At 40.9% G+C, this 72,089-nt stretch overlaps 3 protein-coding genes across 5 annotated transcripts; 2 read left to right on the forward strand and 1 right to left on the reverse strand.

Moving 5' to 3' along the window:
* The first annotated feature begins 8,862 nt into the window (after positions 1–8,862).
* On the forward strand, positions 8,863–33,817 carry LOC121649039 (cell wall protein PRY3-like). Its single transcript, XM_041999570.1, has 9 exons — positions 8,863–8,934; positions 9,049–9,075; positions 9,208–9,417; positions 9,839–9,916; positions 10,022–10,171; positions 32,430–32,639; positions 32,867–32,944; positions 33,306–33,455; positions 33,650–33,817. Exons 2-9 carry the CDS (start codon positions 9,069–9,071, stop codon positions 33,652–33,654), a joined length of 888 nt encoding a protein of 295 aa, XP_041855504.1. The 5' UTR covers positions 8,863–8,934; positions 9,049–9,068; the 3' UTR covers positions 33,655–33,817.
* Positions 33,818–50,676: 16,859 nt separating this feature from the next.
* Positions 50,677–53,283, forward strand: LOC121648915 (tubulin beta-1 chain). Its single transcript, XM_041999387.1, has 4 exons — positions 50,677–50,826; positions 51,738–51,846; positions 51,928–52,038; positions 52,116–53,283. The coding sequence occupies exons 1-4, from the start codon at positions 50,770–50,772 to the stop codon at positions 53,174–53,176; spliced, it is 1,338 nt and encodes a 445-aa protein (XP_041855321.1). The 5' UTR covers positions 50,677–50,769; the 3' UTR covers positions 53,177–53,283.
* A 12-nt stretch (positions 53,284–53,295) lies between these two features.
* bcl2l16 (BCL2 like 16) lies at positions 53,296–54,827 on the reverse strand. 3 transcript variants are annotated; one of them, XM_041999388.1, is made up of 3 exons: positions 54,715–54,827; positions 54,048–54,637; positions 53,296–53,825 (listed from the first exon to the last, which is right to left on the reverse strand). In XM_041999388.1, exons 2-3 carry the CDS (start codon positions 54,498–54,500, stop codon positions 53,700–53,702), a joined length of 579 nt encoding a protein of 192 aa, XP_041855322.1. In that variant the 5' UTR covers positions 54,501–54,637; positions 54,715–54,827; the 3' UTR covers positions 53,296–53,699. The 3 variants fall into 3 exon arrangements, 2 of the variants coding, with proteins under 2 accessions (XP_041855322.1, XP_041855323.1); XR_006012048.1 differs by lacking the exon at positions 53,296–53,825 and having other exon boundaries at positions 54,187–54,321; positions 54,474–54,637; XM_041999389.1 differs by having other exon boundaries at positions 54,048–54,827.
* Between the last annotated feature and the right edge of the window lie 17,262 nt (positions 54,828–72,089).

Genomic DNA, 72,089 nt, shown 5'->3' on the forward strand with positions numbered 1-72,089 from the left:
CCACCAGAAGATGATCCGGTTAGTACAGTGTCTCGAAATCACAGGCTTGGTATGTTCTGTGAAATCTTAATCCGAGTCCTCTCGCTGCATGTATACGGCAGGGGGAAGGCACATCTGCAGCTGCAGAATGCACGTCTGCAGATGAGGAGACTGTGTCAGTGGAGTCCAGAAGGCTTGAGGCATGTCAATTTTATGGGATTGGCCTGCTTATTTATTCCATGAAGGATATGAAGTCAGTTATGTGGTGCTAATAGAAAATGTGTAGCAGGACCCGGATGCTGCACAGTCTCCTAAGCGGCCTGGTAACATTGTGAGTATTGGCTAAAGTAAATCTACGTTATGCACAAATCCTGCTGTGCTAACTGACATTTCCTTTACAGACTTCACAAACTGTCAGAACGCTTTATTCAGGGCACCTGGAGAGAGAGAGAGAGCTGGCAGATGTTAAAAGCTGACTCAAAAAGAGCAAGCTCCAAGGAATGGAGCTGGATCTTGAGATTAAACGCCGGACACTCAGAAAACTGGACCTGGAAATCCAGTAACCGAAAATCTGTATCTCTCAATGACATAGTCATCTCCAAAGGCCAGGGGATGTGAGCTGTCCCTCAAGTTCACGTCTGAATGCTCTTCTGAGGATGCGGGCTTCCTCGTCCAGCACATCCTCCGAAAAAGGGTAAGCCATTATGAAGAGGGAACAGGTGAAGGGGAGTTGGACCTGAATATTCTACATTGCCCTCGTCACGGATTTCTTTGAATACACATTTGTAACCTCATCCGCTGTGTTTTGTAATCTCAATTAATGCAATAAAACACATATTTATAAAACCTCTGACAGCAATTTGACGAGCAGTCTTCATTGGCATAGCAGTATAACACTTGGCCTGAGTAATAATACTGCAACTCGAATCCATATAAAAAGGCTGTTGCGATTACGAACAGATTTCGATTAAATGTACAGTGACTGTATATGTAATATTTTAATACTGGATGATTAAAATGACGTGCCATACTTAGGAAGACCATGGACATGCTGTAAAACACATTAATTCCTCACAGAATTGACGTTGGACATGCAGGTGACTCGCTAGGATTAATCTTCCGGCAGTTAGCCTGGTCTGGAGCAGGCTAGCTGCAGCGGATAAATCACCACAGTAACTTGACCGGGATTAGTTTGAGCTGCTTTCATGCAACCGACTTAGGGCTAAATTCAGCCAGGATAACCAACATATCCCGGCTTAATCCCTTATCTTGGTTTCGTGCAGTACCCCTCTGGTTCTTATGTTTTGTTTTTCTTTTTTTGTTTGTTTGTTTTATTTATTTAGCACATGTTAAAAGACATAATACAAAGATTATTTATATAAAAAACAGTACAAGTGCAGGGAGAGGCAGAAAACCCATACAGGGTTATTTTAAAGCCTCCACCTCAAAGTTACTTTACAGAAGAATTACATTTTTGTTAATTTACAATTTATACAATATAAGTTACAGTTCCACAGATCAACGAGATTTAATTAGAACTTTTTTCAAACATTTCTTATAAGATTTTAATAATCTATTACTTTCCGCCAGATGTGAAAATTGTTTCCATAATATGCAGCCTCTGTATCTTAAAGAAAACTGAGCTCTGTGACATATTTAGGTACATGAAAGTGTTGTAATTGACGAGTATTGTACCTGTGAACCTCTGCATTAGTTTTAAAATAAAGTATAAAATGTTCAGGGATAGTACTTGGATGGAATAGCATTTTATACATGAAGAAACAAATTTGCATAATATTGAGATCATAAATGTTAACAATATTAAGTTTGTAAAATAACCCATGGGATGGAGTCAAAGGCTTAGAATGAGTTGCAATTCTGACAAAACGCTTTTGAAGAATCAAGATTTTATTCAAAGCAGATGGATAGGTGCTGCTGGTTCTACTGGTTTCCTTCCTGTAAAAAGGAGCTTTAAACAGAAGAGAAAATTCAATGGCAATGTTTACATTAGAGTTTTAATTCTCTTAATTCAGATTACAAATTAAATCCTCTTAAAAATGACCTTGTAAACACCTAATTCCATAATTAAGCTTAAATCCGAATTAAGTGGCTGGTTTGTTCTGATTTTAAATCCGTATTAAATAACTCCCTAATCAAGTATACGTTCATTCTACTTTAAATTCATTTTGGTTGTTCTGCACATGCTCGTTCCCTTGTCCTGTCGCTATGACGGTACGATACTCTTCCCTTCTCCTCCTCAGCAGTATTCTGCTGTCAAGCTGCTGCTTCTAAACTAAGCGTAAATGGTTCCTTATATGTGGTCTTCCAGGTTGTAGATGGAAAGAAAAGAAGCAGGAACTGGAGTTTGTTTACCTCCGGTAGACGTAAAAATCTGCCCCCTGTCCAATCAGAACCTTCCCCAACCCCCAGATCTTAAGCAGAATTGAATAAATGCGATCAAACTTTTTCTTCATGTAAACCATTGAACTGGATAATGATAATGATAATGAACTGGATTGGATTATGACATTACAGTGAATTGGATTTCATCATTAAAGTACCTTAAAGTTACTTTTTTGTTAACTTGTGCTAAATAATTAACAAAAGCAAGCACTTGTCTCCAGCTTTGGTGGACGGGGCCAAGTGGGGACTGCAGGCTGTCACCCCTCCCCCTTAAGTTTGTGTTCCACGGCGATCAAGGACATAGCTGGGCTTTTCCTCTCCCATCTTCTGAGTGGGTGCATGGTCGTCCTTCTGGTGGACTTCGTAGATTGCATGCTCGTGGTGGCTGCTGGTGACATGGGCCAAGTAAATTCTGATTCTTGGAGGGGGCATGGTTGCATAGCCCTTATGATTAAGCTTATTCCTCCCCTTTCATCCTGTTGGTGCTCCTGATGGTTGTGTACTTCATTCTCTTACAGAGGTTGTAGAATGTTTTCTATTGGAAATATTCCAGTATGGTGGGAAAGATGCTTGGCTGTCAACTAAAGACCTTAGATGAACTTTAGAGCTCTGCAATCGAAAGAAAAGCCCCGTTGATAACTGGAGATAAAACCCAACCCCTCCACAGAGTTTTTACTCCCCTCAAGGTGGCGCTATAGAGCACTTTTGGTAAAGAAAAAGATTTATAAGAGTTCTTTTATTACCAATGCGGATACTGTAGTCAACAAACTACGTTAGTTAATACATTAGAGTGCAGGCTGCATGACGGCTGACTGTGCTTCTGTGTCTGATGTGATTTGGCTTGATTAACATTGGCATTGAAGTGTGTGTTGTATGTACTGACTCCTGTTTTGTTGAGTCCAAAGACAAATTTCTTGCCTTGGTGGGACAATAAAGTACTTTAAATCAAATCAAATTTCTTCTGTGTGTTAATGAAAACAAGAAGAAAATGTCTTTGCTCATCAGCACGAACATGATATGGCTTTTGAGTCTTTTATATTTCAAATAATGTTGGACTGGAATAAAATACATCAGCTGGTTGATTTTTAGAAGTTTAGGGTGTGGAGCACAAGTAGGACTTCAATTTAAGCCTTTGATTGAGGTTCAATTAAAAGAATCCCTGAGAAATGTTGAGGGCAGTTTGAGACAGGTGTGTGACGGATAAAAGGTGTACTATTGTGCGGTGGCATCCATGGAATTCATTCACTGTGTCAAACAAAGCTCTCTGAGACCACACTCTTCAAAACAAGAAGCTTCCTGAGTTGTGTGAAATGTCAGATTTTTTAAGGTACTGTTTAAAGCAACAAGCACCAGCAGGCCATGCCTTACTTTGACTTTAGGACAGCTTTGTGTTAAGCCATGAAGAAAGAAAGACATTTTCATTGCAAAGCACCAGAAAGTGGAAGGTAGCTCCAGCTTCTTCTTCAGGTCTGGTTAGGGGGCCACTGAGTTTGCATGAAAGGTTTGCATTTATTACTATCACTGATATGGTTTTCTTACGCAATCAACTTTACAAGTTTCTCTTTACATCTTTGTCTTTATGGTTATATGGTCTATCCCATAAAATTTTGTTGGAGCAGCTTATAGAATATATAAAAACATACAAAAGTATAAATAAATAATTGAGTTTATACACATATACACACACAAGTATCATCAAATGTCATAAGCAGACATCTACTTAAGCACTAAAAATATTTGCACTAAAAGAATTTCACACTGATAAAAAAAATCCAATGAAAACATAAAAACAGCCGTTTTGGCTCATTATTGAATTAAGATTATGCAGGTCTCGGATATAACCGTCAAATACATCATTTAAGAAGAAAAAAAAAGCATGATAGGAGTACACCCCTCACATTTTTGTACATATTTTAGTGTATCTTTTCATGGGAAAACACTATAGAAATGAAACTTTGATATTTTGTATGTCAAAGCCGTAAAGCAGCCAGGACGCCGTACACTGTAGGCAGCTTTATTCACCCTGTGCTGCCTATTTATTTTTATTTGTGTTTTATATGTTAATACACATGTGAACCAGCAACACACACACACAGACACACACTCACACACACACACACACACAGCGTTCAGGCTGACGGCTTACTGTCGTTCACATGTGTTTTATGTTCCTGCTTCGTGCACAGCAGAAAATCTAAACACCAAAATTAAAGTAGCTGAAACATTTTTCCAGGACAATATTTAAATTCAAGTGTTCAGGGTGTAACCCCTCCCCCTCCCCCACAAAACAATAAAATGTTGTCAAACATTTGTGCTTCTTTTCTGTGATCATAAATAACACAGTACATATAAGTCACTTCTTCAATGGAAGGCTAAGGTATGCAGTGAAACACGGAAACTACTTTGTAATTTGAATAACAAATAACCAACGCCTTGTTTCTCTCCTAAACACAACAATTAGGCAACACACTCTTCTGTGTGTGCTGGTTTAGAGATGCACCACCACCCATCACTTGATGTTAACCTGTTCAGACCTGGCTATATTTACCTCATTTTATGTTTAAGTTTTAAATAAAATTTTCAGAAAATCTCAGAAATAGAATAAAGAACAAGTGATTGGAGTTTGGGGTGATCCAGATTACCACCTGGATCTAGTCATTTTTTTCTCCTCCTATGCAGTCAGATTTACAATTGTAAGAACTGAAGAGAGCGTCTTATTTCAATGTTCATTCAACAGCATGCAACTGGTAATGCTTCATATCCCATCAACATTTCCCTTTCAATTACACTCACACACCCACTGTTACCAACTCCTCAGAGAGAAAAGTAGCTACTTGCTGTCCTAAAAGTTGTTAGAAGTTGCTAAATGACATCCTCTAATGTGCATAATAGCCTGGTACATGTAGTTGTAATGGAGGCTGCTGTGGAGAGGAATGTCGTGGGAAAGGCAAAAATTGATTAAAAGTCAAACTAAAAATGTTTAAAAATGCAAAAATAGTAAAAATTTAAAAAAAATCTGGTTAATATTTTCTTTTTTTTTTGTAGTTTAATCTTATTAAGTGTAGGATGTTTTCTAATTAGGAGCCTGCGACATTTCACGACACTTTTAACTTTCTAAAGTTACACACTCTTCATTAATAGACATTAATATCTGACGGGATCATCCAGCAGCAGCTATGTTTCATTTTCAGCCTGGTCATGAAACACAGATCATCTCCTGCTGCTGCATGAAGCCAGAAACGGGCACGCCTCATGCAACCCAGTTTGCATTGGATCACGCAGCCAAAGTCGAGGCACAGCTCGCCTCTGCCTCCACCGGGGTTTCTGCCCTGGATTTGATCAGGAAATGCTCAAATTCAGCGATTTTAACTTAATAAACTGTCAAAAACGTGTTAGAGTCATACTGAAAATGCATTTTTAACACAGATCAGTGGAAAATATTAATATTTATTTTTTATATGTTAGGCACTGCCTCACCTGCCTCACCTGTCTCACCTGTCTCTCCTGACTGCACATCAATGATGCCCCCAGTCATTGGCAACAACAGAAAAATGACAATGTCTTGACGGAGGTCTGCACACCTAATGTAAATGAAGATTTGTTTCACAGTAAAAAAGGTTTGTGTTCTTGTTGTCTTGGCACATCTAAGGATCATAGATAATGATGAATTCCCACTGTCAAAAACTGTAGTGTATGTTACTGTGCTGCAGCATATTGCAATTTCAACTCAGTTCAAATTATCTTTATTTGTATGACTCCAATGAAACAAACAAGCAATCAAGCCAATAAAACATAGAAGAAATTTCCATTTTTGATTTGTTTTCCATATTTGACAGAGAATAACAACATGCATGCACATGTTGATCACCTTCAACAACATGAACATTTCTGAATTTTATAGTACTTAAGTACTAAGTACTTTTTGTCTTTTTATGAACATTAGAGTCTAAACTTTGAGCAACAGCTGAAAATAAAAATTGCCTCTGATATAAACATGTTGTCCAATTCTGAAGAAATGGGGTTATTGTGTAAAATGTAAATAAAAATAGAGCGCAATGATTTATGGATCTCATATTATGTTCCAATAGAACATAGACAACATATCAGGTGTTCAAACTAAGATATTTTAGTAATTCATGGAAAATTTTACCTCATATTGAATCTGATGGCAGCAACACATCTAAAAAATTACTTCCAGGGTGATGTTCAGCACGGTGTAAAAAGTAGTTCCAGGGTGATGTTCAGCACGGTGTAAAAAGTAGTTCCAGGGTGATGTTCGGCACGGTGTAAAAAATAGTTCCAGGGTGATGTTCGGCACGGTGTAAAAAGTAGTTCCAGGGTGATGTTCGGCACGGTGTAAAAAGTAGTTCCAGGGTGATGTTCGGCACGGTGTAAAAAATAGTTCCAGGGTGATGTTTGGCACGGTCTAAAAAGTAGTTCCAGGTGATGTTCGACATGGTGTAAAAAGTAGTTCCAGGGTGATGTTTGGCACGGTGTAAAAAGTAGTTCCAGGGTGATGTTTGGCACGGTGTAAAAAGTAGTTCCAGGGTGATGTTCAGCACGGTGTAAAAAGTAGTTCCAGGGTGATGTTCAGCACGGTGTAAAAAGTAGTTCCAGGATGATGTTCGGCACGGTGTAAAAAGTAGTTCCAGGGTGATGTTCAGCATGGTGTAAAAAGTAGTTCCATGGTGATGTTCAGCATGGTGTAAGAAGTAGTTCCAGGGTGAAGTTCAACATGGTGTAAAAAGTAGTTCCAGGGTGATGTTCGGCATGGTGTAAAAAGTAGTTCCAGGGTGATGTTCAGCACGGTGTAAAAAGTAGTTCCAGGGTGATGTTTAGCACGGTGTAAAAAGTAGTTCCAGGGTGATGTTCAGCACGGTGTAAAAAGTAGTTCCAGGGTGATGTTCGGCACGGTGTAAAAAGTAGTTCTAGGGTGATGTTCGGCACGGTGTAAAAAGTAGTTCCAGGGTGATGTTCGGCACGGTGTAAAAAGTAGTTCCAGGGTGATGTTCGGCACGGTGAAAAAAATAGTTCCAGGGTGATGTTCGGCACGGTGTAAAAAGCAGTTTCAGGGTGATGTTTGGCACGGTGTAAAAAATAGTTCCAGGGTGATGTTCGGCACGGTGTAAAAAGTAGTTCCAGGGTGGTGTTCGGCACGGTGTAAAAAGTAGTTCCAGGTGATGTTCAGCATGGTGTAGCATCTCCTCTTCTTCTAACATGTCTGGAAACATTTGGAAAGTGAGGAGACCAGGTGCTGGAGTTTTAGGAGAAGAATGTTGTCCCTTTCTGGTCTTATACAGGATTCTAGCTGCTCTACGGTCCTGGACCTTGGTTGCTGGATTTCTGCTTCCGTGATGCTCCAGATTTTGTGTATTGGTGAAAGGTCTGGACTGCAGACAGACCAGTTCAGCAGCTGTTGTGATGGATGCAGGATGTGGTTTAACCTGCCTTTGTGGATTTCAAGGTGAGCAGTGTTCAGTGTTCCTGAGAATCATGTCTGTTTCTACTTTGATCTTCAGCCTTGTCCCATCTAACATGACTTGTGTAGATCGCTGGAGATGGTGGGATTTTCAAAGTCTTCAGAACATTTTGTTGAGAATATTTCTCTGTAATTGTTCCATTATTATTATTGGAAGCACTTTGTCTCAGATTGGTGAAATTCTCTGAAGTGCTGCTTTGATACTATTTATATAATTTTACTAATTAATTATAACTAAATTAGTTTTCACATGCTCCTCCAGTTGGTGTTTATTTGTGCCAGTTAGTTTTCCAGCCTTTTGTTACCCCTGTTCCAGCTTTTTACGGATGTGTTGCTGCCATCAGACTCAAGATGAGATAACGTTTTCCACAAAATGGTCAAATGTCTCATGTTCCACATCTGATGTGTTGTTTATGTTGTATTGGGAATAAAACAGGAGTTGATGAGATTTGCTAATCACTGCATTCTGTTTGTAATTAAGTTTTTAGAAGTGGGATTCTAAACAACTTTGTAGTTTTTCTTCAGTCCTTTGATGCCAATTAGGTTAAATAGTGTCCAAAAATATAACTTTTTAAAGCCAAAGATGGGTTAATATGACCGGTAGACCGCCAAGTGGAGTGAACAGAAGCATGTATTAAAGAGAAGAGGGTTTTATGGTGAGTTAATGAGATCAATGTGCTTTTGAAGTCTTCTGCTCATTTGTGTTAAATTCAGGCCTCACCTTGTTTCACAAGCTCGTACCTGCAGGCTGTCGCAGTATTACTCTGGAACTTATAACTCATAGCATTTGAACCACATCATTTATCTATAATTATGAACAACTTGGAACCCACACTAAACCATCCACCTGGTAATAATATGTCTTATGAACAAAAATAAAACTAAGAAAGAAACATGCAACAAGAAAAACTTGATTCTTAGCTGCTTGGTGAAGAGCTGAGTCTCAGTCTCCTCCTACACGTGAGGAGGGACAAGTCAAGTTTGTAAACATAAATACCAGCTTCAACACAGACAGAGGAGCAGAGACTCAACCAGACCTGAACCAGGTGAGCACCGGAGACGTCTGCAAAAAGGTCTTTATCAATGAAACTACTTTCTCGTGTCTGACAACAAGGATGATGCATGTTTTAGTTTTTATTCCTGGAATGCTGTTGATTATTTTTAACTATGTCCTAATTAAATTTCAGCCTTTGAAACCAAACCAAAGATGGCAGGTAAGGAAGAATTGTTCTGTACAACGTTAAAAACGGATGAGTTATCATTCCTCTGCATCTACAACTTTTTATCTGGTCTGCTTGCTTCCTTTGATAGAGAAAGTAAATCACTTTGTCATGTCGGTTTTTTAGATGGAAGTTTTCAGAAGGAGTTCCTGGACACCCACAATGCCTACAGGGCGATGCACAACGCGCCACCACTCACCTATAACAGTGAGCTGAATGCAGCGGCCCAGAAATGGGCCGATCACCTGCTGAAGAAGAATAGCCTGGGGCACAGCAACACTAAAGACGGAGAGAACGTCTACTATAAGTCCAGCACTGCATCTGTCAGTCCAAAAGGTAGACGGATGCTCTGTATGTTACAGTTTACAGCTTGTTGTCATATTATTGATGCTATGATCCTGTTGTTGTTGTTAAGATTTGAAGCTCTTCAGCTCATAGTACAATGTTTATGTAACCTTAAGTGTTATTATAATAATGAAGGATTTCACAAGACATTAAAATGTGGATGTTTCAAGAAACTTGGATACTCTAAAGTAACAGAAGTTTTACAGTAGCAGTAGTGAGTACTAAAATTGTTTTCTAATTTCTACGATGAAGACCAATGGTAATGAAGAAGCTGGGATGATTGGTGTGGAGAACTCAGTGTGGCTCTTTGAGTTCATGGACTAGCATGAAAAGGCATTTTATATGTCCAATGAATATGTTTCTTCACCCAAAAAAGGGTTAAATCCGTCTATTTTGTTGTTTTGTGTTTCAGGAAAAGAAGCTGTGGATTCATGGTACAGTGAGATCAAGGATTATGACTTTGGTAGACCTGGATTCCGAAGCAACACTGGTAAATTATGCTTTACTTTTAATAAAAGCTATTTCAATGAGACTGTTTCTTTCATTAGATGTTAAACACTTGCCTCACGATGCTGCTGTGTTTTTTTTCCTGCAGGACATTTTACTCAGGTGGTGTGGAAGGACAGCAAAGAACTGGGCGTGGGCATGGCCACTGATGGTAAAAAGGTCTTTGTGGTTGGACAGTACCGCCCTGCTGGTAACTTCACCAATCCAGGCTACTTTGAGAAAAATGTCAGCCCAAAAGGTAAAAGATGAGTATAGTTTGCATATTTTATTCTCAGTAACTCATTAGTTTCAGGTTAAAGACTTTTTCTTTACTCAGTAATTAAGAGATGCTGCAAATAAAGAGCAGGTTTTGTTTTTTTTCATCACAAGGGCAGGCCAGGACAGACGGAGGAGATACGTTTTTTATATGTAGTTTTACTCAGTAATAAAAGAAAAAATGCAGCAATGAATGAGCAGGTTCTGATTTTGTCCACATTGCTGTTTCATTAAGTTTTTAATGTTGTACATATATTACACGTGCAAACATGTAAATATCTAAAAATTACACCAAATTTAGTTTAAGATAAATATTCTTCAATCTATATCTTCTATTTAACATAATCTTGACCTGAAAAAAGGCTAAAGTCACTTCAGTTTTCCTAATTTAAGAATATTTAACAGCTAACATCTAACCTGCTTCAGTAATATTTTTACTGAAACACTTCCTTGTAACTGAGTTTATGGAAAGTGCAGGATGTAGTTAAGCTAATGAAATCTGTGTCCCGTTTTCTCTAAGACCAACACAGAAGGGAAGTTAAATGCTACCGACTCATTGCTACCCTTATAAATTCAGTTTATTTATCCAGGGAGAAGGAAATTCAGGTTTGCCGTGAGCTAGTATTTTCTTGTTACATAACCTGACCAGGATGTTTGGGGAACCTGTGAAATCTATTTTTAATTAAACTCAAAACCACAGCAGCAGGTTGATTCATTTCTGCTGGCTAAGACTGTTTCAGGTGACAGTTTCAGGTTGCCTCACACTTGCATGCCTCGCCTGGTAATGTCACTTTCCAGAGCAAACGGTGTGTGTCACATTTCTGTCAGCTCTCTTTATTTTCACTCATTGCTTTATATGACCTGAAACTTCCTGAGTTGGATTGGACTAAAAAAATAGGCAGATTCTTCTGTCTGGTGCAGCTTTGAAGAGGTTCACTTGTTCCCTGCTGCTTGCCTCACACTTGCATGCTTCGCCTGTTAATGTCACCTTCCAGCGTGAGTGGTGTGCATTTTACAGCCAGCAGAGAGGTGGCTGCAGCGGACGACACGTCGGGTGGAGGGAAGGCAGCTGGCCAAGAGAAGAGGAGGAGAACCTGCACACTGCTATAGACGACAACCATCCCTCCTTAATCATCACATACACATTTAACTATGTATTCTAACACATGAACACATGAATAAATACCAAATAAAGCAGTCTTTGTTAAAGCTGTCAGGTTTACCATTAATAAATATGCAAGAATAATTAACTAATAAAGAATTTTTGACCTCCACAACCTTTTGAGTGGTTTTTAATGTTCAATTGTTCATTAAAGAAAAAAAAGTGTGAATAAAGTGTTTTAGAAAACCTGCAACTATTTGCTACACACACAGAGGTCTTACCATCTGTCAACATCTGGTTGTTCTGCAAGCGTGATGATGGCTTTAGTGCAAGTTTAAATGTGTTTGCAAAGAGAAGTGAGTGATTGAGAACAGGATCTGTTCATGTTTAAACATGTGCTTTTGTTCTCACCAATTTTCCAGACAAAACACTGACATTTAAGTCTCCACTAGTCCAACGTTCCCCTGCCTGGGGGCTGCACCTTCCTCAAATCAACAAAAACAGAAAGCTTTTAAAAGCCAATCAGATACTACAATTAACAGCTGAAAATGGACGAGGTGTCACAAGTTTTCCATTCCATGAGTTTACTCTCCATCATGGCTGCTGTTTGTTTTGATGCATGCTGAAAGTCTGCATAGTAAACACTGATCCTGTCCATACACTGACACCCATTTCTTTAAAAAACAAACACGTCCTCTGGAGCTCTTTCAATCTAAACGTACTGGTTCCTTCAGAAGCAGATCCTGTGTCAAAGGTTTAGATTTAAAAAAAAGGCTCAATCTGTCAGCAAAGTCTTAATCAATAAATACTGATAAGATAAAACTTTGTAGTTAAACATTTTCAAAGGTGAAGCATTGCCATTGAAATGATTTGATCTATTAATCAAGACAAATGATTGACCAATGGGTCAGCCAGAATAAGAATTCATTCATATCGAAGCCCAGTCTAAGGTCCTGTGGCTGGGGCTGGAGGACACTCTGGGACAAGCCAGACTGGGACAAAGTCAGGCCGGGAGTCAGACACTCACCCAGGCTGCTCTTATTCATATACTGCACACATATGCTCACATGCAAGTGCACACATGCACACCAGCGTTGGTTAATAACGCATTACTAGTGACACGTTACTGTGCCACCGTTACTTTTGTCAGTAACTAATACTATAACACATTGCTCTTCAAATAAAGTAACTCTGTTACCATTACCCTGTGGTGCATTACTCCATTACTAGCTAAATTACTACATTTTGGCCAGCAGCTGTGAGCTTCTTCCTGTTTGCAGTGGTGATGCAGCATGACACGGGCAGTGTTGTAAAGTCCTCTTGTTGGGCTTATTATTCTGTGAAGTCGCTTGTAAATATCTCTGCTATCTTTTATGAAGCCCTCCTGATTCTCTAACAGTCGACAAGGCAATAGCCCCTGGATGCAGAACGAAAACATGAACACAACAGTCCTCTTTTTCAGAAACTAGTCTCTACTGCCCTGTTTCAGGAGGAAATTCCATTTGTTATACATATACATATATATATATATATATATATATATATATATATATATATATACACACACATCTCAAAACCACCATCTCAAAAAGTGACTGAACAGTTTTCTGTACTCAGTTTCTTGTCCATCACTGATACAACTGCAGAGTAGTCAGAGTATTTCTGCAGATGACAGTTTTGTATTGGAAGTCTAAGTGGGAAGAGAAGTAATTAGAGTACAGTCCCTTTGAGGGCTGCTGTGGTATCTGTGGTTGATTTCAAACGGAGGATTTCGCGTCAGGATTATGCTGATCGATGTTTTTACCTTTGCATCTGTTTTTACAGTTAATTAAGTTTTTCAGTATTTTAGGTAAAATAAACAACAACACAACGATCTCTGTCTGTTTATCCATGAATGAACAGTAATATAGTAAAAATTTACATTATTTATTTATTTTATTAATTATGAGCAATACTTTTTTATGCAGTTGTTTTTCTTCTTCTGCTTGGGATTCTTTACTTAAACACAAACAAACTGCATATTGTCCACAGCTTCATGTATTAATAGATGTTACAGGATGCTGGACATTTTCCTTCAGAGGTTTTCACAGTTTTTGAATAATTACATCACATCATTTCTGAGCTAAGGAACAACAGAGCTATTTTCCTGATCTACCAAACCCTGACGGTGCTCTGTGGATTAATGCCTAGGAACTGTGGAGGTTGCTGTGTAATGAATCCATCATTATGATCGAGAGTTTGAGATGACTTTGACAGTCTGACATGGTGCATTATCACGCAGGGAGGGATCATCAGATGATAGTAAACTGTGTGATGCATAATCAGGATTCACCTTCTGCCTCAGCAGCCTCAGCAGTGATGGAGATGGACAGGTTAGACATGACCAGGCTACAGTTCTCCAGCCTTCAGCTGTCCAGTTTAGGTGAGTGTGTGTTTTTCTACTGTTTTAGCACCCAGAAACACACAGACACAAACACAGAAACCAGCTTGTTTGCCACCAATATTTGTTCCTTGGACAAATTCACACGCATTGTTCCCTGTTATAATGGTTTACATGAGCGTGAACTAAAACTCCTGACCTGTACCTGCAGGGAGTATCTGAATTGTAACCCTATGATGTGACAGCTGCATTACAAAGCTGGACCACAGAAGTGTTTTCTGTTATCATGTTGGTGTAGCAGCACAATGTATTCTGTATATGAAAAGAAGCACCACTAGGTGGAAGCCTAGCACTGAATAACAGTCTTTTATTAAGTGTAAAAGAGCCACAAAATAACAAATGTAATGTTTTATTACTTTTTCTTGGTTCTCTACTGTTTTATTGATGGTGGTCTTTTTTTTATCCCAAAACAACAGAAACTCATTTTTAATTTCAGACAGCAGAAAAGGAAAGCATGAATGAAGCTAACTTTTCCTTTTCACAAAATAATTTAGTCTTACCTTCTGTTTGTATACCTTTTGTTGTGTTGGCCAGTTCAGCAGCCGGACTCTCCTCCTGTGAAGCCATGCTGCTGTGATGGATGCAGGATGTGGTTCAGCCTTGTCTTGTTGAAATCTGCAAGGCCTTCCTTGAAAGAGACGTTGTCTGGATGGCTGTGGAAGCTGCCCACGCCATAGGCACTAATGCAGCCCCATCCTATCAGAGATGCAGCTTTTCACCTGTCCACTGATAACAAGCTGGATGCTCCCTCTCCTCTTTGGTCTACAGGAGCATTCATGCTTTCCAGAATTAATTTAAAATGTTGATCCATTTGATTTGATCTTCAAAGTCTTCTAAATTTTACATTGAGTAACATTTTATTTTTAAATTACCCCACAATGTTTAAATGCAGCTGTTGCAGATTTGATTTGTATCTCCCCATCTTTCTCTGCCAAGTGTTCCTTTTATACCCACTCATGTTACTAACCTTTTGCCAATTAACCTAATTAGTTGTCAAATGCTCCATTTAGTTTTTACTTTTTCATCCATTTGTATAACCCTATGTTGTTTATGTTGTATGGGAAAAGAATTATGGGTTGGTGTGTTTTGTTAGATGAGATGAGATTTGCATTCTGTATTTATTAACATTTTACACAGTGTAGCTATTTACAATAGAGGTTGTATAATAAATAGTTCTTACAATGAAAATAAAACCCTAAAAGATCCATAAATCCATCCATCCATCCATCCATCCATTCTTTATGACTTAGACATAGTTAGACTTCACCACCCTTGTCAGGTCCAGCATTAATATGTTAATTCAGCAATAGACTGTTTTAAAAATAAAGAATGATATTTAAATTATCTATATCCGCAAGGCTCCTCTTGGCAAAGCAAATTTATTCTTCACAACACAGCAGCCAGACCATCATTCTGCTTGCTATGCTTTTAAAGAAAAGAAGGCGTAGTTAGACTTAGACATTATTTCTTAATCATTTGGTATCTAACATACACACACAAACACACACACACACACTCATATATTTCTACAGATATATTATGTCTGTCTCTATATATAGATAGAGGGGAAAATATATAATTTATTTATATATTTTAATATATTCATAGATTAGTTTACAATACAGTTGCATCATCATGTTTCCGTATCCACAGGTATGTAGTTTACATTATGACAGGAAGACTGCTGGACTTCGAATGACCAGCAGATGTCAGTACTACAAATGAACTTTTGGCTAAGCCGTTGTCTAGAAAGACTCAACACACTCATGGAGCTTCATCACACCATCACTACTTTTTTCTGCATTATTATACTATTTTTTATTGTTTGTGGTGTTGAATGGGAGAAATGGTATTTCAAAGTGTTTTTGTTTTGTTTGTTTTTTTAACACATTACACACTGACAAAAAAGAAATTTTGAATCTTGATTGAAGTATCCCTTTGCCTGGACGCAGGTAACCGGGACCCCCTCTGGAGCCATGCCTGGAGACGGGGCTCAGTGGTGAGCACCTGGTGGACAGGGCTACGACCGTGGGGCCCAGTCGGGCTCAGCCCAAACATGTGACACAAGGAGGGCCGGAGGTTTAGATGTTGGCACTCTGATTTTTGGTTTATATCAGGTTGCAACACAATAACCTTTTTCATGGTTACAGTTGTTTCTTTTAAATTAGACAATGTATCAGATCTCTGTTTACAACTGGTTTTACCAGCTTCTTCAACTTTCTGTTACACATTTTTTGGTTGCTTGTTATCAGCGTTGAATCTGCTGCCCGATGCCAACTGAAACCAAAGCATGCAATCTATTTGATCATTCTTTGCTTTGAACAAACCTAAAGGTCTTATAATGACATCATTCCCTGAAACAGTTTTCATGCACACCTGTAAATCTTTGAGTAACTCTAAAAGAAAAAACAAACATTGAATTAGAAATAAAATTGGACACAGATAATGTGGTAAACGATACAACTGGATAAAGATGTTATGTAGCTCTCCCAAAGCCTGTGTGAGGGCAAATGATCAAACTTCCCCAGGCTTCAGTCGGCAGAGGCACCAGACAGGGTTGTCCACGTTCCCCTTCACTGTTTGCAATTTCTGTTCATCATTCATTAAAGTCATCCAGGGAAAAATACAGCATGAGATAAGTTTTAAGCTGATGACAAATTACTTTTCCCTGTATAAACATTTCCCCCAGACTGTCAGAGCTAACAAACCTAAACCATGTTCTATCGAGGGCGATCTCACACGATGGAACTCCCTACCCATATCACTCATAGGAGGAGTTGCTGCGATTTAAATGATGGTTTTACCAAAAATAAATTACCTCTTCTCCATGACACCCATAAAACCATCCTCTAGGTGGTTTAAGTCATTAGACTCTTTCATCTCTAAATTTCTTTGTAAGAACAAACCACCACGTACTAGATCTACCCAACTTCCATTATTATTTCCTAGTCAGTAGGTTACAGTATCTCTCATAATGGTGCAAATGTCACCCAAAATGAACCATGGTCAGATCTGGAACAAGCACTTTGTGAGAATCTGGAAATTACAAACTTCCAATTTATGAGCCAAAATATCAAACATCATGACTGTTTTAAAAGCATCAATATTACAGCAGCTCCTATCTGACAGCCTGGTGGAAGTTCTTTAAAATAACCAAGTTATGTCATGGTTCATGTCACTTCCAGGCCTCTAGTTATTGCCTTCTTCATCAGGTTCCTTTGTTCCAACTTGGCTTGCTCCCTATCCTCACCTCAGCCCTACCTAAACTCTCTCCAGTCTCTCCTTCCCTGCCAGATTATCGACAGCCAGCATTTGTTTTCTGTGTTTCAGTTTTCTTTTTTTTTTTTTTTTTTAACTTGTCTTGTCCAGCATCGTTGCAAACAGAATGATTGTCTGGCTGCTGTCTGGTGCTGGGCAATTTTACTCTATCAAGCAGGGATTTATACTACATGTATAAAGTCCCTCTTGATGACATGAAAAACTTTATTAAATCAGACTCTTAATGCTGGACTCGACCGGAGGGGACAGAGAGAGAGAGAGATAGAAAAGAAAGTAGAGAGAAGAGGGAGGGGAGAGAGAGGGACAGAAAGGGTGTGGGGAGTGCGGGTGGGGACTTAAAACATTATACAGAAAACCATGTAATCCATACTACTTGCAACATATATAGCTAAGATCATCCTGGCCAGTAGGTCATTACACAACTAGTTGATAATAGTAACAATAATAATAATCACAATAATAGTAATAATAATAATAGTAGTAGTAATAATAATAAGAGTAAGAGTAATAATAATAATAAGAACAGAAATAATAAAAAAAAAGAAAAAAAAATATGATAATAGATATAAGTGAAACTGCTGTATTCAAGAACACGCGCAGAGAAACCTGTGTGGATATGCTGGAGAACTCGGCCACATGGCGACGCAAAGACTGTGTGGAGACGTTCAGGAAGGAGTGACCATGCAGAGTGATCATGCAGATGCCACCTCACTTGAACAGAGGCCAGAGTCAGGCCAGCGGTCCCGAGACCCAGGCCACCAGCCCCCCCGTAGGCTACAGATCCCGACCGGTCCACAGAGACGACCACTCGCCCGCCCAGGAAGGCAGCAGCAGGAGACCCCAGCAGGAGCCGCCCCGCGGACACAGGGCACCGGCCCCGGCAGGCCGAGGCCAGCAGTCCCCGACCCCCCCGGGCACCGGCCGCCCGGGACAGACGGGGCAGAGGGCCCGGGCCCAGGAGCGCAGGGACACCCCCCACCCCCACAGGCCAAGGGCCAGCACGCCACCCGGGGGGACCCGGCCCGCCCAGACGGCCACCGCCAGAGGCCAGCCCCACACCCCAGCGCCCAGCCGCACACCCCGAGAACCAGTCCTGCCCCCCCCCCCAGACCAACACACACAAACACACACACTCTCCTTCCACTCCTCCATTCATCCTCCCACACATACACCATCCAACCCTTACATACTCTGTCCTCCCACACACACACACCATCCTTCCACCATCCATCCTTCCACACACACACCATCCTTCCACCATCCATCCTCCCACACACTCACCATCCTTCCACCATACACTCTCCCACACCTACCCCATCCTCCCACACACACATCATCCCTCCACCACTCATCCTCCCACACATACACCATCCTCCACCTTCACACCTCCCACACACACACACACACACACACCATCCTTCCACTACCCATCCTCCCACACATACATCATTCTCCTACACATACACCGTCCTCCCTCTCCTACACCAAACATCCACCTTCACGTACCCCATCCTCCCACACACACACACACCACCCCTCCATCACCCACTCTCCCAAACATACACCACTCCCCCACACACACACCATCCTCCCTCCCATACACCATCCATCCTCCTGCACACACACCATTCTTCCACCATCCATCCTCCCACACACTCCCCCTCCCTGCACCATACATTCTCCCACACATACCCCATCCTCCCCCACATACATCATCCCTCCACCATTCATCCTCCCACACCCACACCACCCCCCCTCCCACACACCACACATCCACCTCCACACACCCCACCCTCCCACACACACACACCATCCCTCCACCACCCATCCCCCCACACACACACCACTCTTCCCCCCCCCCCCCCCACATACACACACACACACAAACAAACACCATCCCCCCACCACCATCCTCCCGCCACCCCACGCCGCGGGGGGACAGCCCCAGCCAGGAGGCGAGGAGACACGAGCCAGGCCCCCACCCCCCCCACCCCGCCCCAGTCCCCCACTCCCCACCCCCAAAACAGCACCTTCCCCCCAGGGCCAGCAGCCAAACCCCCCGGGACAGCCCGCCCACGCCCCGGGCCAACGCGACAGGCCACCCGGCCCACCCCGCCCCCGGGCCATCCATGGAGACAGGGGCGCTTGAAGACCCCATCGCCCCTCCCTCCCCCACTAGTGAGGGAATATATTATGTGCTGTTTGCAATTAAAAAAAGAGGGTTAAAATTGGGGGGCAGTAACTGCATTGAGGAGGGGGTGGGGCCACCTGAGCAGTCCCACCCACCTGACCTCGCATGTTCCACCCCCCAAAACGTGTTTGTATGTTGCAAATGTTATTTGTGCTCAGTGACTAAGTGGAATTAAAAGCTGGGAGGCATGCTGCCGCTCGGCGAAGCAACGGGGCCACTATGATGACCCCCCCTGCCCCGCCCAGCGCAACAAGCACACCCCCCACGGCCCTACCTGTGTATGTAGTGAAGAGTGGGGAGGGGAGGGGTCAGGAGATGTAGGTCCAGAGGGGGGTAAGCCTCCCCCCTGGAAGACGACCCGCCAGTGGCTTAGGGCGCCCCCGTCCCCCGCCGGCCCCGAAGGGCGTCACAGGCCCAGAGCAGGCACCCCAACCCAGGCACGCCACGAACCCCCCCAGGGGCCAGCCACCAGCCCAAGGGGCCACTTTCCTCTTTCTGAGTGGGAGGGGGGCGAGGCGAAGGAAGGGAACCCCAGGCCCCCGCCCCCAACACCCAGCCAGGGCGCCCCCCAGAGGACACGTCCTAACCCCCTGCAAACGCACACACTCCCTTTTTTTTTTTTTTTTTTTTTCCTCCCCAGCCACTCACACACACTCTCACACACCTCTATATACCAACACCTTAATACGTGCACATACCTCCACACACACACGTCGCGCACATACCTATAAACACACACACCGGTGCCCACATACACACACACTCTCATACCCCTCCATACACATACACCACTACACACACACTCACATACATACCTGCATATACACACAAGCACCTCCATACATACTCACGCCTCCACCCACTCCTTCACTCCTCCACACACACCTCGACCTCCACGTGCACACACTCATATATACATACCTTCACACACACCCACATCCCACATAGACCTCCACACACACACCCGCACACTACTCACACACACACATACACGCACACACCCAGACCTTCATACACACCCACACACACATACGGCACACACGTCCCTCTACACCCACCCACACACCAGCATACCCACAGACACACACACACACACACCCACACACAAACACACCCCCACCCAGGTTCCGGGGCTGCGACCAAGCACCAGGGCACGGACCAACCCCCGGCACGGCACATCCGGACGGGCCCAGCCCCCCCCAGCAGCGGCAGACCCCCCACCCCCAGGAGCGGGGGGAGACCCGACGCCCCAGAGCCCGGGGCCCCCACCCGGCCCACCCCGGGCCCGACCGGCCACCCGGCCAGGGGCCGACGGACACCGACCCAGGCACCCCGGCAGCCACCCCCCACCGCCACGAGGCAGCCCCACCCCGGGGCCCACCCAATGCCGCCCGCCCAGACCGGAACCCCCAGCCGACCCAGCAGCGGAGCAGCCTAGATCCCCACCCAGGAGACAACCGGAGACCTGAAGCCACCAGGGACCCCCCACCCACATCCGCCCCCATCCCAGCGAAGCCGCAATCCTCCACCTACATTAAGTGATGTAGCCAGTCACAGGGGACCAGAGGGAATGAAAGTCATCTGACTGGTTCCTGGAGGAGGCAGACATTGTCTCAATGCTGATGTGATCTAACAGGAGATTTCTAAACTGCTGGATAGACAAATTATTCTTATCTTTCCAGTTCACAAGAATAGTTTTCTTTGCGATGCATAAGACTGCGAGGACCAAGTTTATGGAGTGTATTCCTATGTTGGTGTCACCCAGGTCGCCCAGTAGGCAGAGTGTGGGGTTTGCAGGAAAACTAGTTTTAAACCATTTTGAGAGATCTTCACACACCTTAATCCAGAACCTTTGGACAGGTGTGCAGGACCACAGCGCATGGATGTAGCTATCAGAGGTGTTCTCAGAGCAGTGTGGGCAGATATCTGATGGTGAAAGGCCCATCCTGAACATCCTGTGTCCTGTATAATGAGTTCTATGGAGAATTTTGAATTGTATTAGTTGTATATTTGAATTCTGAGTCATTTTAAACGTGTTTAAACATATTTGCGACCATCTTTTCTGATCAAAGTTATTAGATAAATCATCTTCCCATTTTGAAGTCGGGAGAGATATCCTGTCTTCTAGCTTTGCAAGTAATCTATATATTTTTGATAATAATTTTGGAGTATTATGATTCAGGAATTCTGCTATTCTGACAGGAAGCTGCAAGTCTAACTGTACAGGGGTATACTTCTTACATATAATTGATTTTAGTTGGTGGTACTCTAAGAATTTATTGCTGTTGATTCCATACTGTGAGACAATTGTGTTGAAAGATACAAAGTTTCCATTTTCTATTATCTGTCCTAACTGTTGTATTCCTTTAGTCTTCCATTGAGTGAAGTTTATCATCTTTTTGTTCTGCAGGATGTCAGGGTTGTTCCAGATGGGTGTAAGTCTACATGGAAAGAGGGAAGATCTGGTTATCTTACAGAATTCCCACCAAGCCATTAAGGAAAAACGGATGTTAAGGCTTTTAAAGCACTTATATGGTTTAATGGTTGAGCTGATGAACGGCAGGTCAGAGATGACTAAGTCCTCACACAAAGCCTGCTCCACATCTAGCCACGGCTCATCCAGATAACTGGGTTTGAGCCACTTGGAGATGTACTGCAGCCTGTTAGCTATAAAGTAGTTATTAAAGTTTGGTAGGTCCAGTCCTCCTCTATCTTTAGTCTGCTGTAAGGTTTTAAGACTGATACGTGACGGCTTGTTTTTCCAAAGAAACTTGGATATGAAAGAGTCCAGAGATTTAAACCAACTGGTGGAGGGTTTAGTGGGTATCATTGAAAATAAATAATTAACTTTAGGTAGGATCATCATCTTAATGGTGGCAACTCTCCCCATTATTGAGATGGGTAAGCGCCTCCACCGTAAGAGATCATCTTCTATTGTTTTTAGTAGCTGAACATAGTTTAATTTTGTTAAATCTGATAATCTGGGGGAAATATTTATACCTAAATATCTAATGTTTCCTGTCTGTATTTTGATATTAGGGATGTTTTGTAGGTCACAGTTGATGGACATGGCTGTAGTCTTAGACCAGTTAATAGAATAATCAGATATTGATGAGAACTTATTAATAACCGTGATTGTCTGAGAGAGTGATGTTTGTGAGTTCTGAAGGAAGAGTAATACATCATCTGCATAAAGACTTATTTTATGTTCTATATTTTTGCCCTGGATTCCTTTAATTTCTATATTTTGTCTAATAGCAGCTGCTAACGGCTCTATGAAAATGGCAAAAAGTGAGGGGGAGAGTGGACAGCCCTGTCTGGTGCCTCTCTGTAAGCGGAAGCTTGGAGAAGTTTGATCGTTGGTTTTCACACATGCATTTGGGTTATTATATAATATTTTAATCCACTCTATGAAAGAAGGTCCAAACCCAAATTTGTCTAGTGTTGCAAATAGAAACTTCCAGTTTACCCTGTCGAAGGCTTTTTCTGCATCTAGAGAAATGATTGTGGATTCTAGATTATGTAAAGTAGAGTAATCAATGAGGTTAATTAGTCTACGTGTGTTAGTAGATGAATGTCGACCTTTTATAAAACCTGTCTGGTCCGGATGTATTATAAGAGGGGTTATTTTTTCTATCCTTCTGGCAAGAGCTTTACTAATTATTTTCAGGTCTACATTTATTAAAGATATGGGACGGTAACTGGATGGAAGTGTGGGGTCTTTGCCTGGTTTTAGCAATAGTGTTATATTAGCTAAGTTCATATTTTGCGGTATTTTTTGTTTTTCCTGTATTTCTAACAACATATTATAAAATGTAGGAGCTAGCGTTGTCCAGAATTCCTTGTAAAATTCTGCTGAGTAACCATCTGGACCCGGGGCTTTATTGTTGGGCATATGTTGGAGAGCTTCGTGGAGTTCATCTACAGTAATAGGTGCATCTAAATTTATTTTATTTTCATTTTTTAGTTTTGGTAGATTAATGTTGTTTAAAAATTGTTCAATATGTTCATCTGTTGGATTAATCTGTGATTCATATAATGTTTTATAGAAGCTTCTAAACGTGTCATTTATCTTGTCTGGGTCATGGCTGATGTTTCCGTCTTGATCTTTAACAGAGGAGATTGTTGTTTTCTCCTTGTTTGTTTTTAGTTGATTTGCTAAAAACTTTCCAGATTTGTTACTGTGTTCAAAGTTCTCCAAGCGAAGTCTTTGCACTAAAAACTGTGTTTTTTTATCTATAATTTCTTTAAGCTGCAATTTAGTTTTCCTTATATTATTCATTGTGTGCTCTTCGGGGGAAATGCGGTAAGCCTCCTCCAATGATTTAATCCTGAGTTCTAATTCTAAAACTCTTGCTGTTTCCTTCTTCTTCTTATGTGAGGAGAAGGAAATTATTTTCCCTCGCATTACTGCTTTTCCTGCTTCCCATAGGAGACACGCTGAAGTTTCAGGCATGTCATTTTTTTCTATATAAATTGACCATTCTTTTTTAAAATAATCAATGAACTCAGGATCTTTCAATAAAGAGGTGTTGAATCTCCAGCTTTTACCAATCGGTTTATTATTTTTGTTTCTCAGAGTGAATGAAACTGGTGCGTGATCGCTAATGCTGATTGGATGTATCTGAGTCTCTGAAATGTCGCCCATTAGTGAGTTACTATTTAATATATAATCTATTCTAGAGAAGGAGTGGTGAACTGAAGAGAAGAAGGTGTATTCTCTTAGTTTAGGATGGTGAGAGCGCCAAGCATCGCAAAGACCAAAATCCTTCATGTACTGTTTGATAGTTTCTGACGACTGCCAGACTCGATGACTACCTGATGTGCTGCAGCGATCTTGTTCAGTCAAGACTACATTAAAATCACCAGCTAGCACTATTCTGTTATCTGAATAATTCTGGAGTGTAGCAAACAGGGAGTGGAAAAAGGAGGGATCATCTGCATTGGGGCCGTACACATTGGTAATACATAATTTGATATTACAAATAGATAATAAAGTTATCAGAAATCTGCCTTCCGGATCCGCTACTGTGCTATCTATGTCAAAATTTAGTCTCTTATTAATAAGAGTAGCTACTCCTCTTTGCCTAGAATTGTAACAAGCTGAGTAAACATGAGGAAACTGAGCTGTTTGAAGAAGGTCTATGGTTGAGTTTGTTAAATGAGTCTCTTGTAGTAAGACAATGTCAGCCTGCAGCTCCTGTAATTTATTAAAGATCTTCAACCTCTTCTCCCTGGAACCGGCTCCATGTACATTCCAACAGACGATTTTTAACATGGTTATTGTGAACGGTTTAATGCTTCATGCGTGTTACTGACGCGTGTGTCTTTGTGCGCCCCTCTTGCGTGTTCGCGCGTGTTTGCATGCAGCCTGATTGCGCGCGTTTGTCCGTATGTTAAATGTCCGTATATGTAGTCTACCTTAATGCGTGTTCTCTCATACAGTAAACGCGAGTGTTTATATTTATCATGTATGGTGCGGCTGTGCGTCCTGACGGTTTTTCGACCGGCCGCGTGCGCTGCTGATATTACGAGCTGGATTACAATTAACAGTGAAAGCGTGAAAGATAGTGAAAAGTGAGAAAAGTATTTGTGTGAAATATAAAAACAAAACAGAAAAAAATACATCGATCTAGATGTAGAGGCTGTGGTGAGACGAGCAGTGTGTTCTACTGTCAGTGATCTATAATGGCGAGTTAAGAGTGATCATTTGGAGAGATTGACATACAGCACCTGGGATCAGAAGAGCCACGGAGTGACGTCCGGGTCGCGGTACAGTTGTCCATTAATAAACAGTTTATCCACCGCGATGACAGCGCGAGCGCCATTAGCCATAGATTTCCTTCTGATGGGAAACAGGACTCTCCGTCGGTCCAGAATCTCTCTCGGATATTGGTCGTTTACTCCGAAGTTGGTCCCCTTCAGTTCGCGGCCCTGGTTCTTCACCTGCTCCTTCTGTTTGAAGCTGACGAACTTCGCTACTATGGGTCTTGGTCTGCTGGACCCGGGTTTCCTCCCGCCGAGCCGATGGACTCTGTGAAAGGAGATGTTTTTCACCGTTTCCTCCGGGAGCTTCAGGTGGGTTTTGATGAAGTTTTTCACCGTGGTCTCGGGGTCCTCCTCCGTCTGCTCTGGAATCCCTGCAAATACCAGGTTCTCTCTCATGCTCCGCGCCTGCAGATCGATCACCGTTTCCTTAATCTTCTTATTTTCATCTGAGAGACGGGTCAAGCCCTCGGTGAGGGATTTTACTGTCTCTCTGAGACCGGCATTTTCTGCAGCCAGACTTTCCACCTGCTTCTGGCTGAATTCTAATGATTCACGTAGCGCCTGGAACTCCTTGTGGAGAATTTCTACCAGACTCAAACGCGCATCAAAACTACTGAGTTTCTTATCTATGGAGATCAGAACATCTGTTGAGTCGTTCCCCGTTGGTGAAATAGCTCCAGTTTTCTGGTTACCGACGAAGCAACGTCCCAGGATTACCCTTACCTTGCCTTGGGCTTAACAGATCTTTCCTCTCTTTGTGATTATCTGGACCCCTGCTCTGATCTATACCACCGATTCTCGCCTACCCCCTTAGATAAGTACAGGGTGTGCAGAATTATTAGGCAAGTTGTATTTTTGAGGATTCATTTTATTATTGAACAACAACTATGTTCGCAATGAACACAAAAGACTCATAAATATCAAAGCTGAATATTTTTGGAAGTTGGAGTGGGGCTTTTTTAGTTCTAGTATCTTAGGAGGATATCTATGTGTGCAGGTGACTATTACTGTGCATAATTATTAGGCAACTTAACAAAAACCAAATATATACCCATTTCACTTACTTATTTTCACAAGGGAAACCAATATAACAACTCAAAATTTACAAATATACATTTCTGGCATTCAAAAACAAAACAAAAACAAATCAGTGACCAATATAACCACCTTTCTTTGCGAGGACACTCAAAAGCCTGCCATCCATAGATTCTGTCAGTGTCTTGATCTGTTCACGATCAACATTGCGTGCAGCAGCAACCACAGCCTCCCAGACCCTGTTCAGAGAGGTGTACTGTTTTCCCTCCCTGTAGATCTCACATTTGATGAGGGACCACAGGTTCTCTATGGGGTTAAGATCAGGTGAACAAGGAGGCCATGTCATTATTTTTTCTTCTTTTAGACCTTTTCTGGCCAGCCACGCAGTGGAGTACTTGGATGCGTGTGATGGAGCATTGTCCTGCATGAAAATCATATTTTTCTTGAACGATGCTGACTTCTTCCTGTACCACTGCTTGAAGAAGGTGTCTTCCAGAAACTGGCAGTAGGACTGGGAGTTGAGCTTGACTCCATCCTCAACCCGAAAAGGTCCCACAAGCTCATCTTTGATGATACCAGCCCATACCAGTATCCCACCTCCACCTTGCTGGCGTCTGAGTCGGAGTGGAGCTCTCTGCCCTGTACTGATCCAGCCACGGGCCCATCCATCTGGCCCATCAAGACTCACTCTCATTTCATCAGTACATAAAACCTTAGAAAAATCAGTCTTATGATATTTCTTGGCCCAGTCTTGACGTTTTATCTTGTGTGTCTTGTTCAGTGGTGGTCGTTTTTCAGCCTTCCTTACCTTGGCCATGTCCCTGAGTATTGCACACCTTGTGCTTCTTGGCACTCCAGTGATGTTGCAGCTCTGAAATTTGGCAAAACTGGTGGCCAATGGCATCTTGGCAGCTTCACGCTTGATTTTCCTCAGTTCATGGGCAGTTATTTTGCGTCTTGTTTTTTCAGCACGCTTTTTGCGACCCTGTTGACTATTTTGAATGAAACGCTTGATTGTTCGATGATCACGCCTCAAAAGCTTGGCAGTTTTAAGAGTGCTGCATCCCTCTGCAAGACATCTCACTATTTTTGACTTTTCAGAGTCTGTCAAATCTCTCTTCTGACCCATTTTGCCAAAGGAATGGAAGTTGCCTTATAATTATGCACACCTGATATAGGGTGTTGATGTCATTAGACCACACCCCTTCTCATTACAGAGATGCACATCACCTGATATGCTTAATTCGTAGTAGGCTTTCAAGCCTGTACCGGTTGGAGTAGGACAACATGCATAAAGAGGATGATGTGGTCAAAATACTCATTTGCCTAATAATTCTGCACACAGTGTATTCTGTGTATGACCTTTGCCTGTTCTCTTGACCTCGAATCTGGATATTGGACTCTTACTCAAACCGTCAGAGTGTTTTCAGATCCCAGAAGCAAGCTGTTCTGGAATGTGCTTCAACCCCACGTGACTAGACTGCCTTCCCGGGATCTGATTACCAACCACCATCCTCTCTATTCCTCATAATAAACCAACCTTTGTTTTAAATGTTTGCTCTTGTGTGTGGCTGAATTTCCGGGTTCTCAGGGTTATCCATTACAAGTCTTCAACAATCCTGACATCCTTTAAGACAAAAAGTGCTGAACTTTACTCAATGGAGCAACCAAAGAATAAAGTATTTGGAGGATGTAACTGTAAACCAGGCACTGATATCATTTGACATACTCACAGCACAGGACGGAGTCAGCAGCAACAAACTTTAAGAATATCAACAACTCAAGTTTATATGAGAAAAAAATAGAATCTGAGCAAAACAGACTTGTCGCTTCTTATTAGAGTAGCAGAGTTTCTTATTTTCAGCACGTCAAATCACCATTATACACTGTAGTATGACAAACCTCTGTTTTTATTTTTTATTAAGTCTCTGCTCTGCCTCTTCTGCCACAGGACTCTGGTACCAAGCTCTTTCCACAGACACACAGAATCAATAAATTTCTTCCATTTGAAAACATGCGTACAGCACTCCATTCACGTGGTGTTGGCTGCCTCAAATTCTGCGCCCTTTAATCAAGCATGAGTACAAACTTTGTAGACGGATTCCTTTAACCTCTTTGAAAGTGACTGAAACACCGTATATGAATAAACTTTTCCATGGAACAGGAAATTAAGATGAAACCACTTCCTGTCAAACCTTTAACCAATCAGATATCTTAAATTGACAGTAATGTCCAATCAGGAGCAGCCAAAGATCAACGAGTGAGCAAAAAGTTCTATGTGTGTCTGAAAAGAACAGAAATAATAAAGGTCCTCTATGGCTGGAATAAAGCCAAGAAGATGGTACTTGTAAACAGCAAAAAATAAATAAATATAATAGCAAAAAACACCTGGAGGAAAAAGTGTAAGTATGTTAGTACTTACTAACTTACTTAGTGGGTAGAGCAGTCGTCTTGTAGCCTGAGGGCTGCCGGTTCGATCTTCAGCCTCTCGAGCTCATGTCGAGGTGTCCCTGAGCAAGACACCAAACCCCAAAATTGCCCCTGATGGGTTGTTGTTATCGCCTTGCATGGCAGCTTCCGCCATCAGCGTGTAAATGTGTGTGTGAATGTGATGTATATTGTAAAGTGCTTTGGGTAAAAGCGCTATATAGATACTACTTACCATGTAAATAGTTTCTGTTGTTTGTTTCAATACCAATAAAAATACATAAATAAAATAAAGTTTTATGGATTAAAAGCCTGATAATGAATCTTTAAGAGTTGCTGTAAATGAGATTTTAAAACTGAATCAACTAAACTGGATAAACGACTCAACTATTGCTGGATGAATCAACCTCGTGTAGCTTCCATATTTCTATCTTAGCACCTTCAGTCAAATTCGTTTTAAGTCCTATCTCTGCGTTCCATCACATCAGATACAAAGTGCTGCCATGCAGGACACAAAGTAGTTTCATTTATTATTGTTACGCATGTTTGTTTGTTGAAGGTGCTTTGTGTTTCCCACACTGCAGCACGTCAGCTCGCACGAGGGGCAACATTTCTGTGGAAAACATACTGAGCATGACAAGCCTTTCTGCAGAAGCTGAACACACTGAATGTTGGACAGCATAGTTTCATGAAGGTGTAAAATCTCTGAACTCAGATGTTGTCAACTGGAAAAAGTATGAAATGTGATGTTGCAGCATTCAACTAAAGGCATATTTTAAAGGACATTTTTTAATCGGTTATGTAGAAGTATGTGGGTGTGTGTTGTGTTTGCATGCACTTGATCAACAGATATTTCCTTGGAAACCTGTCTTCTGATTATCCGTGCTGTTGGTGGTGATGGTGCCATTGTCTGGATGCTTTTGTCCACACACAGTTGCAGGTGGTGATAAATGTTGAAAGCAGGTTTTATCTGTATCAGGAGTCAAGGCTTCAATGAAGCACCGGATCAAGAATTCATTCTAAACCAGGACCTTCACATGTTGTGTTTTTCTTTCATGAATTATTGTATTTCTAAATAATAGAATTTTAAAAAATGAAAAAGAAAGAAGACAGACAAAACAAAAAAATAAGACAAATTTTAAAATCTCACTTTTTCACAGCATTAAGATTTTAGGTGAAGTCCAATACGTAAGAATCAGACTGGCTGAGAGCCGGTGAAGGTTTACGTCTTCGTTCTGTAGGGATGAATACACACATTATAACACACCCAGTTCCTCTAGCTCAAGATAATTAAAGTCTGATTTGTGATGACGGATGGTTTAATTCATGAGCCATAAAACAGACAATGTATTATAGTGGCCTTATTTCTGTAAATACTAATTCATCAGAACAAAACTCAGAAACTTATATTTTTCATCTTTAACTAAAGCGTTTATTATGAATGCTAACAATGATCCATTAAATAAAACAACTAAACACTGATATTATTGTTTTCCCAGCCAGCATCTGACATTCCTGAAGTTGATTGTTTGTAATTTACCAAAACCGTCTTGACCATAGCAAAAGTAGCTAAAGCTAATTTATTCCTCCATAGAAAGTGTATAGCGGTCCGATTAGCTTGTGCAGAATTTTTCCAAACACTAAGAGGCTCTGTATGAAAGACTCCTTTTTAAGACTGGGATTCTGTAACCTAACCAGTCTAGCATCTATCTAACCACAGCAAACACATGTTTCCTGCGGTTAGACGCTGACTTTTTGTAGCTGAAACGGTGGCTTGGTAAGGTAGACACACAAGATGCAGCTGCTGTTTTCAATGTGTGTAAGTGAATATTCTTTATAGATGAGGCCAGGGGTGTTCATCCTGCTTGCTTTTAAATTCAGAGTTCTCTTTGCTATTTTCACATGTTTTGTATGACTGCAACTCATTGCTGCCCACCTCTGCAAACGTATATTGATCTTTTGAGCTCTTGCCTTGAAATTCGTCCTGCTGCATGCAGTGGAACCAGCCAGTCTCTGGATACTCCCACACAACCCATCTGGAGCTTCAATCATCTGCTCATGAATGTGATTACTGCTACATCAAGGAAGGAAGATGTCATGCAGCTTTGTTTCTTACATATTAACAAGAAGGAAAATATTAAACAAGAGAAAATGAGAGAATATGACACCTCGTATTCTCTCATTTTAAGGAACCATAACTGATTTAATGAGCCATTCACAGTTTCACTGTGTACTTAGACTTGCATGGATTAATCTTTGAGACAAGCATATGTGCAACTGATCGCTGAAAGCACTATGGCAACATCAGCCTTAGTTTCCAAAAACATCTCAAAAAGGTTGGAAGAATGTTCTCGTGTTATGATACTGTAGCTGATAAAGGATGTTTACAAAGTCAACAGCCATTTCCACTGAATTTTGTTTCCTGTCTGCCTTGTACAAGCTGGTGGAACCATGCAGCCTAAGAATATGATCACTTGACCCTGGGAGTCGGGTCAAGGTTAACGTACAAATGTGAGCAAACTTTGTCTGTTAGATTATTTATCAAAAATGGCTCTTATACAGAAAATATATTTCTAGGATTGTGTTATTTCACCGTGATAAAGTTTGCCACATCTGGTCTCTTAGTGATGCAAAAACAAATATTGTTGTTGCAATTCCTGATAAACATGGACATTTACTGCGCTGGAAAGCTGCAGCGAGGCTTTCAATGACAGTTAGCAGCATCGTATTTCTCCAGTTCTCCAGCTTCTCTTCACTGGTTTCTCTGATGAACACAGGATAGAATTTTTCATTCTACTCGCATCAATTGAGCCATCGTTTGATTAGACACAGAGCTTTGGAAACAAAAACATGTGAAAACAACACATGATATGGCAAATAACTCCCATATCAACTTATTACCATGTTATTAATAAACTATGATAAAAAAAACTAAATCTCCAAAAGAGTAAATGAACCTGCTGTATGTGTGGGATTATGAGATGTTAAAATGAGGTGATAATAGAAAATGTGGGGAAAAAAACTACTGCTACATTCCAGTTTTCTTCTTAGATAAATAAAATATATTCTATTTCCTTTCTATTCCTTTATTTCATAACATGCTGAATATGGGCTAACATCGTGGCTATTCAGAGGCGGACTGTGGGGGCGGAGGGCACCTTGTCTTGTTTGCTGGGCATCAGAACAGAAGCATCCATTAACAGTCTGGGAGAAGAGGGTTTTATGGTGAGTTAATGAGATACATGTGCTTTTGAAGTCTTCTGTTCATTTGTGTTAAATTCAGGCCTCACCTTGTTTCACATGCTGGTACCTGCAGGCTGCCGCTGTATTACTCTGGAGAAAAGCTTTTTCCAGCTTGTTTGGTGGCAGCCTGGACTGCTTCTACTCTACTTCCCCAAAACTTTGGTAAAACTATACCTACAGCATTTTTTCTGCATGAGTTACATAAGATCATTAGAACCAGGACTAAACCGTCCACCTGATGATTATGTGTACAACAGCAAGAACTAACTTCAGAGGAACAATCAGCAAGAAAAACTTGATTCTTAGCTGCTTGATGAAGAGCTGAGTCTCAGTCTCCTCCTACACGTGAGGAGGGACAAGTCAAGTTTGTAAACATAAATACCAGCTTCAACACAGACGGAGGAGCAGAGACTCAACCGGACCTGAACCAGGTGAGCACCGGAGACGCCTGCACTCACAAGATCGATGTCTTTAATGCTGCAAAAATCAATTAAATTACTCTCATGCCTGAAAGCAAGGATGATGCACATTCAGGTTATTTTGCGGGTCATTATTTTTAACAATGTCTTAAATTTTATTTCAGCCTCTAAATCCACATAAAAATGGCAGGTAAGGGCAGCCTGTTGTTTCCACAACATTAAGAACGAATGTGTTATGACTCATCAGATCTGCATTTGCAAAAGATGTTGTTAGTGTCACTGTGACGAATTTCCTTTAACAGAAATATAAATCAGTTTTTCATGTCTGTTTTGTAGATGAAAGTTTTCAGAAGGAGTTCCTGGACACCCACAATGCCTACAGGGCGATGCACAACGCGCCACCACTCACCTATAACAGTGAGCTGAATGCAGCGGCCCAGAAATGGGCCGATCACATGCTGGGGGAGAACACTCTGGGGCACAGCGACACTAATGACGGAGAGAACATCTACTTTATGTCCAGCTCTGCATCTGTCAGTCCAACAGGTAGACGGGTGCTCTGTATTATACCTTCATGTTAAGAGTTCTGAATTATTTTGTATCACTGAAGCTATTAAATGTGATGCTTTTAAGCTCAAACTACTATTTTTATTGTGAATGGGTACTACGCTGCTTCTAGAAATCTAATTTCCATCAGGGTAGCTGCCCAAGGGATCAATAAAGTTCTACTCAGTAAAGTTCTATTCAGTTTACTTTTCTGTCTCTTGTTTCAGGAAAAGAAGCTGTGGATTCATGGTACAGTGAGATCAAGGATTATGACTTTAACAAGCCTGGATTCCAGAGCAAAACTGGTAAAACACCACCCAGCACATGACCTCTATCCAAGTTATATAGAGATATATTTAACCCACAAGAGCCCGACGTGGCATATTTGTCACATACAGTTTCTGAGACATTTTTGCTATAAACTTTGCTCAAAATCCTGTTGAACACAATCTGATACTCATCTTCTGTCCCCTTAAAAGGCCTAATAAAGACCTCATATTTAATAAATTAGATTTTACTTACCATTTTTGTATGGGTTGAGCCTTTATGGGTTAAAATGTGTGAGTGAGAAGATGTGCATATACCTGCAAGGGTCATTTCTAAGTGTTTCTTTCATTGGATGTTAAACACCTGCCTCACGATGCTGCTGTGTTTTTTTTCCTGCAGGACATTTTACTCAGGTGGTGTGGAAGGACAGCAAAGAACTGGGCGTGGGCATGGCCACTGATGGTAAAAAGGTCATTGTGGTTGGACAGTACCGCCCTGCTGGCAACATCGCCAATCCAGGCCACTATGAGAAAAATATCAGCCCAAAAGGTAAAACATAAGAACGTGCATACATCTTACGCCCAAACTTAGAACTTATAACAGTTTACATATTTCACCTGAGTAATATATTCACATGACTTGAAAACACACATATTTTCATTTCATTGATGCACCTTTAAAGATGTTTCCTGCTGCTTGTCTCACACTTGTATGCCTCACCTATGTTTACTGTCACTTTCCAGAGTAAACGTTGTGCATTTTACAGCCAATGGCTGCAGCAGACAACAAGTCTGGTGGAGGAGAAGAAGATGAAGAGAACCTACAACCAACCTCCTCAATCAACATTCAACAATATATACTAAGATGTGAAGACATAAAACAGAACAAATAAAACAATGTTTATTAAAGCACTGGTGCTGTACCTACTACTTCCTCAACATAACAACATCCTCTTAAAACCTGACAGTTTCTGAAATGAACACTTGAGTTTTTGATTTTCTTTTTTCTATATGTGCAGAGTGTAATTTTTATCAAGGCTGCTGCTTCTTTGGGTGCATGTCGTCCACATCTGCATACATACATCCTTATTTCTTTCTCTCTTTTAAGTCTTCTAGAGCTCTTTCTATCTGGACATGAAGGTTCTGTCATCAGCAGACCCTACATGTCAGATGTTTAAATAAAAAAGTCCCATCTGTCGCTTATGAGGGGAACAACATTATGAGTACTGTGCTATTAAACATTAGTGCTTGTAATTTAAAACCATTCTGTGTTCAGATCAATCAAAGTAAACAATGGACAGCGTAGGAGGAAGACCATCCAGCTTGTTAACAGTGGAGTATATAGAGGCTTTAGAGCAGTGGTCAGGAACCCTGGTCTTCAAGGGCCATAAACCTGCAAGTTTCCCTGCTCCAACCAATTTTATTCAAATCAAATAGATCCAACAGCCTATCAAATTTTGCACAGTGACTCAATAATTTGGATCAGGTGAGCTGAAGCAGGAAAATATAAAATGAGGCTGAAGGTTCCCCGCCACTGTATCAGAGCAACATCTGCTCCCGGAGCAGATTTGCAGATTTCAGCAAGACAATGCTGAACCACATCCTGCATCCATCACAGCAGCATGGCTTCACAGGAGAAGAGTCCGGCTGCTGAACCGGTCTGCCTGCAGTCCAGACCTTTCACCAGTACACAACATCTGGAGCATCATGTAAACAGAAATCTAGCAACAAAGGTCCAGGACTGTAGAGCAGCTAGAATCCTGCATCAGACCAGAATGGGACAAGATTCCTCTTCTAAAACTCCAGCACCTGGTCTCCTCACTTCCCAGACGTTTACAGACGTGTTAGAAGAAGAGATGCTACACCATGTTGAACATCACCCTGGAACTACTTTTTACACCGTGCTGAACATCACCCTGGAACTACTTTTTACACCATGCTGAACATCACCCTGGAACTACTTTTTACACCGTGCTGAACATCACCCTGGAACTACTTTTTACACCATGCTGAACATCACCCTGGAACTACTTTTTACACCATGCTGAACATCACCCTGGAACTACTTTTTACACCATGCTGAACATCACCCTGGAACTACTTTTTACACCATGCTAAACATCACCCTGGAACTACTTTTTACACCGTGCCGAACATCACCCTGGAACTACTTTTTACACCATGCTAAACATCACCCTGGAACTACTTTTTACACCGTGCTGAACATCACCCTGGAACTACTTTTTACACCATGTTGAACTTCACCCTGGAACTACTTCTTACACCATGCTGAACATCACCATGGAACTACTTTTTACACCATGCTGAACATCACCCTGGAACTACTTTTTACACCGTGCCGAACATCATCCTGGAACTACTTTTTACACCGTGCTGAACATCACCCTGGAACTACTTTTTACATCGTGCCAAACATCACCCTGGAACTACTTTTTACACCGTGCCAAACATCACCCTGGAACTACTTTTTACACCATGCCGAACATCACCTGGAACTACTTTTTACACCATGCCGAACATCACCTGGAACCACTTTTTACACCGTGCCAAACATCACCCTGGAACTACTTTTTACAGATGTGTTGCTGCCATCAGATTCAGAGTGACCATGAAATACTAAAATGTCTCATTTTTAACATCTGATATGTTGTTCATTGTCCATAAGAAATAAAATATGGGTTGACAAGATTTGTAAATGATTGTGTTCTGTTTTTAATTACATTTTACACTTTTTACATCTTCTTTGGACCTGAAACATGAAAAGAATACATAATTAATTATTTCAAAATGCACTACTAGGAGCAGCCTAACACAGAAGAGGAGTCTTCTTTGCTCTGTACAGGTGCCAAAGAGCCATATTCTTTAAATATTTAATGTTTCTTAAGCTCTCTGCAGTTTAGTTTTTGTTTCAGTTTTATTTGTAGTTTTATTGTTTGATGTAAAAGTATTAGATGGGAGAAACTACACAAAAAGAGTAAACTAAAACAAAGCTTCATTTTTTCTTTAACCAACTTTTTTCTTACATTTTTCCCTCCTGAAAATGATCTACAGAATTGGTTTAAAGACAATAAATAAATAATTGAAGGCTCTTGTTTTTCATGTTCTCTTGGTAATATCCGTCCAGAATCCCACATCAGCTGGTTTTCTTATAAATAAAGAGCGCCCCCTTGTGGCTTTAGACTCTTAGCACTTTGGCTGCTTCCCCCATGGTATCCTGTCCAGCTTGAACACACCTGGGATTTCAGCTTCAGTTTCATCTTCTCTCCCAGAACCGATGTTAAAGGGACTGTTTTTAACTTTTAAAGGTCCCATATTATGCAAAATTCACTTTTTAATGGTTTTGGAACAGTCATACTGGTCCCCCCGCATGTGTAGGAGACCCGTAAGTGTGAAACTCTTTCAGGCGCTCTCTCTCCCCCCTGCTCCACCTCTAGGGAAGTAAGCGCTGAAATGAGCTTGTTTGAAAGCGTGTACGTTATGACGTCATAAGGGACAATAACCACTCCCCACAGAGCGATGGACCCGTCTACCGGCTCTCAAAGCCCGCCCTCTAAAAATCACCTAGCGCCCAGTGTTTTTCCCTCTTCGGCAACCCTCGTTAGCGGACATGGCTAAGCGACAGAAGCACTGTTCTGTTTGTGGCTGCATAAATGAACACGAAAACGTTTTTTTACTTCCATCCACTGAACCCACGAGGACTGAGTGGATTAATTTTATTTTTGGAGGAAATGTACCCGGAAAACTTCCAAAGGTTTTGCATGTCTGTGGCCAGCATTTCAAAGAGGACTGTTTCCACAACATGGGGGCATGGAAAGCAGGCTTCGCCAACCGTTTGAAGCTGAAGCCAGGTTCAATACCAACTGTCCGTGACACAGCTGGAGAGGTAAGAGCTGGCAGTTATTTTATCGTTTCGGCCTTATTAGTCTGATAGCTTGAAAATATATTAACCTGTCAATCACCTCATGACGGGCGATGCGATGGGCGGAGCCAACAGCTGAGCTGCTCCACCAGGGTTCCGCCCACCATAAACGGCACATTTCTGAAGCTGCTAAAAAGAGGGAGGTGAAGAGAAGCCGCTGCACTCAAACTGAGGGTCGATTTGTCCATACCATGGCGGAAATATTTCATTTAGATATTAATGAATGGTCTCAGATTGGGAATAAAGTGTATAATATGGGACCTTTAAGGCTCCAATGAGAAGCAAGGATGTTGAATGAATGATGGTGATGTCTTTTAACTTTTTATTAGTTCAGCCCAGTTTGTAGTTTGGTTCGTGTGAGGAGAAACAAAAGTTATTCTAGACTGGCTTTTAACGGATAGATTAGCATGCTACTGCCGTCTACAATGAAAATATACTTGAACATAAATGAGTTGTGGTTAACTTAAAGTGGATAAAAGCAAAATCGTTTCAGGTTTGCTGTTGTGCGCTGCCTGTAGACCAAAACAAAGTGTGTCACGAGATCAACACAGAGAGGCGGTGTGTTTTCTTCATGGTAATAATGTGCAAACAAAACATTGTATAATCATTAGTGTATAACTGTAAACTTAACCCATCAGTCCTGTATAGAAGTGCAAATAACCCATAAAAGTAGTGATTACACTTTGCGAAGACTTCAGAGACTTTGTTGTTGATGGTAAATGAATTACACACATAGCCTTTTTTAATTCCTTCAATCTAGAAACGATGAATTTCCTCTTTTTGTCCCTTTAACAAGAAGACAGGTGGACATCTGCAGCTCATATATGCAACAGAGAAAACAGCATTTATGATCACTATTCTCATCAAGGATATCTTTATTAGGTGTAACTAGTCTAACCACAGTCTACAAGGTTACTTATTAACTTAAAAAGCAACAGAAATGTTGCACCACTTTAATATGCATGACATGATCAACAAAGACAGCTACACCTCCAGCCCTCATTGTCATGCCCCTCAAGGCAACACGTTGCTCCAAAATCTCCACAAACCTTTCTGCATCAACGTTGCCATCACAGAAGTGGAAATAAGGATTACTAACCCCATACCGTCACTAGGCCTGGCTGAGAGCAGGCTGGGCGCTCCTGTCTTTGATCCAGAATATACGAAGCCCATTTTCTTCTGCCAACAAAGCCCAAAAAAATCAGCTCTCCCTCTGTCTGTGCTGGGCTGAGGAGAACAACCTTGACAAAAGGCCAGAAGTAAGACCAGCTGTTTTTCATACCAACCCATATCTGAGTTTAACTCTTTGGTATTCACATACTTTGAAGTGTGTTTATGAATGCAGGGTTCATTCAGTGTCTTATGTACAAATTGGTTTGATTCGATTACAGAGCAGCTGCGTTTTTACCTGTAAATCTGTGAACTGGTAGCAAAGTGTGTGACAGGCGGACATCACCGTTTCTGTGTCTGGTTTCAGGGAGAGAAGCTGGGACAGTGAGATCAGGCATTACACCTTCAGCAGAGTACACTTCCAGAGTAATTCTGGTAAAACAGCACACAGAACTGGGATATGTTGGAAATGTGTAAATGACTTCAAGCAAGCATATATCTGCGTGTGTGAGCTTTAAGATCGAAGCATGAAGATGAAAAATAAAAAGACATTGTCATTTGTCATATTCAAGCTGAGGAAGAAATGGACATAAACTAATTATAGACTTGGTGTTTTCATTTCAGTTACAGTTACGTCCGTTGGACATTATAAAGAGAGGACAACACTCTGTCCACATGATGCTGTGTGTGTCTTCCTCCAGGACATTTCACTCAGGTGTTGTAGAAGGAAAGAACTGGCAGCGGGCATGGCCACCGATGGCAGGTCGCTGTGGTTGGGCAGCTGCTAACTTCACCACTCCAGGCTACTTTGAGAGAAACATCAGCCTCGTGTCGCAGTGAAATTCAAAAGTTAGCGTCATAAAAACATAAATAATAAAATAATAATCTGAACAGGGAAATTAGTTCTGGCAATAATCTTGCATATTTGCATTTATATGTTTTATTGATATAAATTGTCCCTTTAATAAATACATAAAGTAAAATAAGGTTTGAGAGTGCATTAAAAATGTTCTCCAATATTAGCATTTTATACACACTTAACTGTCTTTTTAAGGCACTGGCTCTACCTGTGGTTTTGTCCATGACAGGACTGAGCGACTACTTCATACATCACACATGCAGATGAAAATAATTTAGGAATGTTTAAGCAATCTTATTTACATTATATAACATAGCATTATAGCACACAAGTCCAGTTACCAAAGAAATTAAAACAAAATGCAGTCATTTATAATCTCACCAGCCCATACTTTATTCTCAAATAAACATAAACAACATATCGAATGTTAAAATAGAGACATTTTACCATTTCATTCATTATCTTATTTTGAATTTGATGGCAGTAAAACGTCTATAAAAAGTTGAATAAAGGGGCAACATTGGGTTTTATTTATGTCTTTGAATGAATATTAAAATTGAGTAACTTCTGCAGAGTTTCCCTGTTTAAGCAGCTCTCATTTGCCATAAGTTGCATCATTTATTACATTTGCAGCCTATTGTGATGTGAAGAAATCTGTTCTGTACACGAAGACATTCATTTACAGTAAAAAGTATGTAACTAGGCTGCATTGTGGCATATACGTCCCAACAGCCCTGCTTTGATAGGTCTTATTGTTAGAATAATTTAATATTTATGTGACTCATAGAAACATATTCCAAAGCACTTTCAGTGATATCACTGCATTTTTCCGTTTATGTGCTCAACTATCTTAAATAAACCTAGCTACAAAAGGAAAAACATTTCTGTTTAATCTGTTATTTCTTTCCTTTAACCAGTTTAACGCCGTGTACATCATGTTTCACACAGACAGTAAAAACCTGCTGAACCTGACGCTTGTCTTCTGCCCCCTGGTGGACACCATCTGCAACACAATAAATCTGATTTAAACAGAAATAAACTGTACATATATGCACTTTATTATTGTGTATTATTGTTTATTGTGGGGTCTGTGTTGTTCTGAAAAGATTTGCTTTGCCAAGACAGGCTTCATAGATTTAGGGCCCCTGTTGATACTTAAGTATTATTGTTATTATTATTATTATTATTATTATTATTGTTGCTTAACATTTTGCTAAAGGGCCAATGAAGACTTCAGATTAAAAACATTTTCATTTCCTGTCCATTTTTTTAGACTTGGCCTTTGATGGGTTGATAATACCAACTGGTGGGTTCCATCATGAGAAAGGCTGATTGTCGCCTTTACAGCGAGGTATAACTGGTAAGAATTGTGCTTTTGTGGAACGAGCAACACATGTAAAAAAATCTGATTGATAGGCAGACTTATTGGAATAAAAGATGTTTAGATGTCATATCTCCAGAATCTGGGACCGATCTCCATCCTCCAGGATGACGACTCTGCCCAGAGCCCAGATCATCACAGAGAACCTCCAGGATTCGGAGGATGAAATGAGCTGCTGTGAGTCCAGACTTCAGCCCGAACACTTGTTGGATTAACTTGTGGCGGGTGGTTCATGTCAGAGTTTCCACGCAGGTTGACCTTCAACAACTCCTGGTAGAGAAATGGGCTGGTGATGAAGAGGAGGTACCGAGCTGTTGTAGCTGTGTGTGGATCTTCCATGCGACTGCGGTTTTGTGCAGTCATCCAATACATCAAGAAACTCAGAAGAAGGATGAAAACCAACAGGAGAATTTTTCAGGGGACTTTGACACATTTTTGTTGCTCATCCCACAGAAGCCCCATCCCACCTCGTTGTAAAGGTGCTAAAGCTGCGCTAACATAGTGAACACAATCTTTCAGGCTGGTTCAGAATAGAAAAGTATGTTCAGCTTAATCCTAAACTGCAGTTTATTTAGCTGATAAGTTAGTTATATTTAAGGGAGGAGGAAGGGGTTGCAGTGTGGTGATGGTGGTTTGAACTGCTGCTGTACAGTCCTTCTTCAACCATCACACACACATTCAACAAATTTTCCAACACATACAATTTTTGTCTCGTGAAACATCATCTGGGAGTGGAATTAAAAATGTAACTGAACATTATTAGATGTGCTAGAAAGTTCCACTTATAGCATAAAATTCATGAAAAACTTTGATTTTTGTCAGCTTAAACAACCTGTAAGGTAGAAACTGTTCAGGCTTCAACTTTAGGAGCTGTTTTCAATGTTTTAAGTGTTTTATTTAAAAAGCTGAACACAGAACCATTTCTGTGAATAAAGACTTGAAAGAAAACCAGCACTATTGTTGCACTGCGGCCAAAGCTTTCATGTGTTCATTAGACGGAGTTAAAGTGTGTTTGCACACAGACGTGAGGAGCTGAAAACAGGATCAGGAACAGGGAAGTTAAACACGTGTTGTGTTCTCACTAATTTCCTAGAAAACCACTCTGACCTTTAGTCCCCCACTAATCCAGCGTTTTTCAGCCTGAAGGCTACAACAAAAACTGCATCTTCTCAAAGTTCTCTTATTGAAATGAGGAATAATAACAAGGTGTTAAAACTTTACACACCTTGCATGTGCAGAGTCTTCGTCACGGCTGCGGTTTCTTTGGTTGCATGACCTGCTGAGGAGCTCAGAGGTCTTCACACACAATGATCCTGTGAGGTTGAGGTATTGTTTTAGCTTTTTGAAGGCCATATAGAGCCCTTCATGGAGTCGCAGACCCTGCACGTACCAGATTAATTAGTGAGATCAACCCTTCTAACTCAAATTATTAAAAGGCCAATTTCCAGAAGATTCACTGACATTAAGAGTCAGTAATTTTCTAACTGGAGAAACGTTCACATGTACTTATGAGGCAGAATGTGACATTTATGTTTACGTATAAAAGTGTGTGTAAAAAGAAACTTGCTTTAGAAAACTTTTCCACGTATGTTTGTTCTTTTGGTTCTTTAACTCGGTCATCTCTCCAGCTCTGGTGTTTTTCCTGCTTCTCGGGTTCCTTTTTCTTGATGCAGCTGTTGTTGTTTATTTTTGTTGTAAAGATGTTGCTCAAATATCAGGTGGTTGAAGATGAGTTCCTCCCTTCACATTATATTTCTCACTTCTATAAAAGCGAATCAGTAAAACAAGGAAGCAGGAAGATCAGAAAACTGACTCATTAAAATTCATCCACTACACCTTGAATTAAAGATGTGTGTAAATATCTTTCAGTTTAAAACTATGTATAAAAACAGAATGTTTAGTTTGTATGAACTCGAATGATGGAAATAATGTGTATGTTAAGGATTTTCAGTACTGATTTGTTGTTTGTCATGTAATTCGCTGACAGAACATTTAAATGTGAGTTTTTGTTTAAGACAGGGGCGTATTATAAGTTTAACATCTTCCTGCTCCTTTTCTATCATGGTGGTGCAACAAGAAGTGTTTTGATGTTGTTGTTCTGTTATAATTTGATGTTGTGCATAGCCATGTATGAAACAAATAAATAAAATAAATAAATAAAGAAAGCACCACTAGATGGCAGCGCAGCACACTGCGGAGGTTTGCTCTGATTTGAAGGGGCAGAACAAAACAAATAACTAACAGTGGTTTCTAGGTTCTTTGCATTTTAATTTCTGTTTTATTTTATTTTTATTTGGTATTTGATTTAAAAGGATTTTAAGCATTTTTCTTTCCTTAAAGTTCAGACATCAGGAACTATAACTATGTTTCATTCAGCTGCAGCAGCTCAGATTTAAGAAGCTGGATCACGAAAGTGTACGATATGAAATGCAAAGTATTCCCCTGACCTGTCAGCCATGTCTCTCGTGTCTCTGGCCAACAGAGTTCCTCTTTTTTGCTGTAAGCTCTTAGAAACATGGCTTCTTCTTTTCTTTGTTATTCTTTTTTTCAAGTAACTGGCCCCACCTCATCCACATCCTAAGGAAACCACATTGCTTCGTGCTTTCTTTGTGCTTTATTCTTCCACAAATACATTCTTTGTAGCGCAATAAAGAGCTAAAGAATAATAACTCGAGTCAATAAAGAGCAGATGGGTTTATCCCTGTTTGTTGTGGTTTTAACTTTGTATGAGCACCTGTACAGGAGAATGAATGTACATCAATGCTAGCTAGAAGCATTATTAAAGACCATCAATCCTGTCAGCTGCACATTTTCAGTTTTAAAGAAGCCGTGTGTTTCATGTTTTCTACATGCTTTGACAGATTTTCTTTAGTGTTTAATTAATTTATCTAATGATCCTTCCTGGAATCCGTTCAGTGACCTGTTATGTTCAGATTTTCTCTCTTCAAACTGTAACATTACCAAACTTGGCTCCACAGACTGTGCAAAAGTAATATAGGGCAGTAATTTGAAGTGACCTGATGGGTACGACAACATTCAATCGACTGTTCTAACAGTATAACTGAGTAAAAAGAAAAAAGAAAATGAATTAAGACTCGACAGAATAAAAATAGGGGTTCTTGACTTTTCTGAAAAAATAGAGACATGTTATATTCAAATGGTAGAAATGATTAAAGTCAAGACTGAAACCCATGACAAGCTAGTCGAGAGAGGTTTTAATCTGGACCAAAGTGGGGAGCTACTGGCTCGCTGTTCTAACTACAGCTGATCTAAACCTGAAAGTAAAGGTTAAGGGACACAGTGAGATCTCGTCCCAAGATTATGTGTTGGATTATGACACGTATGTATTTTTGTAACATGATATCCTGCTTTAACAGGGTGGTCAGAGGTACTTCCCCCAGAAACATGTTGCCTGGGGCTGTGGCTGCATAGCCTGCTGGTGACTGTCAGGCTGCATTAGCATCACATGGACTTCCTGACTCAACTCTCTGGGGAGCAGCCAAACAGGAACAGCACTCTTAAAGACACACTACACACAGGGGGAAATAATATAAAGCCTATGCTAGCTGCATCTAGACGAGAGGCAGGGCACGCCCTGGAAAAGATCGCCAGCCAAAAAAAAATGTGAAGAGAACAGGTTGCAGTCATTTGAAAATAATTTCAGCATTACATCTAATTTAGGTGACCATGCAGGGACATCAGACTGAGTCATGAAATGAGCCATCCTCTACAAATTTTGCACAAAAGTAAGACAGTTTGTGTTTGATTGTTCCTCTCCTTTCATAATACCAGTTGGTGTTTTATTTTACATGCTCCTCTGCTAGCTTACAGCTAAAGCTCTTTCACTCAACCAGTTTAAAACCCTTTCATTTCACTGGCATTCACTTGGAGTCTTTTAACCATATATTCAGTGTATTTTCCAGGGACCCGTAGGTGGGGCTTGGGTGAAAACCATCCATTGGAAGATGGCCACTCTATCAGCTGAGAAATGCCCTGTCTCTCCGCCCATCAAAGCTGGCAGTAGAGCTGTCAGCAACAGAAAACACTGCACCAAACATTAAAAGTTAGCTGATTACACATCAGACATCTGACTTCACAGTTAGAAAACACACATGATGGCATGACCGCATCACAAGGGGCTCCTTTTCACCAGCCTGCACACCAGTCTAGGTTTTCTGTTAGGAGTCTCGCATCTTGGAAAGTTGCACCTCATTTTAAAGACTGTTTCAGTAATCAGCTATCAGTGGCCTAAATCCGAAGCAACACATCTCTTCACAGTTATTTATTGTGCTTCTTTCCCAGCAGAGCTATTGTGTTTCAGAATGTTTTACAAAGCCAGCTCAGGGTGTAACCTGCAGCCAAACAAACACAGACTGTCTCATACATTTACTGGGGTCCTATGTCTTTTGTGTTTGGCCTGAAAGGGCTGTGGCCAGAAACATTTTGTGAGACTGGCTGAATTCTGCTGCTGTGGGGAGTCAGTAACTTGATATCAGAGTGAATCAGTCCTTCTCTCAGCAGACGTGACGCCAGCTGTTCCATCTAACACCTGTCTGCCCAGTGCTGCAGTTCCATCTCCAAAATGCATTAAAGTTGGATTTTTATGTGCTTAAGTAATCATATAGACATTGTTAAAAACTAGTGAGAATACTGCAGTCAGTATGTTTTAAATAGAGGCTTCATTTTGTCTACTTGGCTGACGTGTGAAAATACAAAAAGGAGCTGGAGATAGCTGAATCCCTGACGTCTACTTGCTGTGTGTAAACACAGTATTTGTGGTGCTAAGTTTCCTCCATTGACATGAATAACCAAAGCAAAATGGCTACAGGTCAAAGAATGGCTCTTTTTTTGCAGTAATGTGTAGAAAGCACTGTAGTCACATCAAATCATCCAGCCTGTGAGGACCGCTGCATAAAACCTTGCACCTAACAGTTAGTTGTAATTGTGCAGACTTACAGTTGCTGTGTGCTTCTGCAACTGTTTAATTGCAACTTTCTGTTATGATGCCTGACACCTCGTCTTCTAGTTTCTGTCCATTTTTCAAGACAGAAAGAATCGCCACCACAATGTGCATAACAGCTTTCCTATGGAAGAGTCTAGTCTAGTCATGTTAAACCAAGGAAATGGCCAAAAAACTATGACATCACAACTAATTATAACACCCAATAGAACAGTTATGATCAAATTACATGTCTTCACAAGCAATATTACTAAGAGCCTCACTGGTGGATCAAACCCTACTGCAGCTGTCACATTGATCTGGCTGCTGGAGGCTAAAAGCTCACTGCTGCCGGATCCTAAGAGATGCTGAATCATGAGAAGCAGAACCAGTTTAATGATTTCACAAAGGCACTCTGTGCTGTACTGTAAGTACTGAAAGTGCCTCATTGTAGCTAGTAGCCCATGTAAGTAGGGAATATCCATTTATATAGGAGCTTTTAACACAAAATGCTGCTCAAAGTGCCTCAGGAGGGAAATGCAGGTCCTGATTGCTTCCTATTAAAAGATTAATCATTAACAAGCAAACAACACCAATTCCAAAAAAAGCTGTCATGCACAGATGAGATCAGATGTGAACTAAATCCAGAAACACTCATTTAAAATTCAAAATGAGCTAATATCTTCCATGAAATTATAAAATGTCTGCATTTGTGGATTTCAGGATGAACTGTTTTCACAGACAGTGATTTCTCAAGAATCAAGAATCAAGAATCAAGAGTCTTTATTGTCATTGTGCAAGGCACAACGAAATTTTGTTTCAGAAGTTCTCGGCTTAAAAGGCACACTGTAACACACGAAGATAAAGTATGGAAAGGCAAAAGGCAATATATCTTTAGATAAATATATATATATATATATATAAAAGAGTAAAAGGAATAAAATGGAATAACAGTGCAAATCAAACAAGTATATAAAGTGACTGGCATGGAAGTGATCCACATATTGCAGCATATTGTCCCAAAGTGCAGTCTGAGTGTGTCTGCCTGTCTGCAGGAGTTTAGTGTTCAGTCTATGGATGGGGGGTGGGGGGTGGGGGGAGATGGGGTGATGGATTTCACAGCTCTGGGGAAGAAGCTGTGTTTCAGTCTGTTGGTGTGGGCTTTGATGTTTCTGTATCTCTTTCCAGAGGGAAGAGGTACAAACAGTTCGTGTCCTGGGTGGGTGGGGTCTGCAGCTATACGACTGGCCCTTCTCTGGACCCGGCTGTCGTATATTGAGTCCAGGAGCGGGAGAGGACTCCCTACAATCCCCTGTGCTGTTTTCACCACCCGGGCCAAGACCTTCCTGTCGTGTGCAGTGCAGCTCCCGTACCACACTGTTGCACTCAGACAGAGAATGCTCTCTATGGTGGCTCTGTAGAAGTTTGTCAGAAGCTGAGAGGAGAGTCCAGTCCTTTTGAGCTTCCTGAGGAAGAAGAGCCTTTGTTTGGCCCTCTTCACCAGGTGTGATGTGTGTGCGGACCAAGTGAGGTCAGATGTAATGTGGATGCCCAGGAACTTGATGTTGTCCACCCGCTCCACCTCCTCCCCATGGATGAGGACAGGGGTGTGTTCCATCTTCCTGGATCTCCTAAAGTCCACAATGACCTCCTTGGTCTTGCTGGTGTTCAGAACAAGGTTGTTGTCTGAACACCATCCTGTCAGGTGCTGGATCTCCGCTCTGTAGAGGGTCTCACTGTTATCCGATATGAGACCCACCACGGTGGTGTCATCTGCAAACTTCAGAACCATGTTTGTGGGATGGATAGCAAGACAGTCATGTGTGAATAGGGTGAAGAGGGCCGAGCTAAGCACACATCCCTGTGGTGTGCCTGTGCTCAGGAACCGTGTGGATGATGTGCAGTCCCCAATCCTCACCACCTGAGGCCTATTTGTGAGGAAGTCCCTGATCCAGAAGCATAGGGGGTTGGACAGTCCGAGGTTGTGGAGTTTCAGTGTCAGCTTGTCCGGGATCACCGTGTTGAAAGCCGAACTGAAGTCCACAAATAACATCCTGACGTAGGTGTTAGGATGCTCCAGGTGGGTCAGTGCCGTGTGCAGTGCCAGTGAGACTGCATCCTCTGTCGATCGGTTCTCCCTGTAGGCGAACTGATATCTGTCCAGAGTAGCAGGAATGACGTCCTTGATGTGACTTAAGACAATCCTCTCAAAGCACTTCATGATTATTGGTGTGAGAGCGACCGGGCGGTAGTCATTGAGGCAGGTGACAGCAGATTTTTTCGGCACAGGCACAATGATAGAGGATTTGAGGCACACAGGAACTGAAGCAAGCTGCAAGGACAGGTTGAAAATGTCCAGAAAAACTCCAGCCAGCTGTTGTGCACACAGCTTCAGAACCCGACCTGATACCTTGTCTGGTCCTGCTGCTTTGCTAGTGCTGATCCTCCTCAGGGTGGAGCTAACCTGGTGTTGCTGCAGGACGAGAGGCTGCTCCTCACGCTGTGGAAGTCTTCCTGAGTCCATGCAGTCATTTCCAACAGAGAATCATGGCTGGTTTTAATGCAGTGCTGCCAAGAGCACCAGCATCCAGTTTGACCATCAGCCTTGTCCCAGCCACACAGAGATTCCTCCTGATTCTCTGAATATTTTGAAGATATTACTGTAGATGGTGGGCTCTCTGTCCATCTTTACATCTGAGAGACTCTGTCTCTATGAAATGCTTATTTAGGACCCAGTCCTGTCACTGACCTATTTCTAATTATCTTAGTTGTCAAATGCCATTATGTTTTTTTCTTATTGGAACAATTATTTTTTCAGCCAACTTCTTAGAGATGTGTTTGCTGCCATTATTTTTTAAAATAAGCTAATATTTTCCATGAAATGGTATAATGTCTCAGTTTAAATATCTAATATGTTGTTTATGTTCTATTAAGAATAAAACATGAGTTTATGTGATTTGCAGATCATTGCCTTTTTACTTTTATTTACATTTTTACAAAGTGTTGTAACCTGTTTGAAACTGAGATTGTGACTAATAATAATAATAATTGTTTAGTTAGATAAAATTATCAATTACCAAGCAAGTTTAAATGGAATTAACATCAAGAATAATGTCAAGTAAAATCATTTCAAGTTAAAGGCGTGAAATGGCATTTTTTAGTTTTATTAAAATAAAACAAACAACAAAAATGAACATCGTTGCATTTATAAAAAGCATCATAAATGTCTCCTGCACTGAGAGGATTTTTTACAAATGAAATTCCAGCAGACCGTATTTTAACTATTCCTGCAAACTCAGTACCAACACTTCCTCCTCTGCAAAGAAAAAGACCAATGAATATCTGAACAGGTAAAGAACACAAGCAACAAACCTCAGAGAAACAAAAAGTCTCTGAGATCAAAGAAAATAGTTACTGAGTCTGTATTTAAGAAACACTGATCATCTTTACCCTGTTATCATGATTAATGAAAACTTTTACCATAGAAGTAACGTTTATCTTTATTTTCTCCATCTTAATCAGACATATGTTGACCTGAGGAGGACAAATGTTTCAGCAGTCAGCTGTTACACAGATATGTAACAGGTCAAATCTGAAACTTGAAAAAAAAAAAAAAAAAAAAAAACAAGACATCAGCATGCAGATCTGAAACCGAGAATAAATCAAAGTTGGGGTCAGAGGAAACTTTTTCCAGTACTCAGGTCCTTCTCAGCATTCCTTAGAACACCCTGTTACAAGAAGAACCACATATGCCTTTAAAATCCTATTTTCTATCTTTCTTCAGCTCGATCCAAGAATCATGACATTGTGTCCTGCATGTATTTACTTCATGCAGTTAATCAGAAAATGTAGAAATACGTGCCTTTTTAAGCTGTGCATTGAAGGAGCCATGAACCAAATGATGCATGAACCCATCTGAAAGATGCAGACATATAATTTGGGGCTCCGGACTATGGTCTTTTCATGAAAACCTCAAGACCAACTGGTTTTTCCCCTGTGCTATTTCATTATGGCACATCAGGTGAAGCAGCTTTGCAGCACCAAACCCATACTGATCCCAGTGCAAGGTGCAATAAAATAAGCTGAACTATTCAGGGTAGGAACACTAAAACACTAAAACATCTCCCTGCCTAAACATTTCAACAAGGATGTCTTATTGTCTCTTGGACAGCTCTAGAGCAAACAGAGAAGGTCTTTGTGTGTAAGATTACAATGCACACAGTAGAAATGATAAGCATGCCCTACATACTACATGACATGATAGGCAGTGATGTGTCCGTTAAAACAGCCAGACCCAGGCTGAGAGGGAATGAACTTTGATTTAATAAGACTTTACAAGTCTGCATGAATGCTAATCTGCATAGAAATGTACGGCATGTTATTTAACTGTGTTAAAGGCTGCAAAGATCCAAGCTTAAACAAAGCCCTACCCTAATGCACTGTAGTCCACAAATGTCCATTGGGAAAGCCTAATCACCATGGTAACAGCAATCTGCAAATGCTTCCAACCCTTCTATGCTTACTGATATGGCTCTAGTAACTGTAGCCTGCCATCCAAGAGTCACAGCATTCTTGCCTTGCTCTCAGATTAACTATAATAAGCTCATCTGTCCTCGTTCTACATCTCAAGCAGACAGAAGCTACAGTACAAACATGATTGCACCAGCTTCTGGATTTTCGTTTGCATGTTAGAACCTCCCTTTTCAGACGGATTTAATCTTCTCGGGTATCTACTGTTTATAGAATCACATTTCAGTCACTGTAACGTTTCATTTGAGGAAAATGTGTAAATGATCCTGCTTTCTCCTTTTTCTGTTTTTAAATAGACTAATTACATTTGCTCTTTGCCCCTAATCAGCCGTCTACATCATCACGACTGACTATAACCATTAGGTTCTGTATTTGACTGAAATGCAGGGCGTTTTATTGTTGTCCGTTTAACTCGGAATTACGTAGGCCTTTTCATTTGTTAAGATAATGAATTGCCATACGGCGATTGTCCATTCATAAAGCTCTACAGGTTTATGGCAAAAATAAAAATAAAATAAATGCTAGTTGCGGCTTATGTTTATGACGGGAACGGAGGCTTCATTGAGCTTCACTGTTGTAGCCATTACCGGCTAGTTATGCTGCAACAGTTTCCGCTGGTGAAACTTGTGCTTTATCAGTCTTGGATCGCCTTCTCAATAATAATGTGAATTAAATATTATCCTTTGATCTACAACATAAAACGAGTCCCTGTTACAGCATTAGCTAACACTAAGCTATAAAAAATACGTGAAATGCAAAGACGGTGTCGCATTTCCGTTCCGCCGAAATCTGAACACGGTGTCGCATTTCCGTTCCGCCAAACCGACAAGGAAGGCCAAAGTCTGCGGATTAGACGTTTGTCACGTGTTGATGATTAACGTGATTGGCAGGAGTCTTGGGCCAATGGTGATTAAGAGAGTGAACATTTGATTGGTCCAAAATTCCGTCACACAAAACGTCTAGCAAATATTAGCCAATTAGCATTTGAGTTTTCAGCAAAGGGGTGGTTTTATTTGGCACTATAAAGGACAGTGCTGAGCCATTGAGCACGCACTTATCAGAAAACTAGTCTTTGAGACCTAAATCTGGTGTGATATCAGCAATTATGAGGGAAATTGTACATCTTCAAGCTGGCCAGTGCGGCAACCAAATCGGTGCCAAGGTAAGTACATATTACTGAGCATTTTGGGTATCCCACCAATCGATTTTTGTCTTAAAAACGCCATGTTCTTTCTCTACATGCCGGTGCTTTGTGCTCCTCCAGCCCCATTAACCACACCCTATGAAGATCAGCGTGGCCTACTTTGTAATCTTCCCGTCCACCATTTAATCAAGACGAAATTTAGATAAACATTAAGTAATGATGAATTATAAAAAATTAAATACGCTTCATATTTTTATTTTTTTTTTTATTTTTTAATGTAACTAAGATTTTTTAAACGTTTAATACAAGCGAAGTGCTCATCGTTTAGTAATTTTAATTCGTCAGTCTAAAGTGGAAATCTAAAGAGAGCCTTTTTTCAGTTGACGATCTTTTTTTTTTTTTTTTTTTTTTTTTCTTTTCTCTCCTTCCCCCTTCCTCCTTTTCAAAAGGTGTGTGGGGGGGGGGGGGGTTAACTTAAAGACTGAGGCTATAAACCATTTTTGCCGTTTAAAGAATAGAATTATGTAGTAAAGCGTCTGATAAATGCAATTTAAATTGTTTAGGAATGGTTTGCTTTGTTATGTATTTTTTTTTCTCTGTCCTGCGTCTTGCGGCCTTCTTGCACTGCAATTTGAGCGGTTAATGACGTAGCATGACACGTTCGAATTCATAACTACCCCAGCCAATGGGATATGGCCGCGCGCGCCCGACCGCTGTACGGCGGGAAAATACGTCAGCCATTAAATAAGTTGTTCGGAGTTTTTTTTTTTTTTTTCTTCTTCTTTTCTCCTCCTCCCCTTACCCTTTTATAGGGTTATGAGTTTAAGTCATATTTCTAAAAACTAGAAATGTACATTTTCTCATTCCTGTAACGTACCTATTGATTGTATCATATGTTTAAGTTCTTAAAAATGCACATTTTGTTGCAGTTCTGGGAGGTCATCAGTGATGAACACGGTATTGATCCAACCGGTACCTACCATGGAGACAGTGACCTGCAGCTGGATAGGATCAATGTTTACTATAATGAAGCTTCAGGTATTTTCAGTAGCTGCTGTTGTTGTTGTTGTTAGATTAAAATTGTTTTGACTCTGACCTATTCTGTGTATTTTGTTGTAGGTGGTAAATATGTTCCACGTGCTGTGCTTGTGGATCTTGAGCCAGGCACCATGGATTCTGTGAGATCTGGACCTTTCGGCCAGGTCTTTAGGCCTGACAACTTTGTTTTTGGTAGGTTACAGGAATTTTAAGTTGTTTTGCACCACAGGGAAATGCTTTGAAATTAATTCTATAATCTTGTTTTGCAGGCCAGAGCGGTGCTGGTAACAACTGGGCCAAGGGTCATTACACAGAGGGTGCAGAGCTGGTGGACTCTGTCCTGGATGTGGTGAGGAAGGAGGCAGAAAGTTGTGACTGCCTGCAGGGCTTCCAGCTCACACATTCCCTTGGGGGTGGCACAGGCTCAGGTATGGGTACCCTGCTAATCAGTAAGATTCGCGAAGAGTACCCTGACCGCATCATGAACACCTTCAGTGTGGTGCCTTCTCCGAAAGTGTCTGACACAGTCGTAGAGCCCTACAACGCCACATTATCAGTCCATCAGCTTGTAGAAAACACAGATGAGACATATTGCATCGATAACGAGGCCCTCTATGACATCTGCTTCCGCACCCTTAAACTCACGACTCCCTCATACGGAGACCTCAACCACTTGGTCTCTGCAACCATGAGCGGTGTCACCACCTGCCTCAGGTTCCCCGGACAGCTGAATGCTGACCTCCGCAAGCTGGCCGTCAACATGGTGCCATTCCCTCGTCTGCACTTCTTCATGCCAGGTTTTGCTCCCCTCACAAGCAGAGGCAGCCAGCAGTACAGGTCACTCACAGTCCCAGAGCTCACCCAGCAGATGTTCGATGCCAAGAACATGATGGCTGCTTGCGACCCACGTCATGGCCGCTACCTGACTGTAGCTGCCATCTTCCGCGGCCGCATGTCCATGAAGGAGGTGGATGAGCAGATGCTTAATGTGCAGAACAAGAACAGCAGCTACTTCGTTGAATGGATCCCCAACAATGTCAAGACAGCCGTCTGTGACATTCCTCCCCGAGGCCTCAAGATGGCTGCCACCTTCATTGGCAACAGCACTGCCATCCAGGAGCTCTTCAAGCGTATCTCTGAGCAGTTCACAGCTATGTTCAGGCGCAAAGCTTTCCTCCACTGGTACACTGGAGAGGGTATGGATGAGATGGAGTTCACAGAGGCTGAGAGCAACATGAATGACCTGGTGTCTGAGTACCAACAGTACCAGGAAGCCACAGCTGAGGAGGAGGGAGAGTTTGAGGAGGATGGCGAGGAGGAGTTGGCTTAAATTTACTGTTACCACAAATTACTGCTGTTTTCTGGTCTGTTTTTTTTCAATGTTCCTTCCTTGCCTAAGCTTGTTTTACTGTTCAAAATAAAAGTTAACGAGCATGAGTTGTCTCCGTTTGTTTAAATTTTACTTTTATTTACAGTATAATACAGGCACATGGGTTAAATAAGAGATGCACTACACTGTAAATGAAGGTGAAGTTGGTATCGCAAATTCTGAGCATTTACCCATTTTAAATCTAAATGGGTCTTGGATGGCAGATAAAGAGAATGAATTAATGTCTTAAACAGCTTCTTTGGCTGCTGTCTTTCATCTTAAATCAATGCACACTGAGTTCAGGCATACTCATAATCAAATGAATAACTTAGCAGTTTATCATTTAATACAATTTACAGAATGTATAATTAGACTGAATGACTAGGTATCTAAACTGGTAATGTGTAATGGTTTATGCTGGTCAATTATAAATGGCAGTGCTGCTGCAGAGGAGTACTCTGTGGCCACAGGGCGGCAGTGTTTGCTAAATTTTCTTCCAGAACAAGTAGGTGAGGATGGATATAGCCAGTGCCAGCAGTGTCCAACAACACACTTTCTTCACCTGACCCTCCAAGTTCTCCTTTTCTCCAAAGCGTGACACAAAACCGCTCTGTCAGGGGAAAAAAGACGAGTTTAGATGGTTAGAACGGGGATAAAACCCAGTCACAACAGATTTTTATGTACTGCATTAATATGGAGTTGATCAGAACTGGTTTGCTATGGGATGTATACAGTCCAGGTGTCTGGGTCCAAACCACACAGAATGTTGTCTCAGTATAAACTAGACTTTTCTACTGTTTAATAATTGACTGAAGATAAAATATTAACTCACCCATCCTCCCTTATCTCGTATTTCAGGGCAGATTACCCTCTCTACATAGGCTCCCACACACTCTTTCAGCTGGGGTAGGACTATCTCCATGCCTCTGTCATTGCAGTGCAGAGCCATCTGTCCAGCCAGCACATAGACTGACAGCACAGCACTCCAAGCCAGGTCCCTGCGCCGCCCCCTGGGGACAGGGGGGAAGAAGTGCTCGTCCAGGATGCTAATTAGCATGGGGCATGCCGTGTTCGCCGTCACATCCTGGAAGACCCGAGGCCAGCGCCTGAAGAAGATGGGGAAGCGAGTAAGGAGCTCATCTCCAGCATGTCGCAGGGCTGCGGTGCAGGCCGTAGGGGCAGGACCCATGGTCCTGTCAGCCCCCCCTTTGGTAACATAGTCTATATAATCATAGGCCATGAGAAAAGCCTCTCTTACCAGTGGGTCAGGACTTCTCAGGCCCATTCTGGCCTCTGGCACCTCTGATTGACACAAGATCGCCTCTGGCTGCCACTTCTCTACTCACCAAGCAGTTTTCTGATTAGGCCACAGACAAACCGCATTCATTCTCAGTTTCATTAGTCAAAGATCTGTCTGGAAATCTGAATAGAAAAGTATGAATTATAAAGAAGGAACAAACACAATTCCTGTAGTATCGTCTAAAGTTTCCATAACTTACTTCAGTCATCAGGACACCAGGCAGCAGATGAAGCAGTATTATGGTCCAGAGGAGTGTGTGTACCTTTGTATGTGTAGCAGTAGACTGGGTCACCCAGTCCCCTTGCCCGCTAATTATAGAGCCCTTGTTGGAAACTGACACTGATCTCCAATCTCATATGCACAATCATAGCTGTTCTGACACGCATCCTCATTCCAACACATGCAGCATGGCTAAATTAAGAGCAGCACCGACCTGCAGACTGTGAGGAAACAGCTTCAAAACAAGGACAAACAGGTGGATAAACTCCATCCATGGAGCTACGTAGCAGTGGTAGCACTAGATTATTTTAAAACTAATCTGTTGGGAAACCAGTCATATTTACTTTTAGTGATTGTATTGAGGGACTACACATCAACTCAGTTATTTAAGATTTTCACATTAGAGCTGAAAATAAACTATAAAGATGTTCTGAGAGTACCACAGTATCCAGGTTACTTAGCGCCGACGAAGCTGGAGCTACATGATCCAGTTTAATTTAAACCGGAGGCTACGGCATGGAAATGTGGGGAAATATATCCTGTAACCAGTCTGATTTTGTATAGGAAGGTATCCGAATGAAAAGAAAGGGAGATATTTTTAAATTTTTTGTTAACAGGAAGGACACAGATCAGGCCGATCTATGCCCTCTTTGAGCTTGTTGAAATTATTTTCACTTGGTGATCCAGATCAATGTAAAGCAGTCAGCAGTGTATGAGTGTGTCAGAGAGAGGAACACAATGATTTCCTTTCTTACTGTACCAGACAGGAATATTCAACTTTTTCCTCCACGTTGATTTGAATTACTTTGCATGTTACAGTTGAACATAGACAAAATGTGATAAGCTTTGAAAATACATTTGTTGTTGACTTCCTTGTGTGCGAAGCAGATAAAATGATCCCTGCCTTGACCAGCGCCACCTCTGAGGCTCTGCTTACATGTACACATGCAAACAGCATTTGGTAAACAGATCTGGAAACATTCTCCATCACGGTGAGGGCAGATTTAACTCCGGATGTCAGCAGGCTGTTGGTTTCAGAAAAATTTGTTTCCATCATGAGTGAAAAGCATAAAAAAAACAGAAAAAATACTCAAATTATAAAGTAAACAGAGAAGTAATGAACCTCATAGTAGACCTGCTTAGATTTAGGTGTTTGCAGCACTGCAGAGATTCCTCCTGATTCTCTGAATCTGTTATAAACTATAGATGGCTGGCTCTTCAAAGCCTTCAGTAATCTACACCGATGAACATTTTGAAATTGTTCCACAATTTATAGACAAACTTTGTCTATAAATTCAGGCAGAGAGACTCTGCCTCTCTGAAATGCTCCTTTTATACCAGCCCTGTTACCAACCAGTTGCTCATTACCCTAATTAGTTCTCAAATGCATCCAGTTGTTTTTACCAATTACTTTCTAGCCTTTTGTTGCTCCTGTTCCAACTTTCTTTAATGTGTTGTACTTTTTCTGCTCACAAACGTCCCTTGAGATATAATTCTCAAGACCAGATTTTATTTATTTATTTATTCTCTAGTGGACAAGACAGTCATTTTAAGGCAAATAAAGTCAATTGCTCATTAGCTTTTATTTAGGGGTGGTACTTATTTAACTGTTGTAATTTAAATGAAACCTGTGCATCATTAAATATTATTAACAGTTCTGTGAGTCACAAATTAAACCCGTCTACACCGTTAACGTGGAGGCAAGAGTTCTTCTCTGGATGGATTCAAAACGTTCAGTCAGGTTTGAGTTTCACCACATGGGAGCGCTAATGTATTTCCAGAGACACGCTACCTGTCATTACCCTCCGTGTGTGTTCATACATGTATATGTGCATGGTTGTAGCTGGCTCACCAAAAATCTGGAAGCTTTCATAACCTCGTCTGATAAACCTCATAACTCCTTGTTACACTGAGCTCCCAAATCAAGAGGTTTGAGCGCTGAATCATAAAATGCCAATTAACCCTTCTTGCACCTCCATCAGCACACTTACTTAATCATAATTTAAAAAGACTGTCTATGTTAACGCAAGCATGAGGAGCCATTTTAATTAGGTATATTTTTAAAATGTGTATGATTCCCTGTGAGATCGCCTCTATGGGATAACACTTATATACCGGTAGCTAAATCTGCTCTGTCCTTTAAGGGCTGGTTCTCCCGATATGGAAAGGCTTTATGTGCCACATGGGGATCAATCAAATTCTCTCTGAATGACATTTATGTTTGTTGTTTGTATACTGATTTATGAAGGAGCAGGCGTGATCAAGTACTACCATTAGTGGCTCTGTGTTCTCAGACCATCTGGTGCCGTATATATTGTAAATGTGCATGGGAGAAAAGATAAGGCTAATCATCCAGAAATAACCTCGACCAACCTCCTGCACACACACATACACATGTACGCATCAAGCTCACACACGACTTCAGATGTGTTATCAGAGTGTGTGTAAAAGGGGTTCATAAGTTGTTTCTCATTGCTGAGCCAGGAACAGAGGAAGTGACATGGTTGATAGAGGCTCCTATCAGGCCTCTCATATGCTCATGTGGCAATATCTACAAGCAGGGACACTTCCTGTCTCCTATAGAGAGGTTTTTGGTCTGTCTACGAGACTGCATCAGAGAGGAAGGTGTAAGATTAGGCTCCTCTCTGCATGTTACTCTGTTATTAATACCCTGTTAGCATCCTATGCTAAAATACTGATGCATAGCAGGTAATTATCCACATTCATCATGTAAGTGTGGCCTGTTAGAACAATATTTCTACTTAGTGGTAAACCCAGATGAGGCTTGTGACTTTGTCTCAATGGTTGCTGAAATGTGCTTAGTTAGGGAACATTAAGCTCTGTATCAACTATTTGTTGGCATATACCCTGAAAGTCTAACTTATCTTTAAAAAATGTTGTGGGATCTTCAAAGTCAGTAAGACTTTCTCTGTGGACAAGCTCATCCATGTTTTATTTTCAGCTATGAATCCTCAGCTCTTTTTGAGAATATGCACAATATTTTATGGAAGTTTATCCAAACATGTTTGTGATATTTCATTCTTCTGTCAAACAAAGGTAAAATACGCTAAACAGCAAAATGTGAAGTCAAAGCAGACACGCAGAGGGCCAGGTGTGGTCCAGATGTCAGCTCCCCGCCTGGACATGGGTTAAGACAAGTGCTGTCAGGGCCAGAAGTGGTGCTAACATGAGGAGCCGGCTTAGAGCAATGTCATAGATACTCTGAAGCTGGCAAAGGACCAAATGTGTCTTCATGAAGTATTAACTTCCCTTTTAACTTAGTGTGAACAAAAATGAAAGTCAATTCAATTTAAGTTATTTAAACAGCACCGAAACAACACTGGTTTAATTCAAGCGTAACTAAATACAGTTCTGTTCAACTGGATTAAATTATAATCCAACCTGTGGCCTAGTAGCAGCTGGGAAAGACTCCAGCTCCCCTGCAACAGTTTTCTGTCATGCAAACCGTCATCCAGAGCTCCATTTTTGTGTGATTTAATATTTATATTAAAATGTCAAACAATGTTCATTCACTTGACATCTAAAGGGCATTTTATTTGTTTAATTCAAAATGAAATTAAGGCCATATTCTATTTGAGTGGTTCAACATTTTCTTTAGCATTTAGCGACAGAGCTTCCAAAAAAATTTAAACTTTAAAGAAAATTACATAAGATATGCATTTAAGTCTCTATATATAATTTAGGAACTAAAGGGTAATAACTAAATATATAATATAATATAATATAATATAATATAATAATAAGGGTATAAATTAATCTAAAATGTATACATATGAAGGAAACTAACATTTAAAATAGAAAAAAATGAATATAAATAAAAGTAATGTAACAATAAATCTCTATAATATAATGAAAGTAAGATATTTTACACAAAATATGAAAATATAATAACCTGTCCAGCATCATAGCAGCAGAACCTGGTTGCTGTATCGTGCTGAACAAATTTGCTTTGCCAAGGGGAGGCTTATGGGTGTAAGGCTGCTCTTGATAATCTGATTCATTTATTTATTTATTTACTTTGAATCATGGAATCTGTGTAATCTTGCTGGACCTGACCGGAGGGGACAGAAAAAGAAGGAAGACAGTTAAAAAGAAGCAAAAGAGAAAGAAGAAAGAGGAGAAAAAAACCACAGACAGAAGCAACGACCCTTCAATCCAAACTATCACCAGACAACAAACTGCTACACCTGTACATGAACACACCAGAAAATTTCCTACGGCTTTTACAGAAAAACACAGCTGCCAGTGATTAAGAGTTCTTAAATAATAACCAAATCAAAAAATCATATCACAAACTTATCACAACACCAACCAGATACTAACTCACAGAAAAAAAAGAAAAATGATCTCTTAGTATATAAACCCACTGGACAACTCAGTGACTGTGTCAGCATGCAGAGGATGAGGAATAAGGAGTGATGAAGAGTGGTGAGTGAAATCGTGCAAATGCGACCACGCCTCTACGGAGGCTAGAGGTAGACCAGGGCGGCCCAGAGACCCGGGCTATCAGCAGCAGCCCAGGAGCACGAACCCAAGCTACACCACCCCTAAGACGACCCCAGCTCCAGAGGAGAGCCCCAGCCAGAGCCCCCGCGGTCTTGTGGCACGGGTCCCAGTGGGCCAAGATCTGCAGGAGGCCAGGATGACCTCAGGGTCCGTGAGGGTTCATAATCTAAAAGCAGGTCTGATAAAGGACCAAGACCATTTATAAACAACTAAAATAACCTTAAAATCAGTCCTGAATAAATGAATTAGCAGCAGTCTCATATGTATACCGTCCTGTGTCAAAGAATGATGTCAAATATGCCTGTATGGTTATTATGTACATTATCAACATTTTTGTATAGTATCTGCTCTACCTTATCAAGGTTTTTCTTGCAGTACCTCTATGGTCCAGGACACCTTGCAACACACAGACAAAATATCTGCTTCAGCCTAACTCATTACACCTCCCCCTCTCTGCTTTTAGAGGAAGACAATGCAAACGGCAGATCTGCAGACGAGTATTTAACTGAAGGCGACAGTGATCAGTGAGATGAGGCATGCATTTTCCACAGAGCAAGACTTTGCTAAGCAGCAATGACATAGTTGTGTCCTGCTGAACGGAACAATGATCTGTGTGTGTATGAGTTTGCTTGTTATCTTTAAGCAGCACAAGAGTATCTCTTGCTTTCAGGAAGTGGCTTATCAACATCTACACAGAAGTAGAAATGCACTTTGAAGTTTCTAACCAACGCACAGAAAAACAGAGAAAAAGGCTCCAAAAACGCTGCAAGGTGACAGAGAATGGTGGAACAAAGCAGACGGAAGAAAACCGACCTCCTCCTGCTTCTCCCCACCAACCCACAGTCAAACAATTGTGATCTCCACACCTCTTTGTTCAGGACTCCCATCAGTCTCGCAGTGGGAGGTGTGGTCAGAAAGAAGAGGAAATTGTTCTGAATTTGTGGGTAATTGAAAACACCTCTTTCCCCCTGTGTTTCCATCTCTACCTGCTTTAAAACCTCCACACCCCTTCTTCCTTTCTGGCGCCCACCTTCTATACCAATACTCTCTTAATGGCACCCCATCCCCATCTTGTCCTCCATCTCCCACTGGACTGAATTGATGCAAACGATTGCGTGTCCATTTACCGTCTGAAGGAGAGGTGACCTGCTTGTGTGGCTTGCCCGCTGTCTCCTGCCCTTCCTTCCCCAATTGCAGGTATTGATGCCCCACCATTGTTTCCCCCCTGCCCAGGGGGTGGAGTGTTTTGTGGGAAAATTGGGGGACCCCTCAGGTTTTTGATGGTTTTTATCGATTCACACCAGACTCTCCATCTCCCATTTACCCTCTGCTATGCCGTTCAAGCTTTTTAGATAGCAGCAGAACTGCAGAGGTAGCTATTGTTAAGTGGTATTATGCTGTTTTACTGGTGCATAAGAGCACTGTTTTTGTTGATTAGTGCTGTGGTGCGTCTGCATCATTTATTAAGCTGTTTCAGTTTCAAATGTGTGTAATGATTTGGGGCATCTGGTAACAAGAATCTTTTCAAGCTTTAACAACTTCATAACAGCACCAAAGCTGTGACCTCTGCACTGTTATCTAGAAATGATCATTTAAGTTACAGTAGCATCCATTTTACTCCTGTTTGTGTGGAAAAAATGAAATATTACTTAAACTATCAAGAGGGGCCTTATATGTATAAAGCTCCTCTTGGCAAAGCAAATTTGTTCAGCACAACACAGCAGCCAGACCATCATTCTGCTGCTATGATGCTGGACAGGACACGGTTAAAAAACAAGACATGCACTTAATTCTGTACAAATAATTTTGGAAATGTAAATGCATCAAATTAAAGGGATTTTTTTCTCGTATCACAAGTCTTGAGTTCTTGAAACAAGCTTGATGTACAACTAAAAGTAACCAGGTGATTCAGTTTTTTGATCAAGCTGAAAATAAAAGTGAAAGAAAAAGCCATTTATTTGCTGTTCGCTCATAATAGCAAAAAATAACTTAGTAGAAAGGAATCAAAAAATCAACTAACATCTTGGCAGCGTATTGACAGTGACCATCCGTACACAAGGAATCATTTCTACAACAGATGCAGCATCTATTTATTCCAGGTACATACACTCACCGGGCACTTTATTAGGTACACCGTTGCCTTAATTCTTAGTGTCACAGGTTCAAATAAGTAAGTAAGTAAAACTTTATTTATGGAGCACCATTTTAACATTTAGAATCACAAAAGGCTGTACAGACATGTTAAAAAAATCAACACATGACAAATTAAGTAAAAGCCGTTGCAAAAAAATGCATTTTGAGTTTCCCCTTCAAAAAGCTCCACTGAGTCGACAGTTTGCAGGTCCAAGCGGAGAGCATTGCTGAGTCCTGGGCCAACTGCTGAAAAAGCTCTGTCACCCTTGGGTTTTAGCCTCATACGAGGCACAACCAGCAACCTACTGGTAGCATACCACTGTAAGAGTTCCTGATATAAGCTGGCACCTGGCGATTCAGGGCCCTATAAGTAAGTACTAGAATCTTATAATGAACTCTGGAAGGAGCAGGAATCCAATGCAACTGCTAACATGAACAAACTTTGATGCTCTAGTCAGAAGACTAACAGCAGCAAGTTCAACAAAGTGTTGGAAACATTCCTCCTAAAACTGACTTGACAATCACACAGTTGCTGCAGATTTGTTGGCTGCACATCCGTGATGAGAATGTCACGTTCCAGCCATAGACTGTGGTTCCACCACATCCCAAAGCTGCTCTATTGCACCTGGAGTCCCCAAAGACCACAAGGGATCTGCAAGGTATTGACTGTACAGAGCCTGTGTGATTAGCCTGTCTTAAAATATGGCACGTGCTTATGTTACTATTTTTTATTTATTTATTTTATGTTGTTTTCCCGTGGAACTGGCATTTTGGGAGCCTGAAACCATTAACTTTTTAAACTAGATCCTAGGGGTCATCAAAATATGCTATACAACAATATTTTTAAAAATTCTTTGTCAATAATAATAATAATAAAATGAAGCTACTTAGCTGGCCATCCCATGTGCATCAATTTTCGTCCATGTAGCTATGGTAGTAGGGTAGTTCATGTCTATCCTGGTAGCATTTATTTTTCCTGGGGTCTACAGCTTTTTTGGTAGTTGCACAAATGTTTTTTTTAAGGAAAATAGGTTGGGAACTACAGTTCTACTGGACTGAGATCTGGGGCCTCATTTATCAAGCTGACGTAGGAACAAAAACCGGTGTATGCCAAATATAGTCAACTTTTGAGATCTATGAAAACCAAACTTGATGGGAAAATGTTTGTACCTCATTTATTACATTTATTACAGATCAGTGGACAAATATTAAAATTATATTGTGTGATCTTTATTAGTTTTTATTGTGCATGACCCTCACCTGCCTCTCCTCACCACACGTCACTGGTCAGCAACAATACTCAGGTAGGCTGTGGTGTTTAAACATGCTCAATTTAAACACCATGAGGGACCCAAAGTGTACCACGAAAATACATTAAACCACCAGCAGCCTTGTTAATACAAGGCAGGATGGATCCATGCTTTCGAGTTGTTTCTGTTGTGTCTAATAAGGGCAAGGCAATTTATTTGTACAGCACATTTCATGTACAGGACAATTCAAAGGGCTTTACATAAAACAAAGGCATTACAGATATTTAGTAAAAGGCATCAACACATAATCACAATAAAATAATAAATTACATTAAAATGATTAAAAGCAAGATAAGTTAAAAAGTTAACATGCAGATTTCATGCATAGACATGACAAAAGAAATGTTTTTAACCTGGATTTAAAAATGTCTACATTTGGGGAAAGTTTAATCTCCACTGGCAGTTTGTTCCATTTGTTTGCAGCATAACAGCTAAATGCTGCTTCTCCATGTTTAGTCTGGACTCTGGTTTGGACCCTGGCCTGGATTCTGGTTTGGACTAGTTGACCAGAGTCTTTGGATCTAAGAGCTCTGCTAGGTTTATATTCTCTGAACATATCACAGATGTATTCTGGGTCTAAACCATTCTGGGATTTGTAAACAATCAGAAGGGTTTTAAAATCTATTCTGTGACTGACTGGAAGCCAGTGTAAAGATTTCAAAACTGGTGTGATGTGTTCAGATCTCTTAGTCCTGGTTAAAACTCTAGCAACAGCGTTTTGGATGAGCTGCAGATGTTTAATGCTCCTTTTATGAAGTCCTGTTAAAAGACCATTACAGTAATCCAGTGTACTGGAGATGAATGCATGGATGAGTTTGTCTTGGTCTAGGTAGTATAATTAGATTTAGATATAAGAGCAAATTTAGGCATAAGGGTCTGTTTCTGTGAGTATCACATGGATTCAGCAAACACAATGACTTTCAGCTGTAGACAGTATCACAAGAACTCTGAAAAGTCAGTTATCAATTAACCAAATGCTCCATAAGTTTAGGTTAGCCTCAGGGGAGGTGTCAGAGGTGAACTCAGGCATGTTCTTTGTTAACATATATAACTGGTTTGAATGTACAGTGGGATTCTTCACAGATGCGCAGATCTGTTTAAGATGTCACTTTGTATAATAAACCGCTTTTTGTTATTCATCAAACTGGTGCCCGAAGCTTTTTTACCTCTCAACTATTTTTCCACATCACCTGCTTCAAGTAGTTCACTACATTTCCATCAAATTCCAACATAGAATCTTTTCAGCCACCTAAAACACAAACATCCTCTGTTCTGTGAAGAGTGTAAGCAGAGGCAAGAGACGTCAGATGTAGTGGGGGCTACAAGCAAACAACAAACCAAACTAGTATAGCACAGAATATCAGAGGCTTTATTTAGCTGTACACCTGACAAGTGAAGCAAACAAGAAAAGGACATTACCAACGCTGTACCTTTTTGTGTCGTTAAATACATACTGCTAATACAAACTGTGGAGAAAGAAGGCTCCCAACACTTCGTATACAAGTTGACTTCAGGTACCATTTTCCCTTTTCAAAGACTTCCCTTCCACCAATTTATGAGACATTATGTGAGGAAATTGTCACCACACAGCACTCAGTCAAACCTTTTCTCCACCACACACTTGTGTTCAAGCACTTCAGAACCCAGAAAGAAGTCTGATAATGCATTACATTTACTGGAAGCTCTTCAACTTGTGTCTCAATATGAGCTTTTTTTCACAATGATCATAAAGGAGAGAATCTTTCTAAAAAGACTAAAAGAATTTCTCATGTTTTGGCAATTTAGTGAGGATAGCTTGTGGCCTCTCCTGCTGCTCATACTGGACATCTTCTGGTGACAAACAAGGTTGAAACATTAAAGTGAAAACACAAATCCAAAGAATGCATAAATCTATTGTTGCTCCATTATTTACTTTTGGTCAACAAGCCATTTACAGTCCTGGCTGAATCAATGAGCTGGATTTTCTTCTTTCTTTTTGGTCAGCTGTTGTTTCAGAGAATATCGGCAAGCAGATATTGTATCTGCGTGACGTTGTCCAGGTAGTTAGGGTTAGTGTTAAAGTGAACCAAAGCAAAGCAAAGGTGCAGAATTCTTCTGAATTTCCTGCCCAATTGAACAAGTTCCCCAGATTATGCTGGTGTGAATTCGCCCAGTAAGGGTGCTGCTCCCAGGGCCGCAAGAGTGGGCACAGCTCACTTAGTCTGGATTTACGCAAGCTAACATTAACATTTGACATGGAGGATGTAAAACTGAAAGCAACAACACATACTTGATTCTAATTTGTGGGATTGACATCTGTAGTCCAGCTGCAAATATTAAACTAACCTCGTTATCTCAGAAAATTGTGCTCATCAGAAACTGTGGTCCAGAATGGACAGCAGGATAGAGTGTAATGTCATCCCTTCGTGTTATTCTAGCTTGCAGACCTGTGCCCTGGGTGGTAGCTGTAGTTAGCAGATAACATTTCATTTCTGTGTCCTTGGTAGCCTCCAGTGTGCTGAGGGTCAACATGCTATGACGTGAGGTAAGTCAGGATTTAATTGGCTTCCTCAGTTTGAGTCATTCATTAGTGCTGTTGTAACACTACCATGGTCATGTTTCACACAAAAAACTTCTTTACAGACAAATCGTAAACATTAGTTTTAGGGTATTTAAGACAGAATAAATTTTGATTTTCTAATGAAATACACCACTCCAACTTTCTCTAACTTTCTGCCGTTTGAAACTCAAACTAGCATGAGCAACAATAGCCACACAGCTGAAGACAGAAATCGTGCAACTTAGAGAAACTCTGACTTCAGAAACCCATGGAAAAAAAAAAGTCTGACTACAAGACTCACTGACTGATCTCTGGATAGTGAGCAAAAACTGCAGTAATGAGCTCTTAGCACCAAACATGTAGACAAACTAAAGACGGAGAATAACAAGGAACTTGGAGATTACCACTTTAACAGCCTATTGAAACCGTGGAACAATCAGCGGCAGCAGGATCCAGTCGGAGCATACAGAAATAGAGCTTTAGAGGCTGTTGTGCTCAGTTGTTGTGAAGGAGAAGCAAGCTGAGGATTGGCTTTGGTGCAGAGAGCAGGCTCTCCATGCCAATAACCACCTCTTCATCAGCACCCCTTTGACACCAGTATTCACCCACTGGAAAATATATCACTTTCAAATGCATGCTGCCTGCTCTCCAACTATTTAATTTTCAACTTGAGGTGTGCTTCTTGTTTATATAACAAAAGCTTCCACTCAATTAGAGCACCGGAGGGTGGGAGGAAGCGAGGGTGCATATCTGTGCCCCTCTTGCTTATTCTCTCTTCTCCTCCCTCTCAAACACACAGATTTATGAACAGTCACACACTCAGCAGCTCTGTTTCTATCTCGCTCTCCACCTGCAAGCCTGTTTCAGAGATAATGAGATTAAGAATCTACTTTTGTGAGTCTGGAAGTTATGTATCAGTGGAAACATTCCTCAGCACTGCTTTCATTATCAAAATAAACACAAACCAACAGGCTTTTCTTACTTTTGCTCTTTAATGCCTGACACACTTTGTTGTTGCAACTTACTCGGCTGGTCCTATTTTCTCATTCCTACATTAAGTGAGCATTAGCCTTGTCCTCCAGCACTTGCAGGGTGTGTTATTCCTGGCTGAAACTATGCAAGTGAGAAAGATTTTAATGCAACACTGTTGAAAAGCTAGCATGCATCTAGACATAAAGAGAGCAGAGTGGCTGAGGTAAACTTCGTAATGCTCTCATCTGTTTGCTAAAATGCCTCCAAATTGATTTTCAGACAGTGAAAAGCATATTTTCTGTTCCAACACAACACAAGATAGACTGAGAGTTAGCTGCTGTTAAGAGCTTAGCACAAATCTAAGTTAAATAGTGACTGATTGGTTAGTTCTTTGTTGTAACAATGCTTCTTGGTAATAAATCTTATACTGTTAGAAGGTGTTTATTTCCCTTTTAGATGGAGCCACATTTGTAAGCCATTTTGTGGGATGAGCAGCAGAGTTGAGTATGTGGGCTGTGCCCATGAAAAACCTACCAGTTCTTTCCTGCAGATGACAAACAGCTAATTCTGTTGTTGACTCTGGTTTGGTGTGGTTTATTGGATTGGATGATTGAAGTCTAAAGAGACCAGACATATTGTTAACTTAACTACCAATGGAAAAATCATATACAGCCTATGAGGAAGTATCGCCTCCTCGTGCTGGTTACCAGCTTCTGTCACCAGTCAGCCAATGTGGTTGTGTTGGTCACTCAACAGCAGCCCAAGCTGATTCCAGAACTGTTCTAATGGTGTTGAGGTCAGGACGACAAGCAGGTCATCCAACCTCTGATAAACCTGCTCTGTGGGGGGCTGTGTTTTCATCTTGGAAGATAAGAGTTTTGTGGAATTATGGGATCACTGCTGGTAGCATCTCCATCTCTCTGTATTGAAATGTCCTGCAAATAGTCACAAGCCTTGTTTTTCCAGCGAGGGAGATGCCGCTTCACACCATCACACTGCCTGGCAAGGAATCCTGTAAATCACCAGAGAAGCAAGCACATGGACATTAGGCACCATTTCATAAGGTTGTGTTACAGGGCGACCTTGTTCTGGTGTACTGTCCTACTGAAAACATGGTGGCAGACGTGTTCACAAAATCTACCACAAGAGCCATAAACAAGAGGCTTAGTTCATACATGTTTAGGATGTAAATGTTTTAGTTGAGAAAAGTGACATCATCAAGTGGGGGTGTTAGAGTGAGATGTCTGTCACTAATAGATGATCCTTGTCTGCACATGCGTGGTCCTGTGTTTCCTGTTCTGTGAGCGTCCCCGGGTTGTTCAATGAAAGAAGGTGGCGGCTCCTCTTCTCTACAGCAGTGAGTTCAGACCAACATGTCTCCATTGTGTGTTCTTTCTGCAACTGCGTCAAATTCATTCCATGTGTGTGAGGGACGTCTACATCGGTTTACACATCGGGATGGAGCTCCCGAACTGCCAGAGGGCCAACAGTGAGGCTTGGCATCATGACGAGGTGGGATCAGACTGCTCTTCCTGCCTGCATGAAAGTCAAGAATAGCAGGACGAAGAGTCCAAACACCAGGGAAGGAAGGCGGAAATGTACTAAAATATAGAATAGAATAGAATAGAAGTACTTTATTCATCCCAAGCTGGGAAATTTAGGTGTTGCAGCGGTACAGTCATTTAGCAGTTGTGCTTCTTAAGGTAGCAAAAAAAAATGAAAAACAGTATAAAAATTAAAAATTTCAATATTTACAAGACTTATACAAATATCTTCTTTACTTAATTTTTGGAAAAGCATCATTTGATAGAATCTGCACCTTCGCTCAGGAAACTGAGCAGAGTTTGGATAAACTTTGAAGATCACTCGTGCCTCTGACATTTTCAGTTGTATCATGGTGCGGAGATGTCAGCATAGCAGCTGGAGATCAGTCAGATGAGTCAAAGGAATAATCATGTAGAGTATGATCCTGCAGTTGCATTGCATTATGGGTCCCAGTATGTAAAGTAGACTCTCATTCAGGTGTTTTTTACAACCTGCAGATGTTTCAGTAGCTGGCATACTACATACTGTGTACTAAAATTTGACCACAACAGTATGTACTACTAGGAAAGTACAGTTCTGAAAACAGCCACAGTCGTGGCCTATTAGCTAATGTTTTTACAGGCAAAACCCCCTGGTAGGGCAGTTTCTGTTTTCTATTGATTTTCTCCTGTAAATTAAACTCTAATGTCCCATTCAGCTGGTTTTAATGTGAGAAAAGTTCACTCAGTTTATTTCAACTTAATGCAAATTACAATGAAATCTAATTAAACTGCTATCTGTGATTTAAAACAGTCCCAAGATTTCTTTTATTTCTTTAATACTAAGTTGAGTTTCCATAAAGAAATGTGTTCTGTACATTCAGATCTTTTGCCTTCAGAGAGATACTTTACATTTGAAAACTTGCAAGATAATAGTGTTTTCCATGAAGAGACGCTTTATTTGACATTTATGAGTCAAACACCATTTCCATATAAATCTGGGACACTGTATAACATAAAAAATAATATTATCAACGATTTCCAAGTTATTCAAAACTAACAATCATATGTCTACACTTTTAAACTTTTTTTTTTTTTTTTTATATATGATAACTCATTTTTCATTTGGAACCAGCAAACAAATTCAAAAAGAGTGAAAAATGAACTGAATTGACTACAAGTTACAACAAGTACAGGAGAATTCCTGAGATGCAAAGAAGAAGAAAATGCAGCAACGCTCCCTCAAATCTTATGGGATTAAACTATTTATTGTTCTGCCCAGTGTGTGTTTCTGGCCTCTAGGACAGGACACATTAGCCACCGCTCCTCTAACTCTAATGTGATAGCTCGTTTTAAAGCTATTCAACAGCAAACATTGTCATGCTGTCATCTACAACACTGACACATATAACAAATAACTAATAATGACATGGGAATAAAATTTATTACCAATTTAGATTTTTTTTTCATTACACAAATTCAGATCACTAAAATGATCACAAAGCTTCTATCAGCTGAGCAGCAGGAAACTACATATTGTGTGAAGACTGGAGGAAACAGCATATTAATGGGGTCTAAATGGCTCAAATATGCCCCAGAAGGATCATTTGCAAGTCAAATAGCCACGCAGAACGGACTGATATCATTATAACAAAAATAAGCTGTGTTTCATTACAAAACTGTAAATGTCCGGCTTTGAACACCTAAACAGTTTATGGATCAGACTGCTAGAGACTCAGACTTTAAAGTTACCTCAAATCCAGTCCTGAGCATCACGGATCCAGCAGGTTCACCTATGTGATGATCCAGCTGCATCCAGATCACATTATGACAGATTGCGGCAGTTTGTTCTGCTTAGAGGTAATGTATTGTATTAGTATGAGCACTGGGAGGCAAGCTGTGCAAACAGAGCCGATGGGATGTGCTGGGATTGATCCGAGGCTAAAGGTGGTGAAGTGGTGCCAACAGGTCTGGACCCCACAGAGTGGAACCAGTCAAATTTACCGTTATTTGAGTTCAAACTAAGCAAAGGTTAATGGAGTTTGTGACTTTGGAAATTAAACTTTATTGTTGTTTCAGAAGGTACAGAATATATATTGATGGAAATATGCAGTTAAGTCATCACATTATTCAGTCTGAAGCTGTGATTATTATTTTTTATGAGATTACTTCAGTGCTTTTAGTACATACACCAATCAACCACCTGCCTAATGTTGTTTACGTCCCCTCATTTCACCAAAAGGAGCTCTTGACTAGTCAGACTGCAGACAGATAACATCTGATGGTGGTACTTGTGTGGGTTGGGCTTGCTTCCCATAAGCACGGCGGGTTTATTTATATAGTGCATTTCATACATAAAAGCAGTTAAATGTAGTTTACAAGAAATAAGATGCAGTGCAAAAACTATTCAAATCATGTGAACACATAATTAAAAAGGGGTGGAAAATTATAATTAAAATGATCAAAAGCAAGCAACAGTCTAAATAAGTTAAACGCTACACCAGCCTTTTTTTTTATTCATTCTGATGCAGCTACATATTTAGCTGTTGTCCTGCATTAACCAATATATGAACAGATTTTCTTCTTAGCTGTATGGCTCGTCTCCTCCTTCAGTAATTCTTGTTGCAGCATGTCTGGTGAAGAGTGAAACATGTTATTTAAAAGGTCCAATTCATTTGAGTATTGTAGCATGAACACAATCTCGGTTTCGAAGAATATTGCACCACGGACAGGTTAGCGCACTGTCATGTTGTGAATGCACCCTAACATCCTTGCTAGGTTGCATATGCTTTTCATCTGGAAAGTGGAGGGAAAATGGTAACAGGTTTAAGTTTTCTGGCCTTGTGCTTGTTGCAATTTTCCAACTTTGGCACCTAAATGGTTAAAATGTTCTATGACTGACTGGAAACCAGTATAAAGACCTTAAAACTGGTGTGATGTGTTCAAGGCAAGGCAAGGCAGTTTATTTGTATAGCACATTTCATGTACAGGACAATTCAAAGTGCTTTACATAAAACAAAGGCATTACAGATATTTGAGATCTCCTAGTGCTCTTTGTTGTCCCAAGCCCCTACAAGTGTGTGTGAGAGAGAGTGGGGAAGGAGAGGGGTCCAGGGATCCCAAACTTCCCTCCAGAATGTCAGCTGGTGGTAGCCACCGCAGCCAGTGAGCCACCACCAACCCCAGAAGGCACCTACCCACCACATGCCTAGGGGGGAAGGAGAGGATGGGAGGAGGATAGTGGGAGAGCCCAGACCCACACAAGCCTCCCCCAAAATTGCATGTGAGCTTCTCCAGTCAGTGAAATGCTGATACACATTCTTCTCCAAAACTTCTTGTCCAAAAATGTCACATAATAACTAAAAAATGAGTTATAAACATCTCTGACACGTCAGTAACACGTCAGTAACACGTCAGTAACACGTCAGCAACACGTCAGCAACACGTCAGTAACACGTCAGTAACACGTCAGCAACACGTCAGCAACACGTCAGTAACACGTCAGTAACAAGTCAGCAACACGTCAGTAACACGTCAGTAACACGTCAGCAACACGTCAGCAACAAGTCAGTAACACGTCAGCAACACGTCAGTAACACGTCAGCAACACGTCAGTAACACGTCAGTAACACGTCAGTAACACGTCAGCAACACGTCAGTAACACGTCAGTAACACGTCAGCAACACGTCAGTAACACGTCAGTAACACGTCAGCAACAAGTCAGCGGATGTTTCTGAGGAAGGCTGCAGGTGACGGTATGTTAGAACTTCCTACTATTAATATCTGATTAGAAGAGAAATAAAAACAAATTAAATAATTGAAATAAGAAGAAAATGAATATCTTTGAGTTATGAAGACTTAATTATTTTAATGAAATAGACATTTACCAATGAGGAACCAGGCTCAGAAGGGTATGTTTTAGGTTTCAATAAAGTTTTGTTAATATATATATATATATATACACATATATATATTATTATAATTTCTTTTTTTTAACTACACTTTAGTTGAAATGTTACAAAACCAAATACAACAGCCATGCTGTTATGGTGAATGTAGGATGTGGTTCTTGCTGAAATCTGCAAGGTCTTCCCTGAAAGAGACGTTGTCTGGATGGGAGCAGATGTTGCTCTAAACCCTCCATGTACTTTTCAGCATTGATGGAGCTTCACAGATGTGGAAGCTGCCCACGCCATAGACACTAATGCAGCCCCATCCCATCAGAGATGCAGCTTTTCACCTGTCCACTGATAACAAGCTGGGTGCTCCCTCTCCTCTTTAGTCTGCAGGACACGCCGTCCATGCTTTCCACAAACTAGTTCACATCTTCATCCAGGTTTCCACTTTGCC

Source organism: Melanotaenia boesemani, chromosome 11 (genome assembly GCF_017639745.1).
Source record: "Melanotaenia boesemani isolate fMelBoe1 chromosome 11, fMelBoe1.pri, whole genome shotgun sequence".
NCBI lineage: Eukaryota > Metazoa > Chordata > Actinopteri > Atheriniformes > Melanotaeniidae > Melanotaenia > Melanotaenia boesemani.

Excerpts from the sequence above, each read along its gene's own strand:
- LOC121649039 (XM_041999570.1), top strand. Across the intron at positions 10,172-32,429 it reads GAAAAATGTCAGCCCAAAAG|ATGAAAGTTTTCAGAAGGAG; the intron begins GTAAAAGATGAG and ends TCTGTTTTGTAG. Across the intron at positions 32,640-32,866 it reads TGCATCTGTCAGTCCAACAG|GAAAAGAAGCTGTGGATTCA; the intron begins GTAGACGGGTGC and ends CTCTTGTTTCAG.
- bcl2l16 (XM_041999388.1), bottom strand. The coding sequence starts at position 54,500 with ATGGGCCTGAGAAGTCCTGACCCACTGGTAAGAGAGGCTTTTCTCATG. Across the intron at positions 53,826-54,047 it reads TACGAGATAAGGGAGGATGG|AGCGGTTTTGTGTCACGCTT; the intron begins GTGAGTTAATAT and ends TTCCCCTGACAG.
- LOC121648915 (XM_041999387.1), top strand. The coding sequence starts at position 50,770 with ATGAGGGAAATTGTACATCTTCAAGCTGGCCAGTGCGGCAACCAAATC. Across the intron at positions 51,847-51,927 it reads TTACTATAATGAAGCTTCAG|GTGGTAAATATGTTCCACGT; the intron begins GTATTTTCAGTA and ends ATTTTGTTGTAG. Across the intron at positions 52,039-52,115 it reads GCCTGACAACTTTGTTTTTG|GCCAGAGCGGTGCTGGTAAC; the intron begins GTAGGTTACAGG and ends CTTGTTTTGCAG.